At 44.8% G+C, this 60,948-nt stretch overlaps 4 protein-coding genes and 1 long non-coding RNA gene across 10 annotated transcripts; 2 read left to right on the forward strand and 3 right to left on the reverse strand.

The window, feature by feature from the left end:
- Window positions 1-1,331: 1,331 nt before the first annotated feature.
- Window positions 1,332-22,326, reverse strand: Lix1l (limb and CNS expressed 1 like). Its single transcript, XM_004853915.4, has 6 exons — window positions 21,940-22,326; window positions 13,418-13,581; window positions 10,305-10,445; window positions 4,254-4,349; window positions 3,911-3,988; window positions 1,332-3,567 (listed from the first exon to the last, which is right to left on the reverse strand). The coding sequence occupies exons 1-6, from the start codon at window positions 22,229-22,231 to the stop codon at window positions 3,325-3,327; spliced, it is 1,014 nt and encodes a 337-aa protein (XP_004853972.1). The 5' UTR covers window positions 22,232-22,326; the 3' UTR covers window positions 1,332-3,324.
- On the forward strand, window positions 13,577-15,347 carry LOC147827766 (uncharacterized). The gene is made up of 2 exons (XR_015452085.1): window positions 13,577-13,938; window positions 14,754-15,347. It is a non-coding gene; the product is annotated as an uncharacterized LOC147827766 (long non-coding RNA).
- Window positions 22,327-24,297: 1,971 nt separating the features above from the next.
- Window positions 24,298-42,709, reverse strand: Ankrd34a (ankyrin repeat domain 34A). Of its 3 annotated transcripts, XM_004853921.4 has the most exons (4): window positions 28,803-29,206; window positions 28,049-28,258; window positions 27,217-27,428; window positions 24,298-26,685 (listed from the first exon to the last, which is right to left on the reverse strand). In XM_004853921.4, exon 4 carries the CDS (start codon window positions 26,567-26,569, stop codon window positions 25,085-25,087), a length of 1,485 nt encoding a protein of 494 aa, XP_004853978.1. In that variant the 5' UTR covers window positions 26,570-26,685; window positions 27,217-27,428; window positions 28,049-28,258; window positions 28,803-29,206; the 3' UTR covers window positions 24,298-25,084. The 3 variants fall into 3 exon arrangements, with proteins under 3 accessions (XP_004853978.1, XP_021121483.1, XP_021121484.1); XM_021265824.2 differs by having other exon boundaries at window positions 28,049-29,206; XM_021265825.2 differs by lacking the exons at window positions 27,217-27,428; window positions 28,049-28,258; window positions 28,803-29,206 and adding an exon at window positions 39,526-42,709.
- Polr3gl (RNA polymerase III subunit GL) lies at window positions 34,178-37,715 on the forward strand. 4 transcript variants are annotated; one of them, XM_021265827.2, is made up of 7 exons: window positions 34,178-34,339; window positions 34,679-34,898; window positions 35,953-36,021; window positions 36,295-36,351; window positions 36,565-36,638; window positions 36,775-36,908; window positions 37,164-37,715. In XM_021265827.2, exons 1-7 carry the CDS (start codon window positions 34,214-34,216, stop codon window positions 37,291-37,293), a joined length of 810 nt encoding a protein of 269 aa, XP_021121486.1. In that variant the 5' UTR covers window positions 34,178-34,213; the 3' UTR covers window positions 37,294-37,715. The 4 variants fall into 4 exon arrangements, with proteins under 4 accessions (XP_021121486.1, XP_021121487.1, XP_021121488.1 ...); XM_021265828.2 differs by having other exon boundaries at window positions 36,775-36,888; XM_021265829.2 differs by having other exon boundaries at window positions 34,679-34,808.
- Window positions 42,710-51,134: 8,425 nt separating the features above from the next.
- On the reverse strand, window positions 51,135-55,193 carry Txnip (thioredoxin interacting protein). Its single transcript, XM_004853925.3, has 8 exons — window positions 54,609-55,193; window positions 54,138-54,210; window positions 53,871-54,018; window positions 53,660-53,762; window positions 53,281-53,537; window positions 53,026-53,182; window positions 52,760-52,911; window positions 51,135-52,532 (listed from the first exon to the last, which is right to left on the reverse strand). Exons 1-8 carry the CDS (start codon window positions 54,856-54,858, stop codon window positions 52,497-52,499), a joined length of 1,176 nt encoding a protein of 391 aa, XP_004853982.1. The 5' UTR covers window positions 54,859-55,193; the 3' UTR covers window positions 51,135-52,496.
- Between the last annotated feature and the right edge of the window lie 5,755 nt (window positions 55,194-60,948).

The following is a 60,948-nucleotide window of genomic DNA, read 5'->3' on the forward strand; positions in this document are numbered from 1 at the left end:
CTAAAGCAGTAAATATGGACAAAACAAATTAGAGTTTATATAAGTGGTCGGCTCAACAGTGACTAGACGAAGGTTGGGCAGAGTTGAGAATTGACCTAAAATTTGTGGCTCAGATAGGTAGATGATTCCAATAACAGGTTTAGGGAGTCATAAAGGAGTACAGACAAATGGCCTTAATTTGGATATGAGAATTCACAGTGCTACTGTCACATGCACGTGGTTAGTAATGTCCATCATGTGAAAAAACACAAGGGGTGATAAAAACATACGGTGAATGTTTAGATTTTACAAAACTTATTTTATTTATTTATTTGTTTGTTTATTTATTTATTTATTTTGGGGTTTTTTGAGACCAGGTCTCACTGGGTAGCTCAGGATGGCCTTGAACTCATGGCAATCCTTTTGCCTCAGCCTCCTGAGTGCTGGAATTACAGGCATATGCCACCATGCCTGGCTTACTTTTTAAAATTTATTACAATGAAAGTCACATTGCCATTAGTCTTCCTCAAAATACTTTGCCTTTTTTCAACCACGCTTATCCCATTATTCTTGCCACTTTATGAAGCAGTTCTGGTAGTCTTCTTTCGAAGTCTTTTTGAGTCGTGATAAAAAATACGGTGAATGCTGTTGCCCAGTACCATCCAAAGAAAAGGCAGGTTTATAAAAACTTTGTTCCCCAGATCTGGCACTGAGATTTCTGGTTTTTCCCCAAAGTCAAAATCACCATGAAAGGCAAATGTTTGGAATTGATTCAGGACATTGATTCAGGACATTGGGGACATTGATTCAGGACACCATGAAAGGCAAATGTTTGGAATTGATTCAGCAGCCATGAAAGCACAACTAATGAGACTCATACAAAAGGACTTCCAGGGCTGGGGATTTAGCTCAGTGGTGTCACTGCATGCCTCACAAGCACAAGGTTCTGAGTTTGATCCCTGGTACCAAACCAAAAAAAAAAAAAAAAAAGGACTTCCAGAACTGCTTCAGAAAGCGGCAAAAATGATGGAATAAGTGTGTCTGAAGGAAGAAGGAATGTTTTGAGGGGGATTGGAAGAAATAGGTTTGACAGTTGTGCATGTAGAGGAGTTTAAGTCCGCTTAATGGGTTAACCGCACATTGGGGATGAGCAAAGGCATAGAAGGGGCCAAGCACAAAACCCAGGCTCCTTACACATCTGGAGAAGGGGAGGCAGGCTGCCTTTCCTTAGCCACCTACAATTTTATTTCTACCACCCATGAAATATAATAAAAAGTTCTTGTTTTGTGTATGTATAAATGAATAGGGCCATTTTACAGCTCCTGTAATATATAGGTCTCAAGAAACAGTCATTCTGGACAAAAATCTATTTTTAATTATACAAAATTATACATATAAAATACATAAAAAGTACTAAAAAGAGAAGTAAAATCATCAACACCAAGAGCAGACAGATCAGGGAACAATTTTTGTCAAGTTCTTTGGGATCTTGAGTATTTGAGAAAAATAATAAATCTTGGAGGTTCAAGGACAATTCTTCCCACAACTAATGCCTCTTAATAATTTTTCCCAGAGGAAGAAGCACAGGAGAAACTGGAGGGGTCATGATTTCTGGGTTATAAATATCACTCAATAAAAAGAGATAGATGCACCTATTATGTAATGTAGGCTCCTCTACTCCAACCCCACGTGTTCCATAGAATACAAAGATGGGGCTCAGAGAATCAAGGAAGCCTCTTTTAAACACCACTATAATTGTGGACAGACTCCTTATTTTTGATCCCATATGTACTAGTCACCAGATGATTTCCAAAGCAAGAAAATTCCCTTTCATCTTGCTCCTATCTAATCCAAAACAGTAAATTATGGTCTTTTTCTTAGTCTACTTCTAAAAGAAAATAATGCAATTGATAAATGGGAAGTCCAACTGCAGGAGCATTAAACTTCCCAAACTCAGTTTAGAAAGTGCACTGAACAATAATATAGTATAATGGAGATTACAGAAACAAGGGGAAAATATACTTTACTACATATAATTCTCCAAAAAAGTTCTCTGAGGAAGAATTTTGTAGTTCTACTGCAGATAATTTCTTACTTCACCCAAGAGAAAGGTGGGGGAGGAGAACCATATCAAAAACACATATAGCAGATCGTTGTTCTCTTCCCCTTCCTGCAGTTTCCCAAAGTTCCAATGAGGAAGTTGTATAATACCAAAGTCTCATCTAGTTTTCCTAACTCATGCTCAAATAATGAATGTGGAGAAAAGGGAAAGCAAAGAGAAGAAACAGATGAAAATCTAAAGTAGCTTACATACATCTAAAGTACAAACAGCAGCAACTTAGTGGAAGTGAGAGGAACTTGGCCCTTACTTGCCAAGTAGGATAGATATTGCTTCCACAGAGCAAAATGATGGGGCAGGGTGGGAAGTGGTGGGGCATTTTATTTCCTACCAAGCTCTGCAGGCAGGAAGTTTAGATATGAGGCTTAATTAAGCTGGGTGAGCGGGGGAGAAATGAAAAGAGAATGCTGAATGATAGCATCAAACTTGACCTCCCTCTTACTACAGAGTACATTTAGCAAGCTGGGATGGTATATATAAGCCTCAGAAGCAACTTAGATAGTAACCTCCATGAATTGTAATTATAATTGCTCTCTTGTTCCTGGGCAGTTTCTCAGGAGCAATTTAAGAATAAGAAACCATAGCTCTAAGAAAGCCTTAAAATAAAGGAGCATTTGAAGGCAAAGAAGGAGTAAGGACATAGAGGGGGGAAAAAAGGATACCACGCAGATCCAGCTCGAGATAAACCAAAGCCAAAGGCTTCTAACACATACCCTGTTTGAATGCAAGAGAAGGCAAGAATGCGGGTGAGGGTGGGGCACATAGTCCTCCTCCAGCCTACCTGTTCTTTTATTTATTGATTTATTTTTTGGTATCAGGGATCGAACTCAGGACCTTGTGCTTGCGAGGCAGGCACTAAAACCACTGAGCTAAATCCCTGGCCCTGTACCTGTTCTTTTAAAAGAAGGAAATAGCAAATGAGCACTTAGTCAATCATGTGCCACTGAAATGACTTGGCGACTTTATCTGGAAGTCTAAGAGCCAACAATGCTCCAGAGAGAGTCTACGCTTTCTTAAGTGGAATGGAGATGTTTCAAGTGAAACCACATCGAAAAACTGGAAGTTAGAAAAGGGATCTCTTAGCAAATAGGAATCCAGGTATAGAAATTATACATATATCTTTTAAAGTATAAAACTGAGAAATTATATACAGAAATCATCCTAAGTCTTAGCAAGGAGACATACAAAAAGGGTGTGGCGAGGATGGGGAGTCTGAGGGAAGGTGCCTAGCAGTTGGAGGAATGCATATTGCCCAACTGCCCAGCAGCCAGCATGAGAATATCTTTCTTCTCCTTGTGAAAGCGCAGCTCCTTGCCTGCCAGCCGAGCTTCATCCAGCTCCCGTTCGGTGGAGGCCAGCTCTCTAGACAGTGCCCCTGGCACACTCTGCTCCCGGCTCACCCAGTCCAAGGCCATTTGGTGGCGAATATCATCATCCAGGGCCCGGTGCGAGTAATGAGCCAACACCTCCTAGTTGGGCAGGGGAACGGGAAGATCACTAAGAAGGTAAAGGTTCATGTCATACCACACTGACCCAACTGGAAGTAGGTACTCGAGGCCTCAGAGTCCTAACTGAAGTCAACAGCTGGCTTTCAAGGAGATTCTTAAGGGAAACTCCCTGGTGGGGGAAGCAAGGCAGGCAAAAGTATCCCGGTGAAGATTTCAATAGGAAAGATTATAGGGGTGGAGAGTGCCCTTAAGTAAGGCTTTCAATATTTATAATTAGGAAACCATATGCGTCCTTATTTCTAACATCACAGCTACCTCGAAGCAGTCCTTCCACACTATTCTTGTAGCCCATAAGATCTCTTACCTGACGAGAACACTGTCTTTCCCTCATGGCCTTAAGGCTGCCATTCCAGTGCAGCAGTTGAAAAACTGTCATTAGCTCCTGGGGGAAGAAGATATGAAGTACCATGACAATGATTTTACATTAGGAGACTGTATCAGAATCACATGGAGGAGAACTTTTTACAAAATGTATCTGTAGAAGTATCTGAAATCACCAACTCAGATAGGCCCTTGGAGAAAGGAAGGTATGTGGACATTGAAAAATATTCTAACATCCTTCTTTCTTTTCCTTTTCATTATCAGTGACTTAGAAGGTATTAGGCTGAGCCATTTTATCGGAGTCAGGGGAGTAGGTGGAACAGTACCTGGAACTCCAACATTGACTTGCCCTTGTTGGATTCCAACATGAATCGGAAGGCACCAATCCCCGTATTTGGGTTGTCGGCTTCCTCCCTGTTGCCCTGGTAACAGAGAACCAGAAAAGACAAATAGATTTTCAATCACCATTATCACGGGAGCAGCACTATCCAGCAGAAAGATAATGTGAACCACATGTTTAAATTTTCTAGTTGCCACTGTATAATAAAAATAAACAGGTAAAATTAATTTTTAAAAACATACTTTAACTCAATATATTCACAATATTATCTTTCAACTGTAGTCAGTATAAATTTTTTTTTTCCAGTACTGGGGATTGAATCCAGTGCCTTCTTACTGAAACACATTCCTAGCCCTGTTTTGTTTTGTTTTTAGTTTTTTGAGACAAGTCTAACTATGTGATTCAGGCTGGCCCTGAACTCACTATATAATCCAGGCTGGCCTCAAATTTACAGTGATTCTCCTGCCTCAGCCTCCCAATGCTAGGATTACAGGTCAGCCCCTTTTAAATTTTTTTATATTGAGACAGAGTGTTGCTAAGTCAGTAAGTTTCCCAGGCTGGGCTAGAATTGTGATCCTCTTGCCTCAGCCTCTCAGAGTGCAGAAATTACAGGTATGTATCACTATGCCTAGCTCAGATGTTCCCTATTTTACACAGGGGAAAAAACTAAGGCACAAAGAACTCTGATTCACCCAAAATAAAAGATTGAGTTAGGTGCACAGGATCAGACTAGCCTGGAGGACAACTGAGCCTTCGAAAGGGAAATAGTGGGAGCCATAAACATGGAGAAATCCCCACTTGGGCCTCCTGCACATTTCCCTAATGTGTCTTCTATTGGTTACATGACTTTGCAGGGGTGGGCTAAAGACATAATGTCCAGCCTGCAAACCTAGAATGTGCAAAAAACAATTCGATGTAAAAGTTAGCAAGGACCAGAGCTCCTATTAGTCACATGGCCTTCGGGAATCATTTAATGTCTTTGTTTCTTAGTTTCCTCATCTGTAAAATAGGAGTAATCATAGACTTACCTTATAGGGTTGTTTTGAGAACTAAATACATTTTCTAAATTAAGAAAAAATTAGTGAGATACATGTGGTCTAAAACCAACCACACAAAATACAAGTGCTGTGTTGTACTAGAGCTGGTGTCCAGGTACACAATTCAAATCCATTCTGGGACTGGTGATGGTTTGGTGACATTTGGTAGTGGTTTTCTCTCTGGCTTAATTATTGGGGATAATTCCAGACCATGGAGCAGGCTGGTTTACTGGTGACCCTTTTGTCAACCTGATCTGAATAGGGCCAAGAAACTACTGGGAACAGCAGGACCCAACTTTCTCAGAAGTTGCCTGCTCTTTCTAGCCAGTTCCACACAACCCAACATGCCAAGATAACTTTATTTTGCATTCTTTGATAAGGGTACTGGTGCTGGGGATTTAGCTCAGTGGTTTTGCCACCTGCTGCGCAAGCGGCAAGGACCCGAGTTTGATCCCTGGTACCAAAAAAAAAAAAAAAGAAAGAAAAGGGTACTGGCTAGAGGTCAGGAGCCCATCAGACTATATCTAATTTCAGTTTTATTGTGGAACACTTTTCTTTCACATTTTTGTTAATTATTTAGATATTATATATTTGTTTTCTTTTCTTTTTTGGGAGGGGGTACCAGGGATTGAATTCAGGACCTTGCGCTTGTGAGGCAAGCATGGTGCCACTAAGCTAAATCCCTGGCCCTACCGTGGAGCTCTTTTCATGGGGTTTTCCTGTATATGTATTACATCTAAAATAATGCCAAGTACTTAATAAGTACACTGCAAATGTTAGCTTATTATTATTCTTTATTGTTACTGTGCTAGAATTAACCAGCAGAAGGGCTAAAGATTAACTCATATTATTTTGTGGCTCATGAGAAACAATCAAAGCACACATGTAGTTAATCTTTGTCATGAGCAAAAGTCACAAGATTTGGATTTAGAAGAAAAAGCTGGAGAAGCTTTTGGGGGGGAGGAGTTGAGATAGGGTCTCACTGTATAGTTCAGGCTAGTCTGGAGCTCACTATGTACAGCAGCCTGGTCTCAAACTAGCAGTGATCCTCCTGTCTCAGCCTCCCAAGTGCTGGGATTATAGGTGTACACCACCATGCCCAGCAGCTGGAGGGGCTTTTACTGGAAGGAACAAAGAAAGCAATTTTCAAAATTAGGTTTTAGGATTCTGAAGCAAGAACACTCATTTTTACCAGTAATTCTTCGACATGATAATTTACTTAGTGAGTCCCAAATGCCTCCATGATATGACACATATAAAATAATGACCATATCTGTATAGCCAAATGGGATATACAACCGGAGTTGTATATCAGGCAGAGAAGGTGATCTGCCCCAGGCCTTGCTCCTTCTTCTGAAGTTGAAGGAATCAGTATCGTGACACACCTGTAACTCATCATATACCAGAGTGACATGCTCCACCAGTAAGGAAGTTCTGCATCGTATCACACCTCCACACCTACCAGGGGTAAACCTACTCCATTTATTAACAAACATTCAATCACACGATACTGGATAAATAAAAGGATCCTTAGGATATAAATGGAAAGAAGTTAGAGATAATTTAATGCAACCAACTTATTCTACAAATGAGAAAACTCAGACCCACTGAAGCTAGGTGATTTGTCAAATAAAACAGTACAATTTAGTTTCACTTTCAGTACCCTTAGAAACAAAAAAGTAATGTGGGCTTCATTATTTATCCACAGCTATGATTAAATGAAAATTGCTCTCCTGGTGAACAGGGATTCCACTGGGGAACTGCAGAGAGATCCATTAAATTCTCAAACCGGGAGGGTTAATCAAAGATCAGTGGACTCAGAATACTAACTCAGGTTCACGTTTCTTAAACAGTTTGTAAAGACACTGCTCAGAATTCATCCAACATCTTTTTCTTTCTTCCTTACTGTAGAATCTTGTTTAGTGATCATCTATCTCTCATCTACCTTAGAGGAGAGTGATTTTATTGCAACTTGTCAATCCTAATTCCCTTTGCCACTGAATTAAGATGGGAATTCTGTTTCTGTTGTTTGGTTTTGTAGTGCTAGAGACTGAACCCAGGGCATGCTAGTCAAGCACTCCACCACTGAGCTACATCCTTTCCCCCTCCTCCAACTTTTTTGGGGTACAGGGAATTGAACCTAGTGCCTTTCCACTGCGCTATATCCCCAACCCTTTAAGAATTATTATTAGTTTGAGGGAGGGTCTTGCCCAGACTGGGCTAGAAATTGAGATACTTTTGCCTCAGCCTCCTGAGTAGATGGAACAGACATACACAGCTGCCTGGTTTAAGGTGGGGATTCTAGCAATGGGAAGTTGAAAGCAGATCTTGCGGGAGGACTTCTGGGAAAGGATTCCTTACTAATCAGAGAAGCTAGAAGATGGTCTCTTTCCTGTATTTAATGTCTAAAAGTCTGTAGCCACCTGGCACTCTGAGGGGAGTCGATGCAAAGATAAAGCCTGTATCTAGGGGACAGCTGAGTGCAGAGATGGAAAGAATCTGGACCAGGAGGTGATGACATTCTTTTTCTTTTTTTTCTCCTTTCTCTCCACCTGTCTCTGTCTGTCTCTCTCTCCCCCTCTTACTCCCTCTTTCTCTCCTTCTCTGTCCCTCTTACTCTCCCCCTGCCCCTCCCTCCCTCCCTCACTGGCTTGGTTGCAATGGGGTCTTGCTATGTTGCCCAGGCTGCTCTGGAACTCCTGGGCTCAAGTGGTCTTCCAGCTTCGACCTCCCAAATATCTGGGACTACAGGTACACACCACTGTGCCCAGCTTTAGATGATGACATTCTCAATCTATGCAATCAACTAGCCCTGACATCTACCCTACTTCTGCACTTACTGTCATGTTAGACAATAAATTTCCTTCCTTTATTTCCTTAAGTCAACTTGAAGTGAGATTTCTCTGTTATTGTATCCACAGGCATCTAAAGAGCTAACATGTACTAAGTGCTTAAATATCTCTTTTATCCAGAAACTCCATGTGAAATATATAATTTTTATCCTGTTTTGCAGATGAGGAAACTGACACTTGCTTCAAGTTATGTAATTGGTAGAACCATAATTTCAGTACAATAAATTCAGAGCCCATGCTTCCAACTACTGCACATCCTGCTTTCTATAACTGAAACTCATGTTCAATTTTATAGTATCATTAGGTGAATTAAGAGTGGAAAATGTACTTCTTGATTTTAATTGGCTTTGACTAAAACATTTCTTTCCTTACCATGCTGTTGATTAGGACGAAGAATAATGGGAGGAAAACAGATAGGTTCTCAGTAACAGAAGGAAAGCCAACTTACGACTTAAAGTGCTCAACAATTAATCCATGAAGCAATAAAGCAAGTTGGTATATGTAATTATATCTTAACTAGATGCACAGAGAACAGAAACAGAAAACTGGTCTGACTTTATTACCTTATCAATGAGTTTGTGGGGTAGAAGGAGGAAGGCAGTGTTAATTTTTGAGCTGTGCCTCTCAGCTAAGTGTGCTTGCGTTCTGATCTTGGCTCTACCACTTACTCGCTACATCAAATTAAACAAAACTTCACTTCTGTGATCAGTCTCCTCATCTGTAAAACAGGGATAAAATAGTACTTATACCTCATAGGATTGTCCTGATGATCAAAGGGGATCAAATACATGTAAGTCACTTTAAGTAATGCCTGTTAGCTATGGTTATTACCGTCATCATCATCATCATGATTTGAAAAAGCAGATGTTCTTTTTAAAGAAAGTAAATAAATGATCCTCCCCATTTCTAAAAGGAAAAAAGACTAGACACAATAATAAAAGGGGTCTCTATTAATAAGATGAAGCAACAGAGGCAAGAGACAAATAACATTGAAAACAGTCATTTTAATAAAACGACAGCTCTTGCCAGGCTTAGTGGCACATACTCTTGTCTGGTGCATGCCTGAGGCAGGAGACTCTCAAGTCTGAATCCAGTCTAAGCAACTTAGAGACTTAGACTCTGTCTCAAAATAAAAAAGATAAGGGCTGGGGATTTAGCTCAGTGGCTCTGCCACCTGCCTTTCAAGCGCAAGGTCCTGAGTTCGATCCCCCTGGTACCAAAATAAATAAATAAAATAAAAAAGATAAAAAGAACCAGGGATGTAGCTTAGTGGAAGAATGTTCCTGGGTTTAATCTCTAGTACTGCAAAAAAGAAAAGCAAACATCAATCAAGCAATCAAACAAAAAAACAACAACAGCAACCCAGCTCTCAGGAGCTCCCTCTCTCTCACCATGTGATGCCCTGAGCCACCTCACTAGAAGAAAGATATCAGATGTGGGTCCTTTAACCTTGGACCAGAATCATAAGTCAATAAATGTCTTTTCTTTATTGCATCTAAAAATATATATCTATAATTTAGCCACTAAGAAGAATGTAATCATGTTATTTGGAGGAAAATGGCCAGAATATGAGACCATATGTTAAGTGAAATAAGTCAGACACAGAAAGCTAAATATCACATCTAGTCATGGTGGTACATGCCTGCAATCCCAGCACTTTGAGAGGCTGAGGCAGGAGGATCACAAGTTCAAGCACAGCCTGGGAAATTAGGGGAGTGAGGTAGGGACAGGCCCTGGTTCAATCCCCAGTACTGCAAAAATAAATTTTAAAAAATTAAATAAAAAAGTAATTAATTGATTAATTAAATTTTATAAGAACACTAAGGGACTAAAGTTTTAAACCAAACCACCCAAAGCAAAATTGAAGCTGAATAACTTGAATTTTCGAATAGCTCTAAAATTCCATAAAGCTTTGAATTAAAGGCTTCTAGACACCCAAGAAACACAATGAAAGAGACAAAACAACAAAAGACATAAACCCAGTTACAGAATTAGAGACTGAAAGAATTATAGAATTAAAGACTTGAAACATGGCACACACGATGCAGAACACTGGCAGAATAGACAGAAAGAACTGAGATGTAGACAGAAAAGGAAATAAGAACTCCAGTCCTTCCCTTTCCTTCCTCCCAAATCCAAGTTACTCACATTGAAAGATGCCAGGGCCTCAGAGACGCTCTTCTCAATGAACTCGTCAGTGATCCTGCGGGAAGGGTGTTCGTTGAACACAGAGTTCATTAGTGCAATCTTTGCCGCACTCCTCCGGGCCTCAGCTTTTGTGGGGCAAAACTAGGGAGGGAAGAGAATGGGAGTACTTGTAGATGTGTGTCTGAGAGAGAGGCGGGGACAGTGGAAGGGAAATTCTAGAGATAGAAGGCATCTGGACACTTTTTGGATCAATCAGTTATGTTAAACACACTTTGCAAAGTTTTTATTGTAAAATGGTTGGGATTTTTGGAAACACAGTCTTGGTTCAACATCCTGAAGTCATTAAGGAACTGGAGACAGCTACAGCTCGTATACCAAATTGAATGCAGAATGAGGAGGGCTGCTGAAGTCAGCACAGAACCACTGGACATGAAAAATACCTCTGTTTAAACTGTCAACAGAATTAATTACTCCAAAGCCAGATTCTGGCCAGCTTGTTGGAAATCTGTATCTTGTTCTCTTGTTCTGCGGACAGGCAAGGTTTTCTTTGGATTCCTGTAGATAACCCAAGACTGGAACAAATCTGTGTCTAGGCTGCTTCTGCAGAGGAGGCCTCTGGTTTCCATCTGAGGCAGCCAACCGGATCTTAGACTTCACGTTTAGCTGTGAACAGGCATTTTCCCCAGTAAGACAGTGAGGCAAAGCACTCTCCCTGAACAGGGTCTAAATCTGAAGAAGAAATTTACAGTCTTCCCCACCCCACCCCCAGGGGAAGCAAGGAAAAGAGCGAAGGAAAGCTGACCTGAGAAAAGAAAAAATTAAAACAGAACTCATGTTTTTACTTTGTATCCAACATAGATGTCATAGGGCAAGTCTGATTTTCAGAAGTCTTAAATCATTCAATTCAAGATCCCTGGCCACCAAGCATTCCTTTATAATTCCTCATCATTGGCTGCTTCAAAGGCCTCTTGCCCTTTGTCACTTCTGACTGTGATTAGAGGAAAGGAAGAAAGTGATACTGTAATTTTTTAAGGTACAGGATATGTTTCACTACTTAACCATCCTCACTATCAATAATATCTAATGTAACTTACAGTTCTCTCAGAGATAGCACATAGAGCTTAACATATTTTTTTGAGCTTTACATATTTTATTTATTTATTTATTTATTGGTACCAGGGATCGAACTTGGGTTCTTGCACTTGCGCAGCAGGCAACGAAACCACTGAGCTAAATCCCCGGCCAAGCTTTACATATTAACCCTAAACCCTTTGTTTGTTTTCTTTTGTTTTTTGAGACAGGGTCTCGCTATATAGTTCAGGCTGGCCTTGAACTCACTATGTAGCCCAGACTGGCCTTAAACTCACAGTGATCTTCCTGCCTCAGCCTCCGGAATGCTGGGATTATAGATGTGCACCACCAGGCCCTTAAACCCTTTTGTTTCTTCAGTTTCTCTGTTTCTGCTTCTCTGTTGCTAGCCTGCTGTCCACTCTATAGTGCTGTTTCTGAAAAAGTCTTGTGTGAAGAAAACTACCAGGAAAAAATTCACTTGCCAAAATGGATATAAGATATATAAGCTACAAAAGGCCAAGATAGATAATTCTACTCTTTCAGAAAATAAAAGAAATTAAATGACTATAATGGCTCAATTATGGGCACCATCATAAAATTGTTAGATCATTATTGAACATTGTGATGAGATGGGAAAAAGAAGGAAAGATCTTATTCTCTAACAAGAGATGGCACACACATTAGTCATCCGGGGCATACATTTATCTCTCTGAAATGGGCAAGATTCTGAGGAGAAACTTTTAGTCACCCGATGTGAAACGAAGATTCCTCAGGACTATTTCCCTTTGAGGCAGGAGCTGAACTTCAGTGGCTCTCATTCATACTAAAGAGATACTAAGTACTTACTATGTGCTGAGCTCGGAATTGGATGGTAGAGATTTAATACTGAACAAGAAAGTAGACTCAGCATGTGTGAGGCGCTGAGCTCAAACCTCAGCACTTAAAAAAACAGGTAGAATCTCTGCTTCCATACAGGCTAGTCCACTTGGAGAGACAAACAATTATGGTGAATTATAATAAGAATTATAATAAGTGACAGAGGTTCAGGATACAGTATTAAGGAAGCACAAAGCAAGGAGGTCTACCTTGTCTAATGGTTACACAAACCATGTGGAAATCTGAATGTATATGTCTATTTTCTTCCTTAAATTCTCATTCAAACTCTAAGTTCACATTTCAGAAGGCTGATTGCCGTTCTACAATGCAAAAAATAGATTTTATTTTAATATTTACACTAGTGTCTAATAATTTCCCACTGCCCATAACAGCAACTACTCTTATCATCACAGGTCATTCATAGAATTATAGAATGTTAATAATAGAAAAGACTTTAGAAACAGCATAACCCAGGGCTGGGCACATAATTCAGTGGTGCAGCATTTGCCTAGTACATGCAAGGCCCTGGGTTTGATCCCCAGCACTGAAAACAAACAACCAAAAAGAATGTAATCTATTTCCTTCATGTTACAGTGTTCCCATTATAAATAGTCTCTCCCCTTTGATCTCTTAGAAAACTCAAACATTGCTTTCTTTATTAATTGCCTAGGAAACAATACTTGGGGACATGGAATACCATTCTAGGCCCTCAAGAAGAGACGGCAGGCAGCTGGATGCAAGGACAGAAGCCAGACCAGAACAAAGTAGTCTGAAGTACTAACCAAGTGCATATTCCCTACTGACAGTCTAATACACTAAGCAAGGGCACATTCATAACTGCTCAAATTCCAAATGGGTTTGCGTTTGGGCAGACTGACAGGAAATCATGCTACTAAATTTCTTTCGTGATCTAATGAGCCTCATATGCTTGCCAGAATGATTTTCCCAGAATTGGTTTAGGTCTTCAAATATGTGATTTCAGCAGAGATTGAATGACCAAAGCAATAGAAAAGGTCCTTATTAGTACCTCAGCTTTTGTTTTTGGTGAGACTGGAGATCAAACTCAGGACCCTGCTCTTGCCAGGCAGGCACGGCACCACTGAGCTAAATCTCTGGCCCTAGTACCTAAACTTTTATCTTTACTACTGCTGTGTCACAACGCTTACCTGAAAACTCCCAAAGCAGCTTCCCCCAGGCAGGGTGACATAGCAGACATAGGGGGGGCTGCTGGAAGGAACCATCTCATAGACCACCAGAGCCCCGTTCTTCAAGTCGGCTCCACGAGACTGCTTCATCTGCCAGAATTCCTGCAGTGCCTCCACCACGTTCACTAAAAGAAGAGGAGTAGTTAAGTTCAGCAGTGAGAACAGCTGTGAGTGGCCCTGTATTTCAGTGCGGTCCCTGTAATCTATGCCTACATTAAGAGTCCTGTAGCTTCTTACCTATCGCTATTTAAAAACACTTAAATTAACCCACCCAGATTGACCCTAAATTAATTGTGTAGGAAGACCAGAGTACCCATGCCCTCCTCCTCCGTTACTAGTTTACATTTTGATTAGTCCTAGACACCGAAGAAGAATTTAAATATCGGTGACACAGTTTCCAAGGTCAGCAGATCATTCTCACTGCCTAATGAAGCAGATTATTCCGCAGCTGGTCGGCTGGCCTAGGACAATAATCCATCACAGTAAGTGCCAACATTTATTGAACACGTACTGTTTTCAAGCATTTCCTAAGCGTTTTACTCATTTGAAAATAAACTTTGCCAGGTGTGGTGGCTCATGCCTATAATCCCAGCCCTCGGGAGGCTGAGGCAGGAGGATCGCTGTGAGTTTGAGGCCAGCCTGGGCGACACAATGAGTTCGAGGGCAGCCTGAACTACATAGCGCGACCCTGTCTTAAAAAACTAAAAAAAGGAAGGGCTGGGGATTTAGCTCAGTGGTTTTGCCGCCTGCTGCGCAAGTGCAAGGACCCAAGTTTGATCCACGGTACCAAAAAAAAACTAAAAAAAGGAGAAAAGAAACATAATGCAGGTACTTTTGGTATCCTCATTTTACAGATGAGTGAAATGAGACCAAAAGGGGTTAAATAATTTGGCCAAGGCTATAGAAAATAGCAGAATAAGTATCAAACTCACATGGTCTTAGTTCCATAGGCAACATTCTTAAACCATAGGCAATACTGCTGCTTAAGGAATACTGGCACTATTACAGCACTTTTAGCCTTCCTAAAACTTATGTTTCTAGGGAGCAAACCAATGGCCAGATTCCCTTTCCAGTCTGGAATACTATGGGTATAATGATTTTGTGTGTGTGTGTGTGTGTGTGTGTGTGTGTGTGTGTGTGTAGGGGCAGAATTGACACTGTACCTGGGTATAAAGAATTTGGGGAGGAACTGTATGCTGGGGAGGACTCCTCCACAGGTCTCTCCTGTTCCTTCATACCTTCCTGGGTATGGGAAGATTGCAAAGCCTGACTGTTCTTTACTTGGCCCATTTGTCAGGACTGTCTTTACTGCAAGAAGTCTTGAGGGATGAGATGATGCTTCCTTCTGGGACAAAGGACAAGCCTAATTGCCATCTGCCTCGCAAGCGCAAGGTCCTGAGTTCGATCCCCAGTACCAAAAAGAAAAAAAAGAACAAGCCTGCTTACTGCTTCTTATAAAATGGCTTCTTATAAAATGGCCAGGGATGTAGCTCAGTGGTGCTGCACCTACCTGGAAAGTGCAAGGACTTGAGTTCAATTCCTGGTGGTGGAAAAAAAATGGCAGGTTCCCCATGCTCAGTGCTTCTTACTATGTAACCCATGGCCTGTGCAAGCATCCACTAAGCCCTCTGCATCAGACTTGAGAGGCAAGGGGAACATATGATGCTCATGTTATTTGCTATGCTGTGAGTAATAAGAGTCTTTTATCTCTGACCCAGAAATCTCTTGACTTGTACTAGCATCTATGAAATAGTAACTGGCTAGCTTATTACTTGTAAGTAGAGTAAAATCAAACTCCAGGCCTGACACTATTTTCAAGCATTCCACAAGTTGGTATTGAGTACTGTGCTACACTATGTGTTGGATTCTAGGCTACAAGAGTGAGCAGAAACATGCAGAGCTCCTTTTCTTTATATAGCCTACAGTGTAAAGAGGTAGAAAGATAGTAACAAAATAATAACAAACACTTATGGACATGTACCAACTCCCCACAATGAATGTAATCATTATGTACTGCAAACATGAACTAATAAAAATTAAAATTTAAAAATCAAATGTACTAAAATTTTAACTGTGATAAATGTTATAAAGGAAGAGTAGGTGGCAGGAAATGTAGGAGTATCTGATCTAGGGAAGGTGGTCAAAGAAAGCTACTGAGAGGTGGTGATATCTAAGCTGAGGTATGAGCAGGAATTCAGTAGGCAAGAGATTAGAGAATAGTGCTCTGAGCATAAGGAACAGCATGTACAAAGGCTGTGACAGCAGGGAATATGGTGAATAAAGGAACTAATCGAAGGCCATTGTGGCTACCACAAAAGAAAAAGTGGGGGAAGTAAAATTCGAGATGAGATTGCAAAAGGAGGCAGAGACCAGGCTGAGTAGGGCCTTTTAGGTCATGTTAGAGTACTGGCTTTATGCTAAGACAAGACGGGAAGCAAAACTGAAGATCTGAGACAGAAGAAAGGATAAGATCAGTTTGCTTTTGGAAAGGATCATTCTGACTGTAGGGTTCCACACATTCCAAATGTCTTTAAAGCTTCCTAAGAAATGATCACACATGTTCTCTGATACCTTGCAACATGAACTTTCTCCTACTCTTAATTCCAACATGTTACATTAGTTCAGGTCTGCCAAGAAGACAGCAAGATGGGATAGATGTACAAGAGGTTTCTTAGAGAAGAAATAGCAGTCAGGGAATGCCTCTGATCACAGTGAAGTCTGACACATGTGGAGGAGAGGGGAGGAAGGAGGCTTAGATGAGAGTTGCAGGCTGCAGTATAGTTCCAAAAAGATTTGGTCAAGCCATTGGGAAGTCTTCATTACGAAGGAATTCCACATCTGACTGGGATGTCCATGCATCAGTATCGCCATTGCGCTTGGTCACAGGCTGGTGGTAATTACAGCAAATGTGGCCTCAGTACACAGGGGGTGATGGACCTAGAGGGGCAGCAGCTAAAGGTGTCAGTCAGTTATGTGCCCCAAAGCAGGAGACCTGATCGGTGCATTTTCATTAAGCCAAAAATTGAGCACTTAATCAGTGTGCACCTCTATTCTAGTCATTAGGGATGCAAAGAATAACACACAGTCCCTGTCAGCAAGGTGTTCAAAATCTAGTGGCCAACAAGTTATCTCATCTGCTCTGCAGCTAAAACAAGGAACTCGTATACCAGCCAGAGTTTGAAAAGCAGCATAAGCTCTTTTCTAATGCCCTGTATTTAGCTGACTTTTTAGACTGTTCATTCTTCTGCTGAAAGACAGCATGAAAAGGAAACACTCTTTCCCACCCTTGGTTTTGGCAAGGGCTCTTCAAAGGTCACTACTGCCCAGAAAGCTTAGCCATCTCTGTTCTTTCCATTGAGGTCTTTTCAGCCCGTTCCCTCTCTGAGACAATTTGGCACAATGCCCTGGGTGACAGCTCTCCTGACATGCAAACAACAGGGAGAACAGTGAAATAAAAGAGAAGGGAAGGACAGCACCATAATTGGGAAGGTCCCATTAAAAAGTACATGTCCATTCCATACCCAGTTAAATTCCTCTTGGCACAGAGTATAGGAATATTTTTAATGGTTACTCAAAACCAAAGAAAATGGGGGGGTCTTATTTCAGAAACATGAGCATGAAATGAGAAAACCGGGAAAATGATCAAGAGAAAGGCAGTTAATTGTGATCTGCATTTTAAGATGGTCACAGAGGGGCTTTCAGAGCTGGAAGGAACTTAGATATCTATCATCTAGTCCAGCCTACACTAAAGGAGGGAAGATGACTTGCTCAAGATCACACAGCCATGACAGACTTGGGGGATGAATCTAGATATCCTGAAGCCAGCGTTCTTTCAAATCCAGGAATTTTAATTTAGGGCCCAAGGTCTAATCCATGGTTGGGTTTCATGAGGGTTCACAACCTGCCCCCAAACTGTTAAGTAAAATTATAAGTCTGTATAGGGGCAATGGGTAGTCATAGTTTGTTAAATCAGATTTTCCCAAAGGAACCATGGACATAGTGATTTACATAAAGATAATTAAAGAACATGAGATGGAAGACATACACATTTGACAGATACAATTGCTTTCTGGAAGTCACCGACAGTCTTGTCTGAATGGGACAAGAGAGTGCTGATACCATGATGTTGAATAACAACACAAAAGAGAATACTTTGGTCTTTACCTTTACTATTAGATGAGTATCTAAGTGGAAAGAGAGGTACAGATCATTTATCTAACAGAATGGAAATGGTAAAATAACACATGGAGGCTGGGAGTGTATCTTAGTGGTAAAGCATATATTTAGCATGCAGGCTTGAACACCTGGGTTCAATCCCCAGCACTGAAAAACAAAAACACAAATCAACACATGAAACTACAGAAAAAAATTATAAGAATAACGAAAGAGCTGGGCATGGTGGCCCATGCTTGTAATCCCAGTACTTGGGAGGGTGAGGAAGAGAATCACTGTGAGTTCGAGGCCAGTCTGTGCAACATTGTGAGTTCAAGGCCAGACTGAACTACATACTGAGAGGCCATGTCTCAAATAAAAAAAAAATTTTTTTAAGAGAAAAAAAAGAAATTGAGAGGTGAGTAAAAAGGTTTTCTCTGATCACATAGGTTTGTTAGAATAGGCTGAAGCAGCTTAATTAAAGTTATTATGGAAAACAGGGAAACTGGTTAACAATATTTTACCTGATATGTCAGTTTCTTGAAGGCCCCCATGAAGAGCCTACAGTGGACATTCTTTTTGGAAGAGAAGGATGTGAAGTAACAGTGACTTTAGTAGGGGACCACGGCAAACTGAATCATGACCTCTCCCGAGATGTCCACATCCAATCCTTGGAATTTGTCAGTGTTACGTTATTTGACAAAGACTTTGTGGTTGTGTTTAAATTAAGGAATCTGAGATGGGGAGATTTTCCTAGGTTATCCCTATGGAAGGGAGCTCAGGTTTGATAAAATACAGAGGAAGAGAGGCATGAAGGCAAAGACCTCTACCACGCAGGCAGAGATTGCAGAGATGCCATCAAAGCCAAGCAATGTAAGCAGCAAGGAACAGATTCTCCCCTAGAGTTTCTGGAGGGAGCCCGACCATGCCATACCTTGATTTTTAGCCCAGTGGTACTGGTTTCAGACTTCTGGCCTTCAGAACTGTGGGAGGATAAATTCCTGTTGTTTTAAGATGTCAAATTTTTTGATAATTTGTTACAGTAGCCACAGGAAACTAACATGAGGATTAAGCCAACATTTCTAAAAATTGGAAATATTCAGACCAATCAGATTAACTCCAATCACTTAAAGGAAAAGAATCTGTCTGTGCTTGCAAGGAAAAGGAATAATTAAACAGAAAATATTATTCAAGATTCATTTATTCAACCTAGTGGAGCAGCTGGGCAAAACCTCCAATCACATAGCCATATTGTAATGTAAAAGGAGAGCAAAAATTAAAAAACAGGTTTGAAGAGGGAAGTGTTATCAGTTACAAAGCAAGGAAAGAGAATTGCTCAATTACACCAGTTTCGGGATTGCCAGATAACAAACATGAGAAAGGCCTGAATGCCACATGGGAAAAAGTGGCAAAAGAAATGGCAATTTTAATAGTATCTATTATATGTACAGTTTCCAAACATATAATAGCAACCACTCATTGAGTACTATGAGCTGTGTGCTTTGCATTCATTATCTTATTTAATCCAAACAAAGCTATCAAGAAAGCACTACCTAATTCCCTACCAAATCTATCCATTTTATAAAAAGTAAACAGTTGAGGAACCATGAATCTTCACAGGCTCTGTAAGACAAACTGTGGGCTCCATCAAGATAGGGACTAAATGTCTGCTTTGTTTATCACTGCATCTGGTAATCAATAAATATTTGTTAAATGAATAAATGGAACATATGAGGCACAGGCAGATTCACTAATTTCTCCAAGACCACACAGCCACTTTTGATTAGGTCTGCTGGTTCCAAATCCTATACAGTACAAACTGATTAAGATCCAAAGGCATACGTCTCTTGGGGAGTGGGGAAAGGGAGAGATAAAGGACCAACAGGTGAAAGAATAGAAGTGGTATACTGTTTTCTTTCATTTTGTTTTTTGCAACACAAGTAAAGGTAAATCTAAGTGCTGTACTGGAAAAGGTAAATTTGAAGTAGTCCGGAGGAAGGTGAAGGATATGAATGGAACATTATGTGTAAGGCATTGCTTTATCAGGGAATGATTTGGACAGAGACCAAAGTAAATTATATTCGGGAGAAAAGAGCCATCCCCCAAACACCATGCCATCAGTCATGAGTATATGGGTACATGCCAAAGGCAGCCTTGCCTATTAGTTGAAGCAGAATAAGTGGTTCCATGTGGTGAAGAACTTCTGAGCCAAATCAGCAGAGATTCTGCTTGCCTGAAGCTGGACTATCTGCCAAACTCTCTTACAGTACTGGCTGGACACCCAGACTGGAAATGAGAAACTCAAGAATAATGAGTACTGTGGTGGGAGGTGGGGAGGTTGTAGGAGAGAAACAGCATCTGAAGGCGGACTGATTGCTCTTTGTCAGCACAATCCTTTTGTTCCTTCATCCTTTCTAAGGAAATTAAAGTTTTTTTCCAAAGTACTTAGTTTAGAAGCCAAACCAGAGGCTCTCCAGGTTAACACAGACACCAAAAGAGTATTCCTCTATAACTTTAATAAATGCCTATAAGCTTTCAAGAGAAAGAGTTCAGATTTAGGGTAACCACTCCGAGCTACTACTATGTCCACAGGCAAAGACTTTCCCTCAGTCTTGACTTAAAGATGTCTGAGGCAGATGGGTGGTCCATCAATAGCCTTGTTAAATCTTTGAATTAAACTGGCAAATAACTATATTTGCTCATGATGAATTTCAAAATCATATCCATTTGTATCCTCAGTGCCCTGAAGAGTGCCTCTAAGAGTGTGAAATGAAGAATGAAGGAAAAGCCATGCTTGTAGTGCACACCTGTAATCCAAGCACTCTAGTACCCTGTGAGGCTGAAGCAGAAAGATCACAAGTTCAAGCCCAGCCTAGGCAGCTAAGTGACTTAGCAAGATATTGTCTCAAAAAGAAAAGAAAGAAGAAGAATAAACAATGAAGGGAAACTAATGTAAATTAATCAGTAAGTACACATAGCAAAACGGATCTGTAAATCTGCCTTTATCAGAATCTTCGGATTTACACTATCAGAATTTAAGAGTGGAGAAAATGAGACATGTTCTTCCTAGGGAAATATGAACCAACAAACTGAGATCTTAATAATCATTTAAAAGTACTCATTATATGTCAATTGCAATATCTCAATTAATCCATGTCATAATCCTCAAGGAAGCTGAAGCTCAATGAGACTAAGTCCCTTCCTGGAAGGCAGACTGGGCATGTGACAGAGATCTCTACAGCTTTTCCACTACACTTTCTCAAAAAAAAAAAATATTGTTTATAGAGAAGGCTCTGCAACTTTCTCTGTATTAAACTAAAAAGTTAAAGATATAGTTACTTCTTGATCAAGCAGAACAGAAGTGATGTCTTGGAAATTCCAGACTTCAATTCTAAATTCCACACTCTTTGCTATATATTCCTTGTTACATAAACTATAAATTTGGACTAGAACTCAGACAGGAAATTCTACACTGTTTAACTACACTGTTTAAAACAACAAAAAACCCCTCACATTTCCCTTCCCAGAAATTAGGCATTTTTAAACTGAAGATTTCTAACTGAAATAGGATTTCTACCTGGCTCATTTCCACAGAATTTTAACATTGAGGGAGCCGAGGCCTGGTATTTCACCTCAGTTCCTGGGGAGGGGCCAGGAAAACAGAGCCAGACAGACAGAGAGACTGGAGTTGTGAGCCTCCGTACTAAAAAGACAGCAAAGTAAGATACTGAGTCACAGGAAGTCAGTGTGGGCTCAATGGTATGGGCCCAGTTTTGGTCAGAATTATGAGTGACTTGGGTAGGCACTATCTAATTCCTTACCAAATCTGAAGCTGCACTGAAAATTGTAAAGAAGTAAAGAATTAAAAAGTCAAGATTAAGGAGATGGAGGAACTTAAAAGGGGAGTCTAGGAATTGCTGAGATCAGAAAGGAAAGATTGAGAGGGCATGATGAGAAATGTCCTGAATCCAAGATAATGGCAGGATCGCACACAATAGGGACCAGTTCTCAAAGGTAGCGAGATGCTAAATCATTAAGCTACGTGAATTCCATTTCTGACAGAATAGTTTGAAAGAAAAGCGATTTTTCCTGAAAAAGAAAAAAAAGAAGAAGGATCCCTGGGGAATATATGAATAACTCAATCAAGGGGAGGGATGGGACGTTTAAACGTGTATGAGTGTGTGCGTCTGTGCGTGTGCGCAGCCCAGAAGGAAAACTCCCCAAAAGGAAATGCATGTGAGGGCTGCACGCCAGGAAAAGCGATCGAGCACTCGTGCGAGCCAGGCTCCTTTTCAGAGGGTCTCCGCAGGAGGCCAGACCCTCAGACTCACCTCGGCCGTAGCCCTGCGTGTGCTTGGCGAAGCTCCTGACCACGGCCTCCACCGCCTCGCGCAGCACCGCGGGGCTGCCTGCGGCGCCGGGAGACAGGGACAGCCCCGGGGCCCCCGACAGGAGCAGCGGCGGCGGGGGCGGCGCGGGGGGCGGCGGGGCCGGCGGGGGCCCCGCGGGGGGTGTGGCGGCAGTGGCCGCGGCCCCCGTCACCCCGGGCCGCAGCGCTCGAAGAGTGCCCCTTCCGCCGGTGCCCACCCCGGGCTGCAGCCGTTGTGCTCGCATCGTCTCCATCCCGGCCGCCGGCGGAGTAGGGCCGGGAGCCTGCCAGCCTGGCGAGCTAACGGTCCCAGCCACCCGCGTCAGCCAGCGTCCGGGGACTGAGGGCGGCGCCGGGGCCCAGCCGTCAGTCAAGTGGGGGCGGGGACGAGCGGGCCCGGTGCCAATCCCCAGTGAGAGAGCGGGACGGGGCGGGCTCCCGCTCCCCCATAGGCTAGTTATCGAGGAAGGTGGCGGATCCGAGAACCAATCGCAAAGAGAGAAGGCGATGGCCTCTGTAAGGGACAGCACAGTTTCAGGGCATCTTCGAGAGACCTGTGGCTAGCACTAGAAAGCCGGCCAGGCCCTGGGGCGGGGCTTGAAGAAAAAACGGGCTGGATGCAAGGCTGCAGAGAATTGTAGACAGAGCGATCGTTTGTGCAACCACTTTATTTTATGTACGTACATGAGGAAACTGCCTCAGAGAAGTTATGGGACTTGTGTAGGGTCACATGGCAATCAGTGGTAGAGCTAAAGCAAGGAAAGATACTGACATTGGATGAGCATAGACTGTGTAAAATATTTTGGTGCATTGTCTTATTTAATAATCACTATCACTAACCAGGTTTTATTATTTTATGAGTAAGGAAACTGATGCTCAGAGAGTCTAAATTGCCCAAAATTAAATAGCTAGGAGATGACTGTGTGTGTGTGTGTGTGTGTGTGTGTGTGTGGGTGTGGGTGGGTGTTCAGATACAGGTGCTCTGATTCCCAATATGTTCATCTTTTCATTATGCCACATTATTGGGTAATTTTCTTTTCTTTTCTTTTCTTTTTTTTCTTTCTTTCTTTCTTTCTTTCTTTTTTTTTTTTTTTTTTTCGGTACCGGGGATCAAACTTGGGTCCTTGCTCTTGTGTAGCAGGCGGAGAAACCATTGAGCTAAATCCCCGGTCCCTCTGATTTTATCTAAAGAATGGAGAAGAGAATCGATGGCTCCCTTTATTTCATTAAAGTGAGAAAGGGCTAGAATATCAGCATAAAGCCAGCAAACAAAAATCCAGAGCAGATTTTAAAAGGTATCTTTGTTCATAGAACCTGCCAAACTGGGTTCCTCTGATTAACACACACATGGCTACACATGCCTACAGGTTACACATCCTTTGTCAGTTGACTATTAGACTATTTTTTATTTAGGTAAAGTGTTCTTTTTCTTTTGTTTGTTGAGACAGGGTTTCACTATGTGTAGTTCAGGTAGGCCTTGAACCAACTATGTAGCCCAGGCTGGCCTTGAACTCACAGTAATCCTCCTACCTCAGCTTCCTAAATACTGGGATCACAATCATGTGCCACCACAGCCGGGCCTACTTATGTAAAGTTATACTAACTCCTTCCATCTCTCCCACAGCAGCTCAAAAATCAAAGATGGGGTGATAAAGGTGAGGTGAGAAGTAAAAGGAAATGGATAAAATTCACCAGGTGAGATGAAAACTGGACCCTAAAAACTGAGTAGATGGGGCTGGGGATTTAGCTCAGTAGCTCTGACGCCTGCCTCGCAAGTGCAAGGACCCGAGTTCGATCCCCAGTACCAAAAACAAACAAAACTGAGTAGACAAGAAATAGGAAGCTTGAAAGAGGGACAGTTAATCTACTGGGATGGTGGAAGGTGGGACTCTTCAGGAATCTTTAAAAATCTAAAGGGGGAGCATGGTGGTGCACGCTAGGCGCATACCTGTAATCCTAGCACTTGAGAGGCTGAGGCAGGAGGATTGCTGTGAGTTTGAAGCCAGCCTAGGCTACATAGTGACTTCAAGGCCAGCATGAACTGCATAGTGAGACCCTATCTCAAAAAAAAAAAAAAAAAAGTAAGGGTGGGTACAGGGGAGATTGGAGGAAATTAAACCCTGTCACATGCCTTAAAACCTTCGGAACTCAGGATGTTTGGCTTTTTTTCTCCTACCACAGTTGATCAGTTGGTGTCCTGGAAAGAAGGTACAGTAGCTGTAAAGTCTATCTCCCCAGATCATTGTGGCTATCAGTATAGGGCTCGTTGCCCATTCTTTGTTCCCCATATCCCACACCTCCAGGCAGAAGTGACAAAACAGAGACTTCTGAACACATTTATTTGATATGTCAAGTGGAGAGAGGAGTGGTTTAGGGCTACTCCCCACTTGTACCTGTGGGGGTGTTCATAAGCTCAGACAGACAGAAGAGCAGCTCAGAGCCCATGACCCACCCTCCAGGAAAAGGAGACAACCAGTTGTCGTGTTTGGAGGAACAGAGTGAGAATAAGAAGCAGGAAGGCCAGCAGCAGAACTGAGGGTGGGAGTGCTGCAGGACCCCTGGGGAGAGTGAAGAAGTCCTGAAAAGTGGTTGGGGCTGGACTCAGAGTGGGGAAAAGGACCCAGGCCTGGGGAGAGAAACAAGACCTGCAGAACTGGTGGGATTTTCATGAAGAGGAAGTAGACTGTGCAAAATCATGATAGGCTGTGTTGTATGGCACACAGGGAAAGCCAGGGGTTGCTTCTGCAGGAGGGCGCAGGTACGGGACAGTACTCATAATAAAAGCGAGTGAGTTCGGGACTCCAGCACAAGTTCCGTGAGTTTACTGCTGTGAAGTGCCTGTGGGTACACGAGTGATCCCATATGCATGTTGAACGAGCAGGGCATGAATGCATGTATCTGCATACCCCTCAAACAGTACTATACTTACTTACTCTTCCTCTTTAGCAAGCCTACTGTGCTTGTGGGCACGTTTACCCATGTGCGCGTGCACCGTGCCATGGGCACATGCAAGAGACCCCTGTGTCAGTGACGAGAGTTAAGCTGGTTCTCCTACCTGTCCCATCAAAGTCCTGATCTCCGCCCCCCATTGGCTCCTTCTGTTTCTCTCAGCGCCCTGCTTCCCCTGGCCCGCCTAGACTCTGGAAGCCCCCTAGCAGTCGGATCTGCTCAGTCTGCATGGAGTGGCGTCTCACCAACTTGCGCTTGGTCCTGGGAGAGCCCGGCCCCGCGGCGTGGGGAGGGGCAGGCAGTGAAGGCGCCCGAGCTCCGGGTTGGGGGCGAATGTCAGGGATGGGAGGGTGGGGGCTGATGTTGAGCGGGGGCAGGAAACCCGGCCGCGTTTGCGAGATGTGGTCCAGGAGCAACGTCCCCGAGCCTCTCCGCTCCAGGAGCCCGGGACTCCGCCTCCGTCCACTCAGCGGAGAGACAGCCCCCGGCAGGCTTTCCTGGGACTGGCGCGGGGAGGGAGCCGAGCCGGCTGGAGGGAGGGTCAGCGGGGATGCGCTGTACCGGCGGCGCTCCAGGGACAGGCGGCTGGACTCGGGCGAGTCTGGGCAAAGATGTCCGGGGATGTCCAGCTCCACCGGCTCCATGCGGCTCAGTTTTTGCCTTAGCCCAGAAGGGAGACCCGACTCCTGAGCCTCCGGCGCGGTGTTCCGGCGCGAGAGGGGACCCCCGCCCGTCACTTTCTCCGCCCAGGGGGGCGGATCCTCCGGGCCCTCAGTGCTGTGACGTCGGGAAAGACGAGGTCGACCAGTCAGGGTCAGGCCGTTGAATTCGGCGGTCAAGCGCTCGATTCCCGGTCTCCCTTCTGCAGGAGGGACCGGTTGAGGAGGAGCCACTAGGCCCCAGGGCTCGGAGTTGAGCCTTTTGAGCGGTTTGGGGGGGTGTCGAGGCGGTTTGGGGAGCGGCTCAGGAGGGGCGGGGTCATCAGGGGGCTTAGGAAGAGGGAATTCAAATACGTCCCGTTTCTCCTCTTCTTCCTGGGCGCGAGGGGACAACGATCCCAGTCCTCCTGCATTCTGCAGTTGGATCTCTGAAGGCGACGTGCAGACCCCCGGGCTCAAAGGAGCCGGAGCCGGGTCCTCCACCCCTGGGGATGGTGGGGAATTGAGATACTGACGGGTCTTCTTGGTGCCCGAGGGCGAGGTATCGGTGGTTATGATGATGACCTCCGTGCCCTTGGCCTTGCAGGCATCCAGCAACGTGGCCAGGGTCTCGCGGTCCCCGCGGTCCAGGGCGTGGACGAGCGCCGAGGCGCCTGCGTGATCTCGGACTGAGGGGTCCGCGCCGTGGGCAAGGAGCAGCGAGGCCACTGCGGCGCCCCCACCCCCGGCGCAGGCGTGCATGAGCGCCGTGCGCCCCAGGCGGTCTGCGATGTTGGGGTCCGCACCTTGCTCCAGGAGGTAGCGTACCATGCGCGCCTTGTTCTGGGGGTCGTCGTAGCGGGCGCGACACGCCGCCATTAGCGCAGTCTCCCCCTGGGCATCACCCTCATTCACGTAGGCTCCTCCCTCCAGAAGCAAACGGGCCAAGCGCAGCTTACCCTGACCCACAGCCCGGAGAAGAGCGTGGCCCTCGGTGTGCAGCATAGCTGCGGCTGGGTAGAGAGCACCGATGGAGCCGGGACTGAGACCTGCCGAGGGTGGCTAAGGGTCTGGGAGCAGTGACTGGCAGAGAGCTGAGGTCTCAGAGGTGAAGCCTATCCCTGCGAGAAAGAGAGAGATCTGATTGACGGATTCGGCAGGGAAACTGAGGCAGGAGGCACTCGGCGTGGGGCGAGGGAGCTCTCACCGCACAGTCCTTCCTCTAACTCCCGCCTTTGAGCCGCCCCTTCCCCCCAGCGCATGCCTGAGGAGGTGGGAAGGGTGCACCCGCACTGAAGGACGAGCGCGCGTGCAGATACGCACGTGCACGCGCAGGACTCGCGCCCCCACCCTCACCCCACGGCTTATCAGACCTTTCCAGCATCCCCCTTTTCTTAACCGCACTTGGAATCCCCCTTTCTAGGATGCTGAACACCACCCACCCACACACATGCACCCTACAGTCACACACATATTTCCATTCCTAACCTCTTTTAGGTTGCTACAACCCCCAAAAATTGAGTAGGGGGAAGGAAGCAACTTGCGTTTGGGACCCAAAAAGGGCGAAGGAAGAATTGGGGGTTTCTTTTGCCTCTGTGTGCCCCATCGCTCCCTGCTCGTTCTCCTCCCAGACTGTGCACCCGGATAGGTACCTGGATATCCGCAGAATCTCTGCCTGGCCAGGATTGAGGCCGAAGCCATAGGACAGCCGGGGTGGGGGAGCCGGATTCCTGGGGGTCCACATGGCCGGGGCGGGGGGGGGGCACACGGATTCCCTTGGTGTCAGTATCTGCGCCCGGGCGCCGGATCCTGGTCCCTCCTCCCGGTGCGCCCTGGGCACAGCGCCGGCTCGGGAGGAGAGAAGCTGGGGGGGGGGGGGGGCGGAGCTCTGCTGTGCTATTTCTAGCCCAGCCTCTGCGGGTGGGGGCGTCGGGCACCGAACCGCTCCCCACCAAAGCACACAGAAACCCTGAAATACCTACAGGCTCCAATCCTGACTTCCCTTTCTCAGCTGACCTCCCCTCAGTCCCAACAAACCTAAGCGTTCCTTAGGGGACTCCTCAGCAACCCACATAGGGACCATCCAGATTCTTCACTGAGCCTCCGCAGACCTCCATTCTCGGCACTTGGTGTGCGCCAGACCTGACTGCCACACACGGCATATGGCACACTGTGCCCAGGGGTGTAGAGGGGCGATTGGGATTCACATCGGTGTCCACACTGCGAAAGAGGCGGGGGAGCTGGCTGCCTTCTTGTAGTTTGGGCGTTAGGGAAAGCACAGTCCAGCTGGAGTCAGACACAGCAACACATCCCCACCCCACCTTTCCCAGAACAGAGAAACGGGGACCTCAGCTGCCTTATTTAGACCTCAGATAAATGTGGGGAAGGTAGGTATCCTCGGGCATTTTTAGGCAGGCCAAGGGACACTCCCGGGTGTCTCTTTCCCATATGGGGGGCAGGAAAGGGGCAGGGAGGTGAGCGAACCTGTGACACAGCTTCTCCCATTGCCTCTCTTTGCCGTATCTTTAGATTCATTTCTTTATGTTGCTCGGAGGTCCCTGTATGTATCATTCCTATGTCTTCTCTTCCTATTTGTCGTTGTCCTCTCACTGTCTCTGCCTCTCCTTGCCACCTAATCTGTCTCCATGGTTACCATAGCTTCCATCTGCATATTTTAGGAATGAGTGTGTCCAGCTGGAACGCATGAAGGGAAGTGGGGGATGAGGAAAAATCCTTAGGATTTGGAAGGATCACCCATGGTCTTAGATAATTCAGAGGCTGGAGGCCACAGACAACAAGACACTAAAACTAAGGTTCCTGGGGAATGGGGAGAAAGAACTATTGACAGGGAAACTAGCCATTTTTACTAGTCACTGACGCCAACTAGTTTTACTAGTTTACTGACACCAACTATGTGCCAAGTGCTTTACATATATTATCTCCAGTCTTCACAGCACCTCCATAAGGTATGAGCTACTGTCTTCTTGTAACACTTGACATAATAAGGTTAAGCAAAATTTCCAAAGCTTCACAGCTATGTCTTCGTCCTAGTCCACCTGCTGCAATACCTACCTACAGCCTCCCAGTCTAGAGGTCATTTTCTCTGACAGCGGGCATATTCTTGTCGACTAACTCCTAGATTTTATCCTCCCTCTGCACCCCTTCCCTCTGTCTTCGGTGAGAGTAGGACTCCTTCTTCCACCCTGTCCCCCCACCACCACCACCACCACACACACACCCAGGGGCTTGGAGGGGCCCCAAAGCAGTAGAAAATGCAGAAAACACTGGGCTCTTGTCTCGCCTCCAATTCTCTTTCTCTGATAATCCTCTTTCCGCCTTTTCACAGACACGGCAGCAACCCACAGAAGAACATTTTTAGAAGTATCCATTGGTGGTACTGGAGAAGACCATGTAGAACTGAAGGGAAGGTTGTTGTAATGGAGGAGAGGGCAAACTGTCAAGCCAGAGTCAGGCTCTTTCTTCTCTTTGAGCCCTTTTGGGGCTCAACAGATCCCTCTCTAAGATCTGAGTGTCAAGTTCTCTCCGCAAGCTCTTGGTAACCCGGAGCTTCTCCAAAAGAGGTGCGCTGGAAATAACGGACCCCTGGTGATCTTCAACCCCATCTGTCTCCGCGCCTCCGCGGTTTCCAGCCTTAGTTCCGGCGAGCTCCCTCCCAGTCTCTTCTGGGCTTTCAAGTGGGCGGACCTCCCTCCTTTGCTTCTCCTAGATTGGCTGGGAGAACCCACCAATAGGGAGCCCCGGGAGGCGGGCCTAGAACGGCGTCCGCTTGAGGAAGAGGAGCAAATTCCAAGTTCGCCTCGGCTTGGGCTCCGTGTGGGGGAGGGGCAGCAGGTAAGGGTCCCACCCAGTGGCTGAGACCTCGCTGGGTCTCACACTTTCCGAACTAGTTCACCTGAGACAGATTGCAGGGTAGACAGCGCTGTCCGGCAGCCTGTTGGATCAGCCCCCTGCTGGCTCCCTATCTTTTCTCCCCTGTTCTCCCACTGCTGTATTGATCAGATTTTCTATCACGCATCAGGGAAGAGATTGAAGTAGAAAAGCAGAAAGGCTCACTCTTGTTTGCTGTGGCATCAGCTTCCCCTCGCTCTATTAACATTATCGCCCTAAGAGCCTGACAAACTCCTGTGATCTATCAAGACTTAGCCGAATATCTCCTACCTGTAGCTTTCCTCGACCTCATTTTTTGCAAAATTCTTACCCTCTCTGATGATGCATTGTTTTGTTTGTTTTTGAGATAAGGTCTCACTATGTAGTCCAGACTGGCCTTGCTGCCACATTCTCCTGCCTCAGGCTGGGATTATTGGCCCCACACTGGGCTTGATGATAGCATTTTATGCATATATGTATTAGAGAATTTAGAGTGAACTATCTCCTTTAATGTTTCCATAATTCTTAGAATATCAGGTTTGTAGGGTAGGTTCTGGTGCCCAATAAGTGTTGATTGAATGGAATTGATTTCTGGCAACTAGCACTCTTGTGGAGGAGGCAGAATTTAAACTCCTAATGTAATTAGAATAATAAAAGACAATACAGTACATATAATTAAGAGCCTTTAAATTAGTGGTTTAAAATATTAGTATTTCCTAATTGCGCCTATAGTCCAGAGAAGGAAGAAAGCAGAGAGCTGGAGGGAAGGCTTTATGAATCATCAAGTCTCAGGTTTGGAAGCCCAGTAGAAATCATGAATTTATTCATTCATTCAATAAATATTTATCAAGTACCTCTCATATGCCAGATACAATGCTACACAATGAGGATCGTAGTGAACCCTTTGCTCTAACTACACATCCTTCTGCTGATCAATCTTATTTAATACATTGTTATTCAGCTTCTGCCTAAACTTCTTTCTTTTTCTTTTTTGGTGATGAGTTTGAACCCAGAACCTCATGCATGCTAAGTGTGAACTCTACCACTGCGCTATATCCCTTACCCCTATGTCGTCATCTTTATGGAAGAACTCACTATCTCTCTTTGCAGGTCTATTTTTGAATATTTATTCTTTAATTGATATCCAACAAATATTTTAAATAAGAAATATGTAGCTTAATGAAATGCATTCTCTACTTCCATTGTAAAAGAGGGAGATAAATTTGTAGCCCCTTCTTTTTCTTTCAGTACTGGGTATTGAGCCCAGGACCTTTGCACTGAGCTATATTCCCCCAGACCTTTTAAATTTTTTTTCAGATTAGGTCTTCCTAAGTTACTTAGTTGTCCAGGCTGGGCTTGAACTTGGGATCTTCCTGCCTCAGTCTCCCAGAGTGCTGGCATTACAGGTGTATGCCACCACCCCCGGTTTATAGCATTCTTAAAAGCATTCCAGCCCTTTTATTCTATGATTATAGCAGTAATAATCACTTATTCCAGAACATTTGGAAACATATAAATATGTAAAGGAAAATGCCTATTATATCATGACCCTGATGTCGTTATAACTGTTATTAATATTTTGAGTCTTTTCCTTTTTTTTTTTTCTTTTTGGTACCAGGGATCAAACTCAGAACCTTGTGCTTGCAAGGCAAATGGCAGCATCACTAAGCTAAATCCCCGGCCCTTTTCCTGTCTTTATTCTGTGTGTACATATATGTATCTCATTCATAAATAGGACTATAAAATTTTATAACATGTTTTCAACTGTTAACATTTTCTATGCAATGAACATTTTTCTGTCTTTAAATATTATTTGAAATCATGACTTTTGTGGCTATATAATAGTCTAAAATAATAAATTAGTTTGTTTTGAGACAGGGTCTCATTATGTAGTTCAGACTGGCCTTGAACTCACTGTATAGCCTAGGTTGGCCTTGAATTCATGGCAATCCTCCTGCCTCAGCCTCCCAAGTGCTGGGTTTATAGGCGTGTGCCATTACACCTGGTTTTGCTTTTTGCTTTTTTTTTTTGGTTTTGTTTTTTAAAATAAGGTCTCCCTACATAGTTCAGTCTGTCCTAGAACTTACCTCCCAAGTGCTAGGATTACAGACTAGACCACCATGCCTGGCTGGTTATCTGATTTTTTAACCATCTATTTACTATCATCATCATCATCATCATCATCATCATCATCATCATCATCATCATCATTATTATTTTGGAGTTTGGAGTTCAGTAACTCGCTATGTGTTTCAGGCTGGTCTTGAACTCTCTATGTAGCCTGGGCTGGCCTCAAACTGGTGGTGATCTTCAACCTCTTGAGTGCTGAGATTAGAGGCCTGTGTCACATGCCTGGCTCGTTCATTTATTATTGAACCATTTAGGTTATTTCATAAATAGCTCTTTGATAAACATCCTAATACTTATATCTCTATCTATACAATGATTTCTTTAGCATAGATTTTAAAAGTAAGATTACCAGATTAAGGATATAAACATGTAACCGGCTACTAAGTGATCAAATTGTGATTGTATTTATAGTCTTTCCAGTGAGGTATGAAATTCCATGTGAAAAAAAAGCACAACATCTTGATTATTATTTATATCTTTGCTGAGCCTATAGGTGTAGAGTGGGGTTTTTTGTTTTTGTTTTGGTTTTTTGAGACAGGGTCTCACTTTGTAGTGCAGGCTGGCCTTGAACTCACTATGTAGTCCAGGCTGGCCTCCAATTCCCAGTGATCCTCCTGCCTCAGCCTCTGGAGTGCTGGATTATAGGTGTGCGCCACGACCCTTGGCTAGATGTAGAGTGGTTTTATTGGCCATTCTTTTGTCAATTTCCTATTCATTTCTTTTGCCCACTTTTTCTACTGGAGTGCCTTTTTTTTTCATTTAGACTTCCAAGAGTTCTAATATAAAAAAGTGTTAACTTCCTACCTTATTACAAATATAGCACCTATAAAAATTAGAGCACTCCTGCCCTTACCCCCTGGATCAACCTCATTAGAGATCTCATCTGGTCTCAAGACATGAAATATTATTTATATGCTGATGACTCAACCAAAAAATATAAACTACTTTTAACCTGATGGTGCAGCAGGGTATTTTTGTCCCTGATGCTCACTGCTATATCACTAGCACCTAGAACAGTGCCTAAAACATAAGAGGTACTCAATAAATATTTGTTGAATGAATTAGATTGTGTTATTATTATTCCCATTTTGCAGATGAGGAAAGACATTTAGAGATAATTTGCCAAAATTTGTGTAGCTAGGAAATGGCAGAACTGTAATTGAGATCCATGTTCTTACCCACTATGGGTACCTTCCTCAAATTTGATGTATATATTGGTGTTTTTCTGTTTGTTTTGTTGAAACTCGCCTCACCGCAGGACACAGGTATGTGGAACTGGGAAAAAGTGCAGTGTACATGAGATATTTGGGGGAAAGCCGAGGGCAAGGGTGAACACTAGAGAAGGTTGCTCTGAAGGAGGTGCAGATTGGGACCAGAGTAGGGGAGGGAGACTTTCAATACCCTCAAGAGTTTAGACTCCATCGCAGTTGGAAATAGCAGAGACTTGCGTAGATTTCTGAGCTGAGAAGAGTCGCTGAATGCCTTATGGTTTTCAACTATTAATTTTTGCCTAGAATAAATGAAATTTTGTCTCTTTCCCCTGAATCCTTACAGTTAACTCACTTCATATGTGGAAATAATTAGGTTTGTCTGATTTCCAAGCTCATGGCCTTGTTTTGTTTTGTTTGAGACAGGGTCTCACTGTGTGGTTCAGGTTGGTGTTGAAGTTGTGGTGATCCTCCTGCTTCAGCCTCCCTAGTATGCCCAGCAAAAAGGACTACTGGTCCCAAAAAGCCAGCCAGGAGTCAACTTGGAGTCTTGGCTCCATAGTTAGAGGTGTTATCCATTGCTCTCCTGGCCCTAAGACTTGTGGCCTTTTCTTAACTCCTCAGGCTCTGCATCCAGCAGCACCCCCTCCACCACATGAGCTCAGTCTATCTAGTGGAAGATACCTGTGCAGCTGGAGAGTTCTTAGGAAAATGTTACTGGAGGCTGAATAACATTTTACATCGTGGAGCTTGCACTGGGAAGGTTTGGATTAGTGACCTCTGAGGGTCCTTCTAATTCTAAGAGTCTGTGTTTCCAAGTAGTGTTCAAAAAGATCAATTTGACTCTATTGCCTTTTGCCCCGTAGTTGACAGTGAGGTTGGTGACTTACTGTCCCCACAGTGTCTGACACACTACCTTTTTCGTGTTAAATGTTTTGCCGAGCTGTACTAGATTGACCTGGACCCTGGTTGAGTTTGAAAGGTCAGGGAGAGAAAGGGAGAGAATTCAAAAGTTACATGTAGAAAGGCACATAGTGCTAAGCATTAAATTGTCTTAGGGACTTAGGCAAGTTTTATCCAGTGTCTAATCACTTTCTCTTTGGTGCTGCAGTTATGTCTCCTGTTGAGACCCTGTCTCATCCATGTTTATGCTTCCAGAAATATCCAAATTCAAAATTTGTTGAATGACATTGGCTTTTCAAGCGTCAGGGAGAGAAGATGGAGTGTCTTGTATCCGATTCTTCTAATGTACTTCTTTTTTTTATTTGTTACCGGGGATAGAACTTGGGACCTTGCACTTGCAAGGCAGGTGCTGGAACCACTGAGCTAAATCCCTGGCCCCTAATGTACTGCTTTTTCTCTTTGTGTATGTCATTATCAGGTTTTGCTCAGTGTGTCTCTGAATATCCTGACCCCCTCCACCATGGCCAACCGGGGTGGGGGCCGGGGTCGTGGCCGGGGCCAGCTGACCTTCAACATGGAAGCAGTGGGCATCGGAAAGGGGGATGCTTTGCCTCCACCCACTCTGCAGCCTTCTCCCCTCTTCCCTGTGAGTACGTCCCCTACCTTCCCGAGACTCCAGTGTGCCCCAGCTGACTGTGAGTGATCCTGGATTCCTCCCGGCCATCCCATCATGCTGCCATCTTCATCCCGCCCCTCCTGTCTCTTTCTTCCCAACCCACACGGGATGTTTCCAGTCTAAAAAAGCATTTACCCTTCCTTCTCACACTCCCAGCTCCCTAGCTTTCCAGACGCTGGTCATCTCCTGCCACCCTCCTCTCTTCTGGCTCTCTGCTCAGGGGAAACTCTGGGTTAAATCAAGGGCAGGCCCTCCTGAGTTCAATCTCCCGGCATTCTCTCCCTGAACTCACCACTGCTTCTTCCTTAGCCCTTGGAGTTCCGCCCAGTGCCTCTGCCCTCAGGAGAAGAAGGGGAATATGTCCTGGCACTGAAGCAGGAGCTACGAGGGGCTATGAGGCAGCTCCCCTATTTCATCCGACCAGCTATCCCCAAGAAAGGTCAGCTGGCGTCATGTTGGGAGCACCTGAACTCAGCACAGCTGAGAGAGGCGCAGAAACGCACTCACTGGGGAGACAGGATTTACTCCTGTATGTGAAATGCATTACAGTATTTGTGATTTATTTTGAGTCTCACGATAGTCTTGGGACAATAGGAGCTCAAGTGTTAAGACCTCGTTGCACATGTATAAATGGGGGAGGTATTAATTTGGGAGGGGGTACTGGGGAGTGAACCCAGGGCCTTCATACTGGGCTACATCCCCAGCACTTTTAATTTTTTGTATTTTGAGACAGGCTCTTGCTAAATTGCCTGGACAGCGTTCAAACTTGCAGTCCTCCTGCCTCAGCCTCCCAGAGTGCTGGGATTACAGGCATATACTATCATACCAGGGTTAAAATTTTTAACAAAACTTAACATGTCCCAGCCAATCAGAAAAGCACTGGTGCTGGATCTCTGAGCACCCTACCTACATAAAATATTAACCCTTTGCTTTGTGGGTCAGAGGGAGCTCTGGGAGGCCAGGAGGGACTAGATGAGGGAGACTTGAGACAGAGGGAATTTACCAACTGATGTGGAAGGACAGCGGCAATTTAGTATAGCGCGACAACTGGAGCTTTTCTGCTGAAGTTCTGGAAGCCTGAGGCTTACTAAATGAATCCCATTATGGAGGGATAGAGAGAAGACTGAAAGCCTGGTCTCTTATTCCCTACAACTTGCCTGTGCACCTCCTATCTTTTTTTTTTTTTTTTCCAGTTACTGGGGATTGAACCCAGGGCCTTCATGCTGAGCTACCTTTCCCAGCCCTTTTTCATTTTTTATTCTGAGACAGGGTCTTTTTAAATGGGCAGATTGTCCAGGCTGGGTTCGAACTTGTGATCTTCCTGCATCAGCCTCCCCGAGTGCTCGGATTACAGGCACAGGTCACCATTCTATCTCTTGATATAGCATAATCATCCTAATTTGGGGAAGCAAAAGGGCAGGTTAGAAGAGTGATAAGTTCACTGAAGCCGACCCCCAGGGCTCTGTGTTTCTGGTGAGGGGACAAATAATTCCTTGGTATCGAAAAGGGTAGACACTCAGAAACAGCCCTGCTCCAGGGATCTGGATGGGTAAAACTTTCACTCTTGACCTCTGACCCCTCAGATGTGGAGCGTTACTCAGACAAATATCAGACGTCTGGGCCAATTGACAGTGCCATTGACTGGAACCCGGGTAGGTGATGCGCCCTTCTTTCAAATGCTTGTGATGCCACTTCCTCCCAGATGTCCCATGCCCTCTCTCCCATGAAACTTCTGCAAATCAGAACCTCAGATGTGCTCCAAAAACTCTCAGATTCCACCTGAAAAATCTTACTGATCAGCCCCCGCTCTCCAGAAGCATGAGAAACGTGGACCCAGCCCCTTCCTTTCCCTCCTTTAAGACCCTTTTCACCAGTCATCATCAAAAACCCCGAAAGGGTCTTACTGACATTGTCATTCTTCCCAGATTGGCGCCGTTTACCCCGGGAGCTAAAGATTCGAGTGCGGAAGCTACAGAAGGAGCGTAAGTGTATTGGGGAAGAGGAAGAAGAAAAGCATCTTCCAGCAGCTCAACCCCTCTCCTCTCAGTTCCTACCCAGTCCTAGAGTTATTGCTGGATGCCGCGATGGCCACATGAGGGCAGCAAAGTGGCTTGTTTGTTTGTCGGAAGCTGGAGTAGAAAGCTGGAGAGGAAACTAAGGCCCTGATGGTTTACCTTTTGATCCCCCCTCACCAGGGACCACCATTCTACTCCCCAAGAGGCCCCCTAAGGCCACAGAAGATAAGGAGGAAACAATACAAAAACTAGAGGTGAGCAGGAAGTGCCCTATACACAAAGCGCTCCTGGGCCCCAGACTCTTTCCCTGTGCCTTGGGCCATGTATGCCTCAGTTTTCCCTTTCTGTGAGCTGAGTTGGAGTTTCTCTTTGTATCCATCTTCACTTAAGACCCTGGAGAAGAAGGAAGAGGAAGTGACTTCAGAGGAAGAGGAGGAGAAAGAAGAAGAAGAAGAAAAAGAAGAAGAGGAGGAGGAGGAGTATGATGAAGAAGAACATGAAGAGGTTGGGGACCTTCTGCCCAGGTCTCCCCTCCCTGCCTCTCATAAACTCTGGGTTCTCTGCTCTTTACACCAGAGATCTTCTCAAAGGGTCACTGGGCCAAAGGGGGTAAAAGCTGCCTAAGAGCAGGGGCTTCCCTACCTCATGTGTCCCAGGCGCTTCTCAAAAATGAACGATAGCTGGAAGGGATGTCCCAGGCCTGGAATGATATGACTGGAAGGGAAGAAGGAGAATGCTGGAAGCATACACAACCGTTTTCTTTCTTTTTTGCATTTCAGGAAACGGACTACATCATGTCATATTTTGACAATGGAGAGGACTTTGGAGGTGACAGTGATGATAATATGGATGAGGCTATATACTGAAGAAAAACCCTCAATAACACATTTCTCTTTATTGGGGATGTAGAGAATAACTATTACTTAGTTTTATGAACAAAGAAAACATCATTTGGACAGAGTCCAGATGCCCTCCCTGGTCCCTGAAGATAGGAATGGAGAATGATGACACATAGCATTCTTTCCTCCTCTCCCCTCCTTCCCCTTGTATCACCTCTCATATCGTGGGGAAACGGTCATTGTCTTAATCCTGCAAGGGGAGAAAGGAGCATTGAAAGCATAACTGGCTTGTTAGGGCTGAGACAGTTACACACATTCCTTCCCAACTTTTACAGCTTTTTGTGTATGTAATTGGGGGTGGGAGTAGTTAGAAGGAGTAAGACTGGTTTTATTTTTTTCTCTTCTTAAAATTAGTATATGTTTGTGATACATCATAAATGAATTCATTGTGGGGTAGTTATATATTTTTAAAATAAAGTGTTTTTATCTGTCTCTCTGTCTAGGGTGAATTCTGGAGGGAGAGGGCTGCAGGAGGAGCTGAGGGGGATGCCCAGCTGAGTCATTGTCTACCTGTCAGAGTCCAGAGTAATACACAGGGGGTTATAGCCTTCCTGTCCTTTGTCCCTCCCCTCTCTCCCTCATGGTGGGCCACATACTCAAAATATAGCCCTGCAAGGGGATATTCAGGAATGCACCTGCAGGGCCCTTTGAAGTGAGCTGGAGAGAACAGCCCATGCCGCCTGCAGACCAGCTGGCTTCGGAGCCTTTGGTCCTCAGGCCCCAGCGACATGATCACTTCTGTGTTGTGTGTTCACAAGGACACAGGCCCTCCCTTTCCCACGCTTGACCTTGACTGTGTTCTTATTTACACAGAATGATTACAGCTATTTTTGTGGGGAGAGTCAAGAAAGCCAGGTGCAGGGAGGGAGGAGGGGGCTGACTCTTACTCGGCTGACTCAGTTGTCTTCCGGGCCCTGCACACCCCACTGGAAGGTAAGTTTACACGGAGGGATCTCCCTAAATATTCTGTGCTCTACGTGCACAAGCCAGCGTGTAGCTGAGTTGCAGGTTCTCTTTTGGTTTTTCCCTCTGGAATTTAGCCATTCTCACTCCCTTCTTTGGGGGAAGGGAGCAGGTGGTTTTACTTTACAGGAAGTAAGGAAGGGAGTGACTTAGGGACACTCAGGGTTCTGAGAGATGCTTTCTCACCCACACAGCTCTTCTTGAGTGAGGTCACTTCCCTAGGCTCTGATTGGCTTCTGAGGAACCCTTAGATGAGCTGATTGGTTCCAGCCACAGGGCATGCAACAGTCATGGACAAGCTGCGTGTCCAGAATGAGAACTGAATAAGGAAGCGTGAATAGCTATCTGGGATGCTACCACAGTGGCCCTGTTGAGCACTTGAAAGTCATAAAATGGGATGTAGGAGAACCTTCAAGAAATTTCCCAACTCCATTTAGGCAGGCCAATTGAATTCCCTACAGTATCAACTGATAAAGACTGCTAATCTAAGGCCAGGTATTTCTGACCTTATGGTAAAGAATGAAGTGGACCTGCAACTCCATTGGGAGAAAGAGCTTTAAAAGACTAGTTTAAAAGTGGTGGTGAGTGTTGAGATAGAAACAGCCAAGAAAAGACACAGAGAACAGGAATAGAAAGAGAACATTCCAGGGTTATTGAGCAATTTGTGATGATTGATGTGTTTCCTTTTCTAACTTTGAAGTATTTCGTGTGAGTGGAGGAGGGTAGAGGAGCCAGGGCACTCATCTTAGGGGTTTCCCATAGTTATGCCTCACCTGTTACGTTACCTCATAACATAGTTATGCTCTGCTAGGGAGAGATCAGCAAAAGCGAAAGTAAAAGACACTGGAAAATTTTCCCTTTGTTTTTCTCCCCTACACACACAGACACACACACACACACACACAAGCCAATTTTAACCTGATCAATTATATATGTTGAAGGCACAGTCTGGGAACTTAAAAGAGCAGGAGCAAAGATTCAGGACAAAAAGGAGGAGCAGAACAACACCCCCATCCTCCCTTACGTGTACATACCCTTTTTCCATGAAAGGGGAGCAAGTAGGACAAAGGTTGGCATGACACTTGGGATCAGTTGTACTACCGCAAAGACAAAATGTCAGAAAGATCCAACTATTCTTGGACTCTGCCCTGTCTGGCTTCCTGCCCCTCCTGGCAAGTGACTTTTCTGGACAAAGCCAGAAACACGAGACCCAGCAGCTTTCCCAGATTCCAGAGCCCACGCAGGCATGAGCTAAACCATTAACCTTTCACCGACTTACCAGAAATTCGGCTGAGCATGCTGAAGCCAGAGCCCAAGGCTCAGTAGACAGAGTCAGGGCTGTTGTTCCCTCTGAGGACCACCAGGGGTTGAGAGGTCGGGGTTGGGGCCCTGCTAACAGATGACAGAAGCCCCACGCTGCGCTCGTCAGTCCTGTAACATGCCTGCCCGGGCTTGTTTGTGTTGAACAGATTGTTCCCATGTCCACAGTCTGGGCTGCCCTGGCCCCGGGAAGGGTGAGTTCTAGGACAAGAATCCTGTCCTTCTACACGCATGTTCTATGCCTGGCCTTCTATCCTGTCCCATTTGGCCAGGCAGCTTGGGCGTACGGTCTGCAAACAGGCATAGGGACGCAAATGGTTGGAGAAAGGCCTGAACGGGAGATTTGGAAGCAATGTACAGTTTAGGTTTGGAGTGAAGACCAAAGAGAATTAGAGAGGCAGAGGTCAGATAGGTGGGATGAAGGGGGACCTGTGGTTTGGGAAGGAAAAGACAGATAATTTCTTAGACTCATTTTTATTGCTGTTTGAACTTTGAAAGGAAGGCCTGGTGGCCGGTAAGCACTGGCTGGTTCAGAACTAAATCCAGGAAAAGGACTGTCATCTCAACTAAGCAAAGCACCCTTTCTTTGTGCTAGTCTCACCACTCCAGAGTCTCGTGCCCTTACGAAAGCTGTATCAAGTCTGCATGCCTCAGTTTCCTCATGCCTGATACACGCATTTGGACTAAACGTCCACTAGCAACCCTTGCAGCACTCACACAGTAGGGCTGATGTGGATGCATCTGCCGGAGTCCAGATGGTTTTGAGGACAAAGGCAGGATGTGTCCAGTTTGTGCTGAACTCATTCCATCTGCGGGATTTTCCCACCTTATTTTCAGCCCAGGCAAGCTAAAGATACCTCAGGCATCTAGCCAGTCGTTTCCAAGAACATGTTCAGCCAGAGTAGCAATGAGATCAACAATTCTATAAACTAGTAAGAAAGGAGAAGACCCCTAGGGCTGAGTTCAGAGTCACAGCCTGTAACCCAAGTAGGTCACCAGACATTTCTGCCTGAGGAAGGGGCCGCTTGTTCCTCTCCATCTCTCCTCCAGTTTGTCTGGCTGGAGGACAGAGAAGATAAGTGAGCCAGACAAGAATAGTTCGGGTGATCTGGCTAGACCAGTGGTGACCTCTTCTCCACTAAACTTTCCCCTACTGAGGTCCCCCAAGATCATCTGGGATCACAAATGTGGAAATAAGGAATTCCTGTTTCCTGCTGTCACCTCGGAAAGGCCTTTGGCTTAACCAATAAGCCTTAATTTGCCTCTTTGTAACCTGGAGGGAAAGGAGGTTCCCTAAATGGAAATGAGTTGAAGGACACTGATCCAACCCCACAGCAGGACCTAAAAGGTGAAGTCTATCATCTTGGGAATCTGAGAAGTTGGTGGATGAACCCAGAGATTTCTCAGAACTGATCCTGGGGTCTGGGACTAGGGTATTATCCATTACCAAACCTCCTCTCCTCTCAGGGTCCTCAGCTGTGGGACATGTTCCCCAGGACTGAATCCCCTGCCCCTCCCTGAATAGTCCCCATTCTGTGACCCTGTTTCTCTTGGTGCACAGTAGAGAAGGGGGAAATCTCCACAGCCCGTCTCTAACACTCTATCACACTCAGAACAGCATGGATAGTACTAGACTAGGAGGAGGTTACTTAGATCTGTCTTTGTTTTACCCTAACAGGTGTGGAGAGGGGAAGCCCAACTAAGTTGGGAATACAGATTCAAGGTCTTTCTTATCTGAGAGAGAACAGGTGAAGTCCCATTTGCACAGGAAAAGAGACCCCAGTACTTATCCTCCTTTTGCTCTGCTCTGGCTAAAGATGTAGCCATTTTGGAGAGAAAACACCCTCTTCTAAACTAAAGAGTTTTCCTTCATTTTCCTCAAACACAATGGTAAGAGGAAGTGAAACAAAGACAGTGCCTGGGGGAGAAAGAGCAAATGCTGACCAGCCCTTTTCTAAGTACTCCATTTCCTTTCCCCACACCTCCCTCCTGGGCCTAGACAACCATATGGTTCCTGTCCAACCATACTTGGCTGCTCTCGGCCCCTCACCTCTCCCTTACTTGGCCTGGCTCCCCTTTTGGGTCTTGCTTTCCACCCTGAGCCACCACTGTTACACCTGTCCGGAGACATCAGGGATGCTTGCAAACTTCTCAGTAGATGCACAGGGCCAGGCTGGGCTTCAGGACAGTACCAGACTCATTCTGTTCTCTTTCTGGTCCTTTTCCTCTTCTTGACTCTCCATGTCTTTGTCTCTCTGCTTCACGCCTTTATACTGCATGGCTTCAGTCGGGCTACTCATGGGACAAAAAAGTGAGGACAATCAGGAGCCACAGAACACACATGACACATCTTCCTGAATGTCAGTTTTACATTGAAGATTTGGTAGGAGAAGATAAATCATGCTTACACTAAAACCAACACAAGTGCATTATATAGTGTGAATCAAAATTTGCATTTTGAAAACACAGAATAGGCTCATCCAAGAAATGTCTGGCTTGTGACAGGCTACTTTGGGCTGCTCTGGGAGCCCTGGAGAAAATGGTCACTCTCCCAAACTTAGAGGTCCTGCGAAGAAAATATTTGAGAAGCTCTTCTTAGAGCAGAGGCAACAACCTGGTATCTAAACTCTAGACAGGAAGTCTGCAGGTGTGAAAGCCTGAAGCAGGTGAGCGTAGTGCAACAGGAAGTGGTGAGAACGGGCTGGCCTCAGCCTGCCAGGCCCCTTCAGCTTCCGCAGGTTCATGCTATGAAAGAATGTGGCCCAGTGTTACCCAATGTGATTGCTTTCTAAGAGCAGCCAGAACAGTAGATTCCAGTAAGTTGTTTTTAAATCATTATTTTGTTGTACAGCATGGAGGATCAAACCAAGGGTCCTGTGCATGCTAGGCAAACACTGTATCCCCAACTAATACAGCCCCTGAAATCTGGCTTCCAAATGTCTATAACCAAGTTAAATTTTTAGGAAAAAACTGTACAGGTTTCGAAATGTCAGTAAGCAGGTTCAGCCTACAAGCCTTCTGTTTGCTGCCTCTGGTTTAAGAGTTTCCTCCAGCTGTGCTTCAATTCATCTACCTCAACTAAAATCAAGACTCAGGAAGAGAAGCATGAAGCAGTGTGATCTCCCTTCCCCAGTCCCACCTCCCTCTACCTTCCCAGATAGTCTTGGAGCATCTATGTCAAGGGTTCCCACCTTCACTCACAAAGGAGGGCAGGCTGTACCAGAAGAGAAGCTGTGAGCTGGGTGTGATAGCGCATGTCTGTAACCCCAGCACTCGCGAGGCTGAGGCAGGAAGATCATGAATTCAAGGGATGCCTGGGCTACGCTGAGACCCTGTCTCAAAATAAATAAATAAATAATAAAAATAAAAAGATGATGAGATATAGGAAAGAGCAAAGAGGAAGAAGAGGAAGCAGTCTTTGCGTATAGCAGGGAATCTAGGCCAAGGGAGGATGAAGGTGCATATTGGGATGTTTTATTTATTTTATTTTGGTACTGGAGAATGAACCTAGACCCTTCACACTGAGCTATGGTCCCACCCCTTTTATACTTTTTATTTTGAGACAAGGTCTCACTAATACACTAAGTTGCCCAGGTTGGGCTGGAACTTGCAGTTTTTCTGTCTCAGTCTCTCAGAGAACTGGGGAGAAAATGAGTCTTCAGTCCTGGTCCAGCCATCTCACCCTGATCTTCAGGGTTACAGAGGTCAAAAGATCTCAGAGTCTGGAACAGAAAGCAAAGTTTCTGTAAGCTGAAAGGTGAGGTGGGCATAAAAGACCAAGAATAGAGAGAAACAGAACAGGAGACAGAAAGATGAGCCAGGATGGGCAAAGGAGGAAGTCGAAATTAGACAGGTGAGGCGGAGAGAAAAGGCTCCTTAGCCACAGAACCATATAAAGGAAGCCCAGTGCTCATGGCCCTAAACTCTCCCCTCTCAGCAACTGCCGTCCTCCCTCTGTTCATCTGTCCAGGAGGTTAAAAATATCCATGCTGAGCACCTCACCAGATATTTCCAAGAACTTGTTTACTGACTATGTGACTGACTTGAAGAGGCCTCGTCAGCAGCTCCATCACCAAAACAATACTAAATGGGAACTTGCTGGACATCCCAGGACTCAGGCCCGTGGAGTTCACAACCCTGTCCTGCCGTTCTCCCCATCTACCTCCTTCTCCCATCTCTCTGTTTCCTGGAGATGGCCAATCAGTTGGTAATTGGAGAAATCTCAGCCTTCAGAGTCTGCTCATGCTTCCCTTCTTACATAACAGGCTCAGGAGAGTAGGGAAGGGCCAAGCTAAGGGAATGACCAGGAATAGGAGTAGCCAAACTAGGCTAAATGGGACCCGTCCTTGGGATCACCTGGCAGGCCTTTGTGTGTCTCAGGAAAAAACGATCAAACTAGGGGTGACACCTTGGAGCTGTTTGTCCTGTGCTCTTGTATACCCAGCATTCTCTGTTCCTCAGTTTACCATTCGAAATGGTGGGAAGCTTTCCGCTGGGAGTGTGTACTGAAGAGGTAAGAAAGTTCAACCCAGGCATGATGGCACATGTCTGTAATCCCAGCACTCAGAAGCCTGAAGCAGGAGGATCACTGGGAGTTCAGGGCCAGCTTGGGCTTCCTAGCAAGATCATGAAGATCATGTCTCAAAACACATTTTAAAAAAGAGTGGGCCGTGGATTTAGCTCAGTGGTTTCACCACCTGCTGCGCAAGCGCAGGGACCCGAGTTTGATCCCCGAGTACCAAAAAAAAAAAAAAGAGTTATGAAAGTTCAGTTAGTTTCCAGGAGGCAAGGCCTCTGAAGCACAGAGGGAGTATGAAAAAGAACATTCTGTGCTCCCAGAGCTAAACCATGAGGGCTGGGGGATGTGTACAGGGTCTGTCCAGGCCTAGGGTCAGGGCAGTCCTGCAGTGGCTACTTCTCCCCTAGCACGGAAACTGGAGCCTGAATCAGCTTCATACTGCTGTGTTATCCGGCCTGGCACAGGCGGGAGTCAAGAGGATCAAAGGGAGGAAGGTCTGGACTGTGACGGGATGGAGAGAAAGTGTACCCTTCCGGACATGCCTGGAGGGAGTTATTCAAAGTGGAGGCAAAGGCTGTGTCTCCTGCTTTTTTTTTTTTTGGTACCAGGGATCGAACTTGGGTCCCTGTGCTTGCAGGGCAGGCAGCGGAACCACTGAGCTAAATCTCTGGCCCTTTTTTTTCTTTTTGAGACAGGGTCTTGCTATGTAGTTCATAGTGAGTGGCCCAGGCTGGCCTTAAACGCTCAGCGATCCTCCTGTCTCAGCCTCTGGAGTACTAGGATTATAGGTGTGTGCCATTATGCCAGCCTGCCTGGCGGTCTCTTTTATTTTACATAACAAGCACTTTCTTGCCATCGCTGTCACATTCCCTCTCTCTCTCTCATAGGCACTATTATTGTCTCCATCTCCCCATGTTACAGACGAACAAACTGTGGCACACAGAGAGTAAATAAGTTGCCAAGGGTCACACAGCTGGTTAAGTGGTAGCAGTTAGGATTTGAATTTAGAGTTGGGCTCCAGGATCCACATGTTTATTTCTCCTTTTCTTTTCTTTCTTTTTTTCCCCCAGTACTGGAAATTGAATCTAGGTCCTTTGCATTGAGAACTGAGCTATATCCCTAGCCCTTCATTTCTTTATTTTTATTTTTTATTTTTTGGTACCGGGGATCGAACTCGGGCCCTTGCGCTTGTGCAGCAGGCAGCAAAACCACTGAGTTAAATCCCCGACCCCTTCTTTATTTTTATTTTGTATTTTGAGACAGGGTCTCATTAAATCACCAAATTGTCCAAGCTGGACTCAAACATCTGATCCTCCTGTCTCAGCCTCCCAGAGTGTGGGGATTGCAGGTGTGCCACCATACCCTGCTTGCTCTTTCTTCTTGATGGTATAGAAAGGCTAACCCCTGAATTCTTTTCCAGGTTCTAAACTCACCTGTTGGGCTAGGACCTGCAACCTGGGGTCTATAGCCATCTCTGAGAGAGAGTTTTCAGTGCAGGAAATGGAGGTAGAAGGAGGGTCAGAACAAAGAACGGATGAAATCTGTAGGTCTCTCAGTCCAGAACTACTGTGGGCGGGGCCTGTGGCCATCAGAGGACCAGTAAAATACTTTCCTTGTCCGTCCTACGCATTCCATCACCTAGAGGTGGTCCTAGGAGGAACTAACTCCAGGCACTAGACCATCAAAAGAATTGGATAATGACCCCTCTTTCACCCTACTTCACACCATTTAACTCCTGTATGATTTTTTTACTGACCACATGCTGGGTCACCACCAACCCCCCACCGTTACCCTGGTCCAACCGAAGTTTGATGCTGTGTTCCTGTCTGTTCAGAGGTATCAAAGATAACCAAGGATCCTGGTTTGGAAATACTTGTCTTTTCCTTATACATTTTCTTTTACTCTTTTAGCTCTTTCATTTGTTTAGTTTTCATTGTGGCTTTCCCCTTACCTTCCTACACTAGGCTACCCCTAATGAATAAATGATACTCAGAACTGGGCCGCCTCTGATGGTGTACCTGCAAATTGCAGTTCTTTAAAAATTCAAAGGAAGGGCTGGAAATGTAGCTCAGTGGCACAGTGCTTGCCCAACATGTGTGGGTCCTTGGATTTGGTTCCCAGCACAGCAATATTTAAATAAAGACAGAAATGGCATGTGAAGGGACCAGGGATTTAGCTCAGTGGTTCTGCTGCTTGCCTTGCAAGCACAAGGACCCGAGTTCAATCTCCAGTACAAAAAAAAAAAAGATTAAAAAAAAAAGAAATGGCATGTGAAAATGTTGCTGGCCCGTGTGGCTCCTTGGTTTAGTGATGATGGAAATGAAAATTAAAGTGACAGGCAAAAGTCTGAATTGGACAGTAGAGAAGGTAGGGAAAGACTACAGCTTGAGTAGTAGCCGCTGGGGGTGGATACTAATGAATAGGATCAGACTGGCCCACTCATAACTGAAAGAGAACCAGGCCAGGTTTTTTGTTTTGTGTTTCTTTTGGTACCGGGAACTGAACTTGGGTCCTTTCACTTGCAAGGCAGGCGGTGAAACCACTGAGCTAAATCCCTGGCCCAAGCCCAGGTTTTACCAATTTGCTGGGGTGGGATAGAGGCTGGCAATCATGATCTCAGTTCTCTTTTGCAAGATGACTCCGGAAGGCCTTTTGCTGCACGGGGCAATCGGTCTCTCTGAGATGACTGTTTTTGCTTGGCCTGGTCTCAATCTCTCGTGAGGCACTGCTGGAATCCAAGGTGACCTTCAGTTTGTGGTCATGACTAGAGATTTCTGGGAGTCACTGAGTGGCCCTAGAAATTCTTTATCTTGGTGCACTCAGTCTTTAAGGTGTATAAAATTATGTAAATTCAGGAATATTCAATCTTGTTTTGCCAACATTTAGACAGGTACTTCCTTAGTGATTGATGTGTATATGCAGAGCTGAGAAGGGATTTGACCCAGAGTTTTAAAGTAACAAAGGATACAAAACGAAGGTCAAACTTTTTTCTACTTTTAGTATCATATTGGGCATCAGAAGACCTAAGTGAAGAGTCACAGTTTTTAGCAAAAACCACTTTAGTCTCTGACTGTGTCAGAAGAAAACACAAATAGTGCTTTTCATGAGTATCAAGTTAAGGCCCTGGAAGTTTGTTTGTCCTTTGTCCCCATAGTGGGCTCTGACTATGTCTTGCCTATGTCAAATGGCGCCTAGGAAAAGAATAGCCCAAACAACTGCCCACTGAATGGACAAACAGCTGGGTTGTCACCCAGGAAAGCGTGCTTAGGTGAGCCTGTATGATGAAAATGTCCTGGGCGGAGGTAGAAATTGTGTAGAGAAGGCAAAAGGAAATAGGGTGGAGCCTTTTGTGTTCTGAAGGAAGAAGGGTTTCCTCTGGGAAAACAGCTCTAGCTGCTTCCTTCCTTCCTTCCTTAGAGTCTGCTGTCCTGTTCAGCATGGTAGTCGCCAGTCAAAGGAAGCTATTTAAAGGTAAATTAATTAAATAAATTAAAAAATTGAAGCCAGACATGGTGCAAACCTGTAATCCCAGCAGTCAGGGAGGCTGAGGCAGGAGGAATACAAATTCCAGCCTCATCTGAGTAATTTAGCTACTTAGCAAGATCCTGTCTCAAAATAAAAATAGATAGGGCTGGGGATGTAACCTGGTGCAGAGGCCCTGGTTTTGATCCTAGTCCAATAAATAAATCAAATCAGTTCATCAATCACAGCAGCTGCATTTCAGGGTTCAGTAGCCACATGTGGCTAGTGGCTACTGTAGTGGACGGCACATTTCCATCATCATAGAAAGTGCCTTCGGACAGTGCTAGATTAGGTTTACTGGGGAATCAGAAGGGGGTGCATATGCTCTGGTCTTTCCAGAGTCAGATCTCTAAGGGACCTTGGGCACAGAGTTAACTACTGTCCTCTTCCTGCCATCCCCTTTCTTTTTGTTGTTTTTTGAGACAAGGTCTTGCTATGTGGTTGAGGCTGGCCTTGAACTCACTATTAGCCCAGGCTGGCCTCAGACTGACAGCAATCCTCCTGCCTCGGCCTCCCGAATCCTGGGATTACAGGTGTGGGCCACCATGCCCGGCCTCTCCCTTCTTGTGCTGGGAGCCAGACCATGAACGCGGTCACCAGACTCGGGAGCTTCACCGTCTCTCCAGCCTTGTCTTGCCCTCTGGTCTGTTCTTGTCCTTGCTCTGCCCTTCCAGTCCCTGGAAAACAAGCTGCAGAGAAAACTCTTCCATTAACTTTGACCTAGTTTCCAGATCACAGAGTCAAAGGGGAGGAGCCATTACATTTTTGAACAGGTGAGAAAGAAAAGGAGAGGTCCAGGTGAAAGTCTCCATGCCAGTAGGGAGAGTTAAGAGACTGCCAAACTGGCAATGAGAAACAAAGAGCGCTAGGAGACAAAAGCAAATGAGCTACGGAGACTGTAAGGTAAATAAGCAAACAAAACATGAAGATTGAAATGGAAAAGATCTTTTCTCAATTCTACTTTGTTTAATGCACATTAATTTTTTTCCCCCTGTACTAGGGATTGAACCCAGAGCTTTCATGCTGAGCTACATCACCAGCCTTTTTTTTTTTTTTTTTTTGGAGACAGAATCTCATTAAATCGCTAAGTAGCCCAGGTGGGCTGGAACTTGGGATCCTCCTGGCTCAACCTCACAGTGTTGGAATTATAGGATTGCACCACTATGCCCAGCACACATTGATCTTATATAGGATTTAGGGGAGCCAAATAGGGCTAGGGTTGACCTCTGTCATCTGAATTTCTCATCTATTACTCATTTAGTAATGAAATTCATTTCAATTAGTGATGAAATCATGGTATCAATCTTTTTAATTAATTTTTTTCTGGTACCGGGGATCGAACTCAGGACCTTGAGTTTGCAAGGCAGGCTGTAGAACCACTGAACTAAATCCCCGGCCCTTTTTTTTTTTTTTTGAGACATTGTCTCACTATGTACTTTGGGCTGGCCTTGAACTCACTATGTAGCCAAGGCTGGCCTCAAATTTGCAGCAATCCTCCTGTCTCAGCCTCTCTAGCACAGGCATCCCCCACTGTGCCCAGCTCAATCTATTATTAATACCTGGAAGCTGGTTGCAATAGCACACACCTGTAGTCTCAGTATTCTGAGGCGAGGATCAAAAGTTTGAGCCCAGCCTGGACAAATTAGCAAGACCCCATCTCAAAAATTAATGATGGGCGTGGTAATCCCAGCACTTGGGAGGTTGAAGCAAGAGGATCACTTCGAGTTCAAGGCCAGCGTGGGCTACATAGTGAGTTTAAAGCCAACCTAATCTACAAAGTGAGACCCTGTCTCAAAAAAAATTAAATAAATAAAAATTTAAAAGCCCAATCTAGGGCCAGGGATTTAGCTCAGTGGTTTCGCCGCGGGCTGCGCAAGCGGAAGGTCCCGAGTTCGATCCCTGGTACCAAAAAAAAAAAAAAAGCCCAATCTAAACTACCCAATGAAACTGTCTTACAAAACCAAATACATAAATAAATATTAAATTTTTTAAAGAGTTGGGGATGTAGCTCAGTGCAAAGATCCTCGGTTCAATGCCTAGTACAAACACAAAGAAATGACAAAAACCCTATAAAAATAAGTAACTGCCTAGGTCCAGGGATTTAGCTCAGTGGTGCCACCTGCCTCACAAGCGCAAACTCCTTAGTTCAATCCCCAGTACTGCAAAAAAAAAAAAAAAGAGAGAAAGAAAAGAAATACACAACTACCTAAGCATATCCTAAAAGATGAGGATGGGTTAAATATTCAACAAACATTTACTGAGTTATAATTATGTACTTGGACAAAATATGTGCTAGGTACTGCAGAGATAAAACTGGAAGCTGCCAGCTGGGTGTGGCTGAGGCACGTGGATCACCTCGAGTTTGAGAGCAGCTCCCGCTACGTAGTGAGTTGAAGACCGCCCTGGACTACACAGGGAGACCGTCTCAAAACCAAAGCAAACCAAACCAAGCCCTGTCTCCAAAGACCAAGAGAAAAAAGAAAAGTAGTTGCCTCCCAAGAATCTGACACTCATGACTCTAAAACTCTCATGTACAGAAGCATCCGGAAGAATGCTTATGGTGAAAAACAAGCTATTAAAAAAAAAAAAAGGCTGAGTGGGGTGGTGCACACTTGTAATCCCAGCACTCAGGAGGCAGAGGCACAAGGATCGATGTGAGTTCAAGGCCAGCCTCAACTACAATAGTGATACGGTCTTTTTGTTTTGTTTTTGGTACCAGAGATCGAACTCGGGTCCTTGGGCCTGCACAGCAGGCGGTGGAACCACTGAGCTAAATCCTGAACCCTGATACGGTCTTAAAAATAAATAAAAAAATTTAAAACAAGAATTTCCGGGGTTAGGGGGTGGCTCAGTGGTACAATCTCTGTCTCCTATTGAAGGCTCCTGGGCACCACAAAAATTTAAAACTATGCCATAATCCCAGCACTCTAGGAAACTGAGGGACAATGACTTCACACTGGAGATCAGCCTGGGCAATTGCAATGACTTAGCCAGACCCTACCGGAAAATTTAAAATAACAAAAGGGCTGGAGTTGTAGCTCTATGTGAAGACCGTGGGTTTAACCAGTACAGAAAATGAAGTGAGAAGGAATGGAACCTCAACACTTTCCTTCCAAATCCTCTCACAAACGTGGTTTCTCTGTGTTCAAGAACTCATGAACTCCAAAAGTGAAGGAATTTAGTAATGATTAGCTGCGGATGTGGAAAACTAGCTTAGTCCAACAGAACCTTCCACAGTTCTTTAGTTAACTCATAAAGGAGACCAAACTAGCTCGAATCCCTTGACTCCTTACTCTTCTGGCCACCTGGGCATGTTAGGGGTGACAGGGAGGGTTTTTCCACAGGGTCTTCAGCAATGGGAGTTGTGAAGCAGGGGAAAGCTCCTTCAAGGACACCTTATCGTAACTTTTTTTTGGTGTCATCAAACTTGGGCCCTGGAGCTTTCCAGGCAGTGCTATGCTACTCAGCTACATCCTCAGCCCACCTTCTCATAACTTTGCCAGTGCTACCCCAGACAAGTAGAATCATTTTTTGCCATTAAAAAAACTTTTTATTTTTTAATTTTTTACAAACACCCCCACTTGGGGTCAAAATACATCTGGTTAAGTATAAAATATAGTTTTCATCATACAAAAAGTTACACAAAATATAAAAACAATACCACCACCACCTTCAGCCCTCATACTTTCTGGCTAATTCTCAGGAAAGGGTGGAGCTCAGTGCTCTGACACAGGACAGTGAACAAAGTGCTTTGGCTGAGGGGTACTGATCAAGCGCTAGTTGCTACAGTAAAGAGAGAGGCTGGCATCCCCTTCTCCTAACACTGGGTGGGAAAGGGGGCCCGAGGAACCCTCTAGTTTCTCTTGGCAGTGTCTGGAGGCTCTGATCACAGTGTTGGGGCATTTGTTCCAGAGTCCCTCCTTGGGGTTTACAGAAGTCACAGTGGGCAGCAACCCTTTATATGATTAGTGTCAGAATTACACAATTCTACACACTGGGACAAAGTCTCAAAAGTAATACTAACACATCTGTGTCATTATGCTTCCCCCTAGAGACTAGTAGCTTACATTTGAGATGGGGAGGAAAAAACAGAAATAGAAAAAAAATGATAGGAACTAAAGTGCTGAGAGCATCACCTTGGAATCAGTTCCAAGGAATCACATGAAAAAAACAGATTCTCCCACGTATGTAGGTTTGCAAAAGAACAGTGCAATAAGGCTCTAAAAAAATGGCTTTAAAAGACCTTTGGTGGGGCGTAGTTGCTACTGTTTTACACCAGGTTAAATTGTATTCCAAGCAGACACCTCAGAGCTTTCCTGGAACTCAAAGGAGAAGCACTCTGTAGAGCTCAAGCCCAATCAGCCCTAGAGTGGTTTTCTTTTTTCTGTAAGTGTACAAAACAAAATGAACACTGACTTTAAAAACCTCTTTTGCTGAGTTTACTAAACTGACTCATATGGCACAAGAGTCTGGAGTTTGATGTTATTCTAACAATCTGCAATTCCCTTAAAAAAAAAAAACAACAACCTTGGGAGAACCGTGTCGGGCGTGCATTTCTAGCCCTGATCAAAACAGTGAAAATGCCTCAATTTTCAAGGAGATCTGAAAAAAACGGAATGGGCCTGAATTTTTCTAGTGTGTTTTTCAACCCATCCAGCAAACACTCCTACATCCCAACAATGGTGCGGGCTGAGGACGAGTCCACGCTGAGGCCCGAAAACTGCCTGAGGCCCGAAAACTGCCTGCTGGTCACGGCCTGAGCACTGGGGAGTCTGAGGCTGGGGGGACTTGTACCCCACTGCAGAGACTACGGAGTCTCTAAAGAACTGAGTCCAGAAGAGAGGTGGGAAGAAACAAGTAGGTACAGCTGCTTCTTTTCTTCCACGCGCTCACTGCACATTGTTATTGAGGATGCAAGGATCCACCTGAAAATAACAAAGCAGAGACCAGTTCACTTTGGGAAAGAACAAGAACAGCCTCCTTTAGCAATCTTCCAAGTCAACCGTTTATGGAAGGCTTAGGACAAATATGAATAAAAATGACAACTCTCGGGCTGGGGATTCAGCTCAGTGGTTTTGTCACCTGCTGCGAAAGCGCAAGGACCTGAGTTTGATCCCTGGTACGGGGGCGGGGGGAGGGGGCCAACTCTCACCTCAGTGTATGTGGGTGGTGGCATGAACTTGAACTCGGGAGCATACATGAAGATAGGGCTATCCTGAGACCCATCCGTGTCATCCAGTAGCGGAGTGGTGGGGCTCTCCAATCGGTGGTCTTCAGGAATTATATCCATATAACAAGGAGGAGCTACGGTGAGAAAACACCGGGATGAGAAGCCTGGCCTAGAAATGCCACACCATCACAACTGTACAAGCCTAAGTAGGCCAGAGGAGAAGGAAAGACATTAAAAGTGTGGCTCACCTTCTGGGGTATCAGGGATGTTTAGATCTATCCAGCTCATTTCAGAGCTAGCTCGGCTGGCCATGCTGGATGTCCGGCTGCTCAGACCCGACCTGCTGCCAATCACCAGGGGCAGGTCAAGAATAACTTTCTTGGAGCCAGGGACGCTCACATAGATCTAGAAAGAAGATAAGAGCTTGTTCGATGAGAAGCCTGGGGAAAACACCACTCCTGCAATAAACAACTTCTCTGCTACAGCTACCCCCATCCACTCACCAGCAAGGAATATTCAACTCGAAGGATGTTGCAGCCCAGAATAGATGGCCTGATCTTCTGAACCCGAAGGCTCTTGCCTCGCCATGAGGAACATGTTCCCGAGATAATGTGATTGCCCCTCACTGATGACAACTTCTGAGTGAGCACCTTGGTCTGGCCATTGGCAAGGTAGGTGTGGCGGGCCACAATGGCTGCTTTGGGGACCACAATGCGGGAGCATGTATTCTCAAAGTCGGCGTGGATGGAAATATCGTCACCTAGCAGAGACATGAAAACCTGTTGACGAACAGCGTAACTAACGACATCTCTTGTTCCTTCCCATGTCTTCAACCCCACATCTCCTGTTGCATCTGTCTAGTTTTCAGCACGAGGGCCTTACCTTCACAGAATCCTTTTCTGTCAATTCGAGCAGAGACAGACACACGCCCATCAGGAATGAACATGCAAGAAACTTTCTTCTCCTTTTTAGCGGACACGGGTGCCTGTGCAGAAGGTAATAAAAGAAAGGGGTTTTGAGATACTTCAGTCTAATGCCCAAACTCTTTATCATTTGGTATCTAAATACAACAGAATCTTGAAATGAATCTCACCATTAAATCAGGGGAATTGATGTCCACCAGTTCCATCACTTCAAAGTGTTTCTTTGTCTCTTGAGTTGGCTGGCTGGGGCGATCAAGAAAAGCCTTCACCCAGTAGTCTACACACCCATATTTTCCTTTGAAAGATGTTCCCAAAGGCCTGTGTCCAAAAAAAGGGGAGGGGGCACTTTTAAAATGCTTTCCAAGTACAGTAAGTGATCACAGGATGAAATTTTTTCAGAAACAAGAGTCCAAAGATGCATTTAGCTGATAACCTACCCTTCAGGAAGCTCAAAGCTGAACTTGTACTCATATTTGTTTCCAGGTCTCATGATCACCATCTCGTTCTCACCTGAAAAAACAAGTAATTGTTAGGTTTGTTACTTAAAACTCGTCTGTGAGAAGACGATGCCTGCAAAGTATGCAAAAAAGGGATCTAACGCTCCCATTTCCATCCCTCGTGTTCTTAAAGATTCTGATACAATTTCACTTTACAATTTTGAAAGGCTGACCCACAAATCAAGTAAACAAGCCACTTACTTCTACAGAAATCCTTAGCAGCTGAATAATCACAAGGGTTGGGGGTTAGAGACATGTTTGCAAATTAAAACTAATAGGAAGCAATAGGTAATTCAAACGACTCGAACTGAACAATTTAAAACATTTAGTATAGGCTCAAAGCACTGCTTCCAGACCTCTCCTCCAAGTAGCTTCCACCCTCAGCAGCACTGGCCAGGGGCTGCTGCTCACCTGCGGGCTGGTCCTCCAGGGTGAGCGTGTCCTCGTAGCGCAGGTAGTCCAGGCTCTGCTTGCACTGCTGCGATCCCTGCATCCACAAGACCTTGGCCACCCCGCAAGCCAGGATCCTCAGGGCTTTGACTCGAGTGACTTCGCACACCTCCACGACCACCCGGCCGGCCACCTTCTCGCCGCTGCCGTACACCTTCTCGGGGTCGTTAAAGATCACCTCAAAAGACTTGATCTTCTTGAACATCACCATGATTAGGCTGTGTCGGCTCAGGAAGCTTGAACAAAACGAAACCCCAAATCCAAGAAGCACCCTTTACAAAAAGCTAAGGTTTCACTCTTCCTTAAAAAAGGAAAGTGTCCTTAAGCAGGTGGGGATTTAAAGACAAAATTAAAAAGATGCCCACAAAGCAATCTTTACTTTCGAAAAGATGCCTGGAAATGTTTTAAGCTGCTGGCTATGCCAAGAGCTTTTATGAAGAAAAAAAATTCTTTCCCCAGTTGCTGGAAAAGAGCTGTTAATATCGGTAGGACGACACTACCCAAAAAACGAAAACAGAGTTACCAGCCGGAGCCGGAAACCGCCTCTATATAGTAGCCCAGCAGGCTGAGCCACGCGAGCCCTAGCCCTGAGGCGCGTGCTGCCCGCGTGCACAGCCCTCCCATTGGCTGCCTGAGCCGTGTTTACCAGGAGCCCGACCAATCCGCGCGGCTCCAGGGGCGCGTGGACACAGTGTGCTCCGGGAGGGGCAGGTGGTTGTGGAGCTTGGGTGCGCCGCTAGCTGGGAGCAGGGAATCGCGGGGGCGAAGGCGGCTGCGAGCGGCTTTCCCGCAGGGATCGGACCCGGGGTCCCGGGACTGAAAGCTGGCAAGGGCGAGGGGTCGCCTGGGCCGAGGGTGGATGCTGGTCTGGTAGCGGCTTTTTTTACAGATAGAAAATGTGCTTATGAGGGAATTTCCTGCCCAGCCTTAGCCAGTGCACTTTAGACGCTGCTGTTTACTCCTGGCTCACAAGTCCCAAGTCTATGAAAAACAACCCCATGGCGCCAAGAATACTTTAGGATTGGGGCGGAGGGCAGAGTGCTGATGTTATTATTCAGAAATCCTCTCGGCCCTGGTCTCTGTTAAAACTCCCCACAAAAACTGCTGTCCCCAAGGAAGTGAGGACTCGCACACACTACCCACCTCCGACATTTGGACTGCGGGGTGCGCTGTCCTCGCCCCCGCCCTCTCGGTCCGCGGGAGCGCCCACATCCTGTTGCTCATCCCCTCATCACGTCTACCTGCTAAGTTGGGGAACACTGTGTACGTTCCCGCTTCCCTCATTTAAATCTCTAGTGAGGTGTGTCCTTCACACTCTGATTATCTACCCTCCTCCAGGAAAAAAAAAATGCTTTGTCCTTTAATCTTCCTGGGATACTTTCATCCTTTCTTTTCATCTCCCTGAACTTTCTAAATCAAATGTACATGCATAAACACACGCAGACCTTTTTTTCTTATTTTTGAAACAGGTTTTCACTATATAGTTCTGGCTGGCCTTGAGCTACGTAGCACAGACTGGCCTTGAACTCGGGTGATCCTCCTGCCTCAGCCTCCCGAGTGCTAAGATTACAGGCATTTGCCACCACATGGGCTTACTTTCATCTTCCCATATTCAATCTATGAGTTGATTGAAAGCAATATAGTGCTCCTGTTTATAACCAAAGTGGAACACTTTCCTTATTATTTTTCCCCCCGTAGGTAGTTTAAAAATCACTAAGAAAGGAAGAAAGAAATAAGGGTCATCAGAGCACTGTCCAAAGCAAATTAAAAGGGGCTGGACTCACTCTTCATTCTGTTGGTTTCATTGACCTACCTGATGGACCAGGTTTCCCCTGCTGACTGCTAGATGCCATAGGAGCCATTCCCTGAGAAATTATTCCTAAATGTAATAAGGAAACTATCTGCAGAGGAGGAATTCTAACCCTTTTTCTCGGATTCCTAGACCCCTCTTGCATTTGCACTGGTCTAATCAGGAGATTATTATCTCTTTCTTTGTGTTGAAAAGAGGAAGCTTGGGCCGGGGATTTAGCTCAGCAGGACCCGAGTTCGATCCCCCTTACCAAAAAAAAAAAAAGAGGAAGCTAATGTTCCTAAACTTGAGAAGGGGAAGTAAATAAGCCTTTATCCGTACTAAAATTGTATCTTCTTAGCAAAAGGAAGGCCGTACAGTGAGGGATCCTTCTGACTCACACGCCCTAACTGGATTGACACCCTGAGGCTAACAACTCAACCCCGTTATTAAGCAAGCTCAGTAGCAGGGATCACGACTGTTCCAAAACACACACGGGAACATGTTGATCCTTAGGGTGTGTGGGTTGAGGTGGCACCCTGTTCTAGAAAATTAACCAAGTAGGTCCTAGGTGTTTTCAGTTAGTAAACAATACTGAGCTATTAAGGGTGAGGAAGGTGAGACTCTCACAGAAGTAATTTATTTATTTACTTACTTCAGACAAGCTCTTGCTATGTAGTTCAGGTTGGCCTTAAACTCATGGCAATCCTCCTGCCTCAGCCTCCCGAGGCTTGGGATTACAGGCGTGTGGCACCACGCCTGGCAGAATGGTTTTTAAGTAAGAATCAGCACTAGGATGACCATCAGAACAGGAGCGGTGGGATTCAGAGAGGAAAAAATGGCTCTGGGATGGCTGGAACATAAATCTCAGGTAAATGGAGATGAAGAGGTTTAATATATGGGATGGGAAAGACTACTACCACGGCAAATTTCTAAATTTTATAAGAATACAGGATGTTCATATGCCACTCAAAAATAGAAAAAGTGATGTGCAAACCCCCTCCCACTGTGTACACACAATGTCTTGGAAATCACTTTCTCCTGAAGTAATTTTAAAAGCTCAAAATTATGGCTTCTGGCGGCATGGTGGTATGCGTCAAGGTCAAGGCCAATCTGGACTACTTAGCAAGACACTGTTTTAAAACAAACCCCAAACACAAAAAACATTATGATTTCTAGACACTTTTAGTTTAATGGGTCTGAAAATGTACATAAATATATGACACCAAAATGCTTATCAAAACACACAAATCAATATTGTTACAGTAAATACATGATGTGTAACTACATAAATTTTGAGGCGATGAGATGAAAGGTAGTAATTGGAGTGATGTTGATTCGAGATGTTTTAGAGAATGCTGACACTTTCTCATTTGGGTGCATCTATGAAGCACTGAAATTTTTAATTTCTAAAAGTCCTAAATTCTCTCTTGTTCTGTTTCTGTCTTCATTTCCAGTCTTATCCTCCCTTTTCGCAGGTCAATCCAGAACCCTTGTTTGCTCTGTGATGCCCGAGTTCTCCTCAGTGCCAAAAAGCTGTTTAATTTTGGCAGGAGTAGCTGCCTGCCAAGCCTTGGTTCTGAAACAGAGGCCTCCTGGGCAGAGTTGTTTATAACCTTTCACCTTATAACCTGGTATTCTGATAAAAACCTGATTCTTCTTTCTTGGGTCTTCAAAAGAAGAAAGAAAAAAATTTGTAAACTCCTGTCACGAAAACAGGGTAGAAACACTTGAGTGTGGGAAAATGGACGGCGCGCATTCTGGGAGTTTGGAGTTAGGTCATTGCTTACCTGCAGGCCCCCCCACCCTCTTGGGTCTCAGTGGTAGCAGGAAACCAATCGGCGTGATTGTTTGTTTGCTTTGCTGCAGCTGACAGGAAAGCCGAGGCTTTTGGGGAGGGAAGTGCTTCTGGAGCTGTTGCCAGACACGGAGTGATTGCATTTTTCTCTTCTTTAACCTCTAGCCTGACAAACATTTAAGACTCTAAAGACTCATACAAAAAATCACTTTTTAGTCACTTCTGTCACCTTTACTCCCATGACCATTTTTTTACCCTTTTCCAAAAGGAGGCAAATCCGTGTTGACTGAGAGAGTGGGATCCGATGCTGCCCAACTGTGTACATGGTTCTAGGTCACGGATAAATTAGAATACGTCAATAACTGTGTATCACCTTAGAGTTCAAAGTGACTTTTTAAGTAATTGTTATTTTTGAATACTAAAAAAGAACCAAATTCTGCTGGGCATAATGACTCAGGTCTGTAATCCAAGCTACTCAGGAGACTGCAAATTCCAGGACAGCCTGGGTAATGTAGAGAGATTGTCTTTAAAAATACAAAATCAAAAGGGCTGGGGTGTAGCTTAGCAGTAGAGCATCCCTAGGTTTGAACCCTGGTATCATAAAGAAAAAGATTCTTATATGTCAATGATACTTACAAAGTCACCTGTCAGATCTTTTGCAAATGGGAAAAGGACAAAGAGCTGAGGGGGAGACATAAAAAGAATTAGGTATGTATATGTGTCAACTCCCCACAATGAGTGTCATCGTTATGTAATGCAAATATGCACTAAAACAAATTAAAGTTAAAAAAAAGTCACCTGTTATCCAGTTTAGGTTATTTCATTTCATTCTTACAATAACCTGTGTTTCAGGATTAATAAAATCAACTCAGAAAAGTGAAGTCATTTTAGCTGGGTGTGGTGGTGGACACCTATAATTCTTGCATTCTGGGATGCTGAGACAAGAAGTCTACAAGTTTGAACCCAGGCTGGGCAATTTAGGAATTTAGGACTTATTTCAAAATTTTAAAAATAATAAATAATAAAATAATAAAAAATAAAGGGGTTGGGGTATATTCAGTGTGAAAACCCTGGGTTCAATACCAAGCACCACCAAAAAACCCCAGAAAACAAAAAAACAAAGAACAATTTGCCTAAGGTTACAGATTTTGTTAGGTAGAGTAGGATCTTGAATCCAGGTCTGTCCAATTTATATATTTTGTCCTCTTTGTAATGTATGGTCCTGCGGGTCTCGGTGCTTTAATATCTAGTATCTCAGGGCTGGGATGTAGCTCAGCAGGAACCGTGCCTGCCTGGCAAGTTTAAGGTCCTGAGTTCGATTCCCAGTACCAGGGAAAAAACCCATATAGTATCTCATCTAATCTTTACAACCGTTTTGTAAATTATTTGGGGGCAAGACGCAGAGAATTTTACAGACTACTGTAAAAAATACTCATTTGGGGGCCTGGAATTTAGCTCAGTGGCACCACACCTGCCTGGCAAGTGCAAGGTCCTGAGTTCAATTTAAAAAAAATACTCATTTGGAAGTCCACATTTCATGTCTATTTTTCTATCATGCTGAGAAAGACTAGAGATTTTGGTGTTGCTCAACTCCATGGCAAGATGTGGCGGACTCGAGCGGTCTTTTTCTTTTTCAACCAGTTCCCTGGTTTTGGTGAGGTGACATGCTCTAGGACAAACAGCCCATGTCTGGTGGACACCAAACCCAGGTATCTTAACACTTCATCTAGAGTTTTTGTGTTTCAAATGCTTTGGGAGAGCGCTTTGTTTTTTCCAGCTTAGCTTTAAACACTGTAGTTCCCCCTTTCTCATGGGAGACGAATTCCAATGCCTGCAACTTCAGACAGAACTGAACCCCATAGCTAATGTTTTTTCCTACCTATACTTCTGACAAAGTTTGATTCACAAATTAGGCACACGAAGAGATTAATAACAATTAGTAAAACAGGGCAATTATAACCATGTAATATAATAAAAGTTACATGCATGTGATACTTCTCTCTCAACATATCTTTTTTTTTTTTTTTTTTTTTGGTCTGGTTCCACTCCAGAACAAATCCTTTTATAACAAAATGAACATTTGATGATAAAAAAACTCACAATATTGATTACATTTGTAAGGTTGTTCCACAGTTCAATTATTCTATTCCATAGACTTGATGCTCAGCTAATAACCTTAGGATGCCAACCTTTTTAAATTTTTTGCTACCAGGGATCGAACTCGGGACCTTGAGCTTGCGAGGCAGCCAGTCTCTCAACATATTTTACTGCACTGTTCTCATCCTTGTGACAACACGGGATGACACCATGTCTATGACTGAGATGAAGTGGGGTGAAGGACAGGCTTGTGACCTTCCAAGGGTATCTATTTTGGACCACAGTTGATGGTGGGTAAATGAAATATGGAAGAACTGATAATAGGGACCAGGCTGAGTGTTGGGTGTGGTGTCTCAATCCCAGCACTCAGGAGGCTGAGGCAGGAGGATTGCAAGTTTGAGTCTGGGCAATTTAGTAAGACCTGTTGCAAAATTTTATAATAAAATGAAATAAAGGGCACTGCAAATAACAAACAAAATAGACTAAAGCTTTAAAAAGCACTGGGAATGTAGATCAGTGTGAAGGCCCTGGGTTCAATCCCCAGTACTGGGAAGGAGGGAGGGAGGGGGAGAGAGAGAGAGAGAGAGTGAGAAAATTTATACCAGCTTTCTGTGTTG

The sequence above is a fragment of the Heterocephalus glaber genome, unplaced genomic scaffold (genome assembly GCF_053883595.1).
Source record: "Heterocephalus glaber isolate CG9 unplaced genomic scaffold, H.glaber_assembly_v1.0 deba00001442, whole genome shotgun sequence".
Lineage (NCBI taxonomy): Eukaryota > Metazoa > Chordata > Mammalia > Rodentia > Bathyergidae > Heterocephalus > Heterocephalus glaber.

What these genes read in the sequence shown, in the direction of transcription:
- Lix1l (XM_004853915.4), bottom strand. Translation starts at nt 22,231, where the DNA reads ATGGAGACGATGCGAGCACAACGGCTGCAGCCCGGGGTGGGCACCGGC. An exon ending in GCTGCTTTGGGAGTTTTCAG is followed by an intron (nt 10,446 to 13,417) that starts GTAAGCGTTGTG and finishes TTCCCTCCCTAG; the next exon opens with TTTTGCCCCACAAAAGCTGA. An exon ending in AGTCAATGTTGGAGTTCCAG is followed by an intron (nt 3,989 to 4,253) that starts GTACTGTTCCAC and finishes TTCTTCCCCCAG; the next exon opens with GAGCTAATGACAGTTTTTCA.
- Ankrd34a (XM_021265825.2), bottom strand. Translation starts at nt 26,569, where the DNA reads ATGCTGCACACCGAGGGCCACGCTCTTCTCCGGGCTGTGGGTCAGGGT.
- Polr3gl (XM_021265827.2), top strand. Translation starts at nt 34,214, where the DNA reads ATGGCCAACCGGGGTGGGGGCCGGGGTCGTGGCCGGGGCCAGCTGACC. An exon ending in GGGAGACAGGATTTACTCCT is followed by an intron (nt 34,899 to 35,952) that starts GTATGTGAAATG and finishes CTGACCCCTCAG; the next exon opens with ATGTGGAGCGTTACTCAGAC. An exon ending in TGCCATTGACTGGAACCCGG is followed by an intron (nt 36,022 to 36,294) that starts GTAGGTGATGCG and finishes CATTCTTCCCAG; the next exon opens with ATTGGCGCCGTTTACCCCGG.
- Txnip (XM_004853925.3), bottom strand. Translation starts at nt 54,858, where the DNA reads ATGGTGATGTTCAAGAAGATCAAGTCTTTTGAGGTGATCTTTAACGAC. An exon ending in GAGTTGAATATTCCTTGCTG is followed by an intron (nt 53,183 to 53,280) that starts GTGAGTGGATGG and finishes TCTTCTTTCTAG; the next exon opens with ATCTATGTGAGCGTCCCTGG. An exon ending in CATCCCTGATACCCCAGAAG is followed by an intron (nt 52,912 to 53,025) that starts GTGAGCCACACT and finishes TTCTCACCGTAG; the next exon opens with CTCCTCCTTGTTATATGGAT.